General features: G+C 43.8%; 1 protein-coding gene across 1 annotated transcript; it reads right to left on the reverse strand.

The window, feature by feature from the left end:
- Positions 1-5,181: 5,181 nt before the first annotated feature.
- ST6GAL2 (ST6 beta-galactoside alpha-2,6-sialyltransferase 2) lies at positions 5,182-51,190 on the reverse strand. The gene is made up of 6 exons (XM_036256591.1): positions 50,299-51,190; positions 42,881-42,978; positions 41,159-41,260; positions 38,946-39,120; positions 6,949-7,234; positions 5,182-5,595 (listed from the first exon to the last, which is right to left on the reverse strand). Exons 1-5 carry the CDS (start codon positions 51,188-51,190, stop codon positions 6,978-6,980), a joined length of 1,524 nt encoding a protein of 507 aa, XP_036112484.1. The 3' UTR covers positions 5,182-5,595; positions 6,949-6,977.
- Positions 51,191-72,089: the final 20,899 nt, after the last annotated feature.

Raw genomic sequence — 72,089 nt, forward strand, 5'->3', positions numbered from 1 at the left:
ACAACACCGCTGGGCTGGGATCAGGAGGAGGGTGTCAATGGGGGAAAAAGGAGAAACATTTCTAACAAAAAAAAATTAATTAAAGAAAAAAGTGATTTAGTTGAGGTTAAAGCCTCTGAGTGTGTTTTAAGAGAACACTAAAGCCCTGTCCGGTTTGGCTCAGCGGTTAGAGCGTCGGCCTGCAGTACAGAGAAAGAGAACACTAAAAAGTTTGTTTCACTTGTATTTTGCTTTCTGTGTACACAAAGGTGACATGGAACAAAAATTTATGTCTAAATAAATCGAAAAGCTTATTCAACAACTATTTTGAAGTTACTATTGTTACTGCAAATAGGTGAGCAAAGAAAACATTTTAAATCTTTTAGTAAGCACGTTAAAAATGTAAAAAGGAACAGGTGGTATTAACTTTAATAACATGTCTTTATTTAAACCAATGTATCTAAAATACTGTTTCAACTTGTCATCAATGTATATTTTACATTCATCTTTTCGTACCATGTCCTAGAAATCCAGGGAGTATTTTAACTGTACTTCACCTCTCAGCTCCGAGGAGCCACGTTCCAAGTGTTCGGTGTCCACGTGTGGCCGTGGCCAGAGTGTTGAGCAGCGTGTGCCTATGTAAGATGTAAGACTCACATCATAGTTCAGTTGCAGCAGCTTTCTTTGTAATGGTACACATGAAAAAGGGTGCGACTTCTACTTATGTCTTAGGTTAGATGAACTATGATACTTTTTACCTTGTGTTGGAAAGGGAATTAAAAAATTAAGTTTAGTCATGGAAAATAATTAAGTCAGTTTCTTTCACGTCCCTGCTATGAAGTTCAGACGAGGGTCTTCCAGACCGCAGGCCACCTTCTGCGTCAGCGCTGAGCCTCTGACCTCTACGGAGGGCAGTGCCCTTCATCTCGGGCCCAGGGAGCCTGGGCCTCTGCCTTCCTCCAGGGCTCCCTCGGCCGCTGGGCTCCCTCAGGCAGCTTCCCTCAGTGAGAGTAAGAGCAGCTCAGAGAACCCCCCATCTCCTGCATCAGCACTGCATCAGCCGAGGAGCATGCCGCTGTTAGCCCATCCGTGAGGACATCCGGAGGTCAGCAGTGACAAGGAGAAGATCTCTTTCCAAAGTGATTGATTTTTCTTTTACTTTGACTTTCGCAACCAGTTTTTGCATTTTCCGACATCAGCACAGCTTTGTCCTGCAGCATGATAGGGTTTAGTGAGGCCAGCAGCTGGGGAGCGGGGGTGACCCAGTCCCCCCGCCTTCTCTGGCCGCATCAGCAGCACCCTCTGCATTGGGCTGTGGCAGAGAGACTGGCTTTTTAGTAACAAAATAAGAATGGTACTTGATTGACACGTACAGTTCAGATACACTTCAGTGTTCTGGGAATTTGTTAAAAATATAAAAGTACAATTTATCCTCCAAAATGGAGCCCTTGGAGTATGCCGGGGTATGGGATTTTTGAGTGTGAGAGAGTTACCTCAGGGAGGGGCTGCTCTAAAAGACTAACGTGCTGGTTCCAAGGTGGACTTTGCAGTCAGACAAGGACAGCAAGCTCGGCTGGTGTCACTGCCCGGCTGTGCGACCGCAGGCTGACGAACTCGCTGACCCCTCTGACCCCTCTCTCCTGGAGCGATGGAATGATCTCCCGGGACAGTGGTTCCGCGAGGACGGCCTGCACTCCCATAGGCCTGCCTGAATGACTTTCAGTGAGTTATGCTCGGGGTGGTGCCCCGTTTCTGCACAGGGCAGCTGATAACTGTTAAGCGTGGTGGGCTCTAGGTTCTGTCACCACTGCCTTTTACGCAGTGGTCACAAATGACACGTAGACAAACGTGCGGCTGCTAATACCACGTTGTGGACGAAAACAGACTGTGGCCACGACTGCCAACCCGGCTACGGGCAGAGGAGCCAGCGGAGGGGCAGTGCGGGACCCGCTCCCTGCACATTCGTGTGGCCGGGTTTCTTGGGCGCAGACATCAGTGTACAGAGCTGGGTCAACAGACGAGCCTGTAGTCTGAGACAGTCTGGGTTCTAAATGAATGAATTTGGTATGCAAATGGCACTAGTTTTTTACTTTCTCACTTCAGCCTTCCTTCTTCCTACCCTGTTCTCCCCCCACGTCCTTCCCGGCTTTGCTGGCTAAGTCGGCCTTGTCTGTGCGTCCCGGGTCCGAGGCAGGCCCTCCCCGGCTGCTCTCTGAGTGGGGGTGGCGTCCTCTGAGCCTTCCCTGACCAGGCCTGGGCTTTAGTTATCTGGAGCAAGCAGTCCTGTTCCAGGGAAGAAAGCCGGCGATAAGGAGGTGGGCCGTCCTCTGGGATTCTGCACCGCGTCAGCAGTGATCCGTGTCCCAATTCCCCACCTGCTCAGTCAGCCCTCACGTCAAACCCCTAGTGCTCCCTCAAGGACTCCCTCACATTCTAACCAAAAGCACAAATGCCGGGGGTTTCTTTCAGGAGCCTAATGAACTGACTGCCCCCTGCACGCAACGCGAGGCTAACCTGACACTGCAGTGGGCTGAGGTGCTCGCTGCCTCCAGGCCTCCCTCTAATAACTGATCTGAACTGTGACTTCAAGCCCCTTGGAACTAACGAAGTCTCCCAAGGCAGCAAATTCATCAGAGTGCTGGGCTGAGTGGACATCAGGCTCTGTTAGCTGACATGCCCCTTTGGCTTGGTCCTGCGCTGCCGTCCCGCGTGTGTGCGTCCACGCTCCCCGCGGGGAGGCGTTGCTGGGGCTTCTTCTCAGGTTCCGATTCGACCCCAGCCTGTGGCTTCCTCCCGGGGACGCCTCATGGTTTCGCCACCCACTCATCTGCACGTGCAACTTCGACACATGAAAACAGAAACTTCTACACAAGTGAAAAGCGTTTTATTTACAAGAAAAAGTCTGTACACTGTGCATACATAAAAATACACAAAAACAAAATAGAAAATAGAAAAATGTTAAAACATGTACAAACACTTTTAAAATGTGACTCCTGGAAAACCTTAAGCCTTAGTTGGTTTGAAGAACACACATTTCATTTTAAAAATTATCATACAAAAAAAGTCTCAAAGCTGTTAAAAAAGTTCACTGATTTCCACCAGAAAATTTTCCTAAGTACTTTGATCTAGGATGAAACAGAACGTGCAATACCATACATGTTAGGTCTTACTGACCAGTGCAGTTGATCTGCTGAACCCTACCTACATAAGAACGTTCTTTTCCATAGAACCAATGAATGGACCTTCCCTTATCTTGTAAAAGCCATGAGCTTGTATAAGCTTCTCATCAAACGTTAGAATGAAATTAGGCTGGGGGGGGGGGGCTCACCCTGTTACCTGTGGTTTGTCTGATGTGCTTTCCAATGCAGCCCAGATGTGTAAAACTCGAGTGTGGGAAGACTACATTGTTTTTTAACAGAAGGACATATAACATTTGCTTCCTTCTCTTAAAAAAATTGTGTTTGCATAAAGTAAAATGTATTGTAAAGGTTTCAGAAATAAATGTTTGATGAAAAAAGACAATATAAATCAAACCATGTGTGTAGATATGTGTCTATACAATTATATCTATATCTATATGCACACTTTTTATAACAAGAGTGAGAACTATATCAATATCTTTAATTCTTTAAATTCCACTAGTCCAAACTTGTAGAGGAATAGGCTGCATTATTATTACATTTTTACTAAAAGGCTTCATTCATTCACTAAAACAAGAATCGGCACTTACATTTGATCCTTGAATTGACGGAGAAGCACCTTTCATTTACTGACTGTGCAGATAATGCCCAGGGCGGAGACATGCAGACTATTTTCACAATGGAAATGCTCAGAGCACAAAAAACACACGTGAATACAGGCACGCTCCAGGTAAGCAGTTCATTCCTGAACGCAGCTGCCCTCACCAACTGTGCAACCCTGGGCCGAGCGCTCAACCAGGAGCGTGAGCAGTCACAGACAGTGTGGTGAGTACATGCAGGGCTGTGTGGCCTATACATTCAGTCATCCATTTCCCGTAACCCTCCCGCCTCCCCTCGGGTTCCTCTCCATAGCCAAGCAGAACTGAGCCAGGTCACTTTGGCCACCAGCCCAAAGTGCACTGTGCCGTGCTCTCCAGAGAGGCTCAGAGCACCCGAGTCCAGTGTGCAGACCTCACATACCATGTGATGTAAGGCTGACCCCACCTGAGCTGGCTTAGCAGGGCCTGAGTAACGTGGTGGACGGGAGTGCGGCCCCACATGGCTTGTTCTTGAGAAGACAGCCCTGTGTGAACGGATGCGGGGCCAGACACGGGGCAGCCCTGCACTCCCCCCGAGAAGGCTCCTGTCACACTCACCCCGCCGGGCTGGGAGCAGGTGGAAGGGTCAGGGACAGTCTAGATGAAGGTGAGTTGTCATTCTTTGCCAACACATTTGTTTCTTTGTGCTTACAACAACAAAAATAAAAAAAGATCAAGTGAAATGATCATGAAATATACAGCGCCGTGACCTCTGTTGGTTCTGAGAGTGAAGCAAGGGACACCTGCTGGCCTCGGGTTGCACCACAAGGACCTGACCAGTGTGCATCACAGACGAGGATGAGGGGTTCTGGCCAGGCGCCCAGTCCGGCTAACTCTCGAAGCAGGCGTCCGCTCCCCAACTGCTGATATTGTGAGAGGCTGAACAATGTAAACTTTTAAGTAGAAGACAGCCCAGCCCATGCTATATTAACATGTAGATCACATTTTTGAAATGTTTAACAAATCCTGATTCCCAAGAGTCTTTAAACAATAAATGCAAAAATTTTAATTAATTTTTTTCTGTACTCTTCAGTCTTTCTTATAATTTCAGTGAGAATGAAAGTACTTCTAAAAAATATATGTAATGCCCTGGCAGGTTTGGCTCAGCAGTCAGAAAGTTCAATTCCCGGTCAAGGGCACGTATCTGGGTTGCAGGTTCAATCCTCGGCCCTGGCCGGGCTCCTGCAGGAGGCAGCCAATTGATGCGTCTCTCTCACATCGATGCTTCTCTCTCTCCCTCCCTCCTTTCCACTTTATCTAAAAAATCAATGAAAGAACATCCTCGGGTGAGAATTAACAAAAAATAATAATAAAAAAATAAAAACTCTGTTACAAATTATGCAATTTAAAAATCTTTGAAGTATTTTCTGGGGTTTTTGAACTTGAATATTTACATTGACCCCAATAAATTTCCCTCTAACCAATTTCTCAAGTCATCCAAGGGGGTGTCCTGGGTACTAAAGATGTGGGAAGGGCATCCACCGCATCAGGGCCACCTCAGGAGCGTCCAGGATCACCGAGCCCATCGCCCACTAAACATGGTACAAGACTAACTCTTTCAGGAAATAAGAAAAGTGCTTGACCATGTCTGCTCAGACATGAGAGAATGTGTAGGACAAAATACTCATCCCGTCTCACAGAAACAAAGTTCTCAAAGGGGCTTTCGTGGACACCGCCACGTCAGACCTCCTGGCCACCCTCCTCACCACTCAGCAGCCACAGGCCACGTCTGCCATCCAGCCGGGTTTCTGCTCAGGAGGCGGACCAAACAGCTGTCAGTTCTGTAAATCACTCCTGCTCAAGAAAGCAGTCTGAGAGGGCTCGGGAAAGAGACAGTCCTGGAACAAAGAAACTTTCCATAAACTCCTGACATTCACACACCTTCCAGGGAGAAGTATCTAATGAAGCTGTTCTGGTCACTGCGAAGTGTTAACCAGACTGTTGAAGTATGTTTATGTTATATATTGAAATAACACCATGTTAATTAAGGTATGTCAAATGTTTCTGTTTCATCATGCTTATATCAAAAGTTTTTTTTCAATGTACCAGTGACAAAAGTTAAGACTAAATAATACAAAAGCTGAATATAGCCAATGCACTGGTGACAATTTTCCCTCCAACTGCTTTTCCCCCTGAAGCTGACAGGTGTTTTCTTTGTTGCTAAAGACCCACACTTTCATACAATTTTACTTAATTATATGGCTTTGTTGTGTTGCTGACATAAAACGTACTGTGAAAACAAGGATGGGATTCCTAAATGCCCATCTGTAGAAAGAACTAGTGTCGGGTTTCCAATAGCTGATATTAACCTGCAAGAAATCCTCGTGAAGGACACAGTGTGCTTCCGGAAGCACAGGGTCACTGGTCCGAAACCCTTCCTTCGGGATGGAAGGAGCCCCCTCCCACAGGTGCGTCGTCACCGCCAGGGCGCAGAACTGCGAGGCCGTGGGGAGGGCTGGCAGGTGGCAGGGAACGTCCTGTGCAGGGCCACCTGCAGCCTCGTGACTGACTTCCCAGGGATGTTCCTTGCCACCTGGGGACACTCTCAGCTGGGTAAGGAAATCGCAGCAAAACCAGGCATCTCCTCTGAGGTGCTGTTCTGGGGCTGGTTGTTCTGGGCCTGCTCAACATGGATGTTGTGTGGTTTCAGAAATGTGTCCTGATACTCAGAGCAAATCGCTCAGTGGCCACGGGAGGCAGAGATGGCGAATGCTTGGTTTGGAAGCGTGGGCACCTCACAGGACCTCCTAAAGATTTCTGCTGTTGAGATAAACACCTCTGAGTGATAATTCAGACATTCGTCATAAACTCTAGAATCTTTAATGATGAATGCCCGTCCAAGTGACACACCGGATGTGATCACACTGTAACTCAACGTCAGTGCTGCGAGGTATACACCGTTTCTTAAGAGTAGATGTGTCCCTGACCAACCCTGATAAGCCATGCCCCAGGCATAAGAAAAGCTTAACATTTTTGTTATACATTTTCTTTTTTTCCAGCTATTCTTTCTTGATCTTTTGTTCCCTTTTAATTCCATTACTATATTCAAAGCAGTAATAAATACTCAATGGCTTAGAAAGAAAATAATTCTCGTGGCCATCACTAAGTTCCAGTTTAAAGACTCAAGACTACATGGCCTGAAAACGACATCTTCAAGTATCCTTTTGTGACGGAGGACACAACAGTAGTACCTTACTGCACACTGGCTCCCAGAGTCCCGTCAAGCGGCGGGGGCGGGGCAGCGCAGGGCGCGCAGCCCGGGCAGCACGGCCTTGCCCTTGCGGTGCAGGTCCCCCTGCGCGCCCGCGTTCAGGCGCAGCACCAGCAGCTTCTCGTAGAGCAGCGGGTGGTAGGCCCCGAGCGTGCAGGCCGCGTCGTAGTACAGCTCGTGGTAGTGGCAAAGCTCCGTCTGCCGCACGGACGGGATGTATTCGTACACGTGCACCTCACTGCACAGGGACATCATGATGAGGATTCCTGATGTGGAAAGGAGATTGGAAGCGATGAACTCCACGTGGGAGGGGAATGTGGGACCGGTGCTGGCGGGAAAGGCAGTGGCCAAAACCTTGCTCTGCGTTCGCTCTTTTTACAGCTGCGGGCTCTCAAGTGCCAGGACGTGGGAGGACCGGTGCACGGGGTGCGGGGCATATTGAGGTGCAACTCCCGCAGCCCTGGCCAGGTGGCTCAGTTGCCTGGAGCATCGCGGTACAACTGAAGGTTGTGGGTTCGATTTCCAGTCAGGGCACATACTTGGGTAGCAGGTTTGATCCCTGGTTGGGGTGCATATGGGAGGCAACTAACTGACGTGTATCTCTCACTTTGATGTTTCTTTCTCTCTCACTCCCTTCCTCTCTCTCTCAAATCAATAAATACATATCCTCAGGTGAGAATTTTTTAAAAAAGGATGAAATACTAGTATATACGTACTTGTTCTATTGATTACTGTGGGACCAACAATAAAAGACAATGTTACTAAACTTGAAGGCCGCAGTCTCACGGGAACACATGATCAAACTGATCATAAAATAACCGCTTCATTATACCTTAGATATAAAACAGCTGTCTGAGTGAAAGAAATAGGGTTGTAGACAGAGAGTTTAAGATTCAGATTAACAAAATTATTTTTCTCACTTGAAGTGTCAGCATTATAGTTGCTTCAATTTCTTTATTTTAATGTTCAGACAGACAGCTGTAACCCTAACCATCACCGAGCCAACAGGCTTTCTTTTCCTGGTGTCACCTGGTTAACACCCCTTGAATGTTAGAAAGATGTGCACCTCCCTTTCATTGAAAAGGGAACCCCTGAAAGTCAGTTCCAGTTACAGGCAATGTTTGTCTGCAGAGGGCAATCCTATTTCTAATTAATTAACCCTGTTTGCATCATGAAAACCCCACAACCAGAGAAAGTCCTGCACAAGGGGCACGGGGAGAAGGAGAGGGGCCTACTTTGCACAGGACAGGCGGAGGGCTTGCCCAGGGCAGGTGAGGCCGGAAGCTAAAGGGGACCTGGGGGACACGGGTGAAGGGAGACTGGAGAAGGATGCTGCTCCAGAAACGACAGAGGTGCCCTGCCCAGAAGACTCTACAAGCTGTGCTTGCGAGCCTCGATATAGCACTGAGGCCGAAAGGAATGCATGTTCCTAACAAAGAGAAGTCTATTCCGTTCAAGTTGATAAAGTGAACTTGTTCTCAAGAGCGAGGTCAGAACTCCCAGTTACTGGTCAGCTCTTCTCAGTTCTACCAGTTTCCTCCTCCTCTTCCAGGGCTGACCTACGGTCCAGCTCTGGCCCCTTCCTTGGGCTGCCCCAAAGTGACAGCGATTCAGATGACCCAGAGAGAACCAAGGACAGGCCCTTCTTCCTGAAGTTACAGAGGGCAGTGGGCACCAATCTGAGCAGCCAGTACAGGTTATAAAGAAGTCCTGCCTTCTGAAAAGCAATTACTGCTCCATGAACACTTTCCCTATTCCTCACAAAATCATCTATAAAGAACTGACACGATGAATAAGAAAGCCATGTGCCCAGGGAGAATTAAATTCTTTTATGCCCAGTGACTTTAAACCTGCAACAAACAAGAATGTTTTCTATTGATGAGGGCACAGGATCTGTGTCTGTGGAGGGAAAAAGCTTCAGTGTTTCCTCATCAGAGCTGTGTAACAAGTTCGTGGCCATGGCCAGTCCTGGCTGCTCTCCCAACCCTGGCTTTGGCCTGTGGTCACATTCTACACATTTGTGCACACTAGTGCATTGTTACAACCTGCCTGCAGATGGCAATGAAGAGCTTTCCACGAGCCTGTTCCCTGGGCCCTTCGAGAGCACAGCCTCATTCATGCAGACTGTGGGCAACTGTATCTGAGCTGTTCCTTGCACCTCTGGTTTTTAAAGTAGATAGCTTTCAAAACTCAATATTATACTTTTCTTTTTATCCTTACCCGAGGACATTTTTGCATTTAAGATAGAGAGGATGAGAGGAGGAAGAGAGAGAGAAACATCAATGTGACAGAGACACATTGAGTGGTTGCCACCCACACGATCCCAACCGGGTAACCGAGGCACATGCCCTTAGTGGGAACCGATCCCTGGACTCTCTGGTCTGCAGGCCGACGCTCCAACGCTGAGCCAAACCGGCCAGGGCTCAATATTACACTTAAGAAATATGTTAGTCAGTGTGCTGTTCCTCCTCTTGAAGCAGTTCTCAAACTTCATACTGAAATAAATGACCCGGGCAGATTGTTACAATGCCACTCCTGGGACTTGTCCCCATCCCCAGAGATTTGGGTTCCATTGGCTTATGTTGGGGTCCAGGAAACAAAATTTTCAACAAGCACTCCTAAACTATCATGGTGAAAGCCCATTTAAGAAAATTCCAATCTATCACAGAAACAGTGCTTTTGTAAACTACAATAACAATGAATGATTAGAGATATGATCATATATTTGGATGTCACATTTCTATAAAAAGGTTGATCATATATCTGTGTCACATTTCTATAAAAAGTTTGAAGTATTTCAATTTGCACACTGATCTAGTTGTAGACCAAAAACAAGCATATCTGGCCCAATGCTGGCCCACTGCCCACACGTGGAGGACCATGCCGGTCTAAGACACCTTCTTTGAAAGACTCTGTTGTCAGGGATCCCCAAGCTGTCTCACAGTAGCTAGACATTCTACCTATTGGATAGTGAACACTCCTAAGGAGACCTTGGGGTAGGTTCCCTAGATATCCCTGCTGTCTATTGTCTTGGTCTCAAGAGCTACTAGATACTTGAATCTGATTTTTTTTAAAAGTTTTCCAGAGGAGATTCCAAAATGGCGGCAGAGTGAATGGAGCTACACAGACCATGTCCCAGGACCAAACTGGAATTACAACGAAAATAAAGACAAATCATCAGGAAAAAGCAACAGAAAAGCAGCTGGCAAAAACCATATAACCAGGGACAATGACCCGATCCTGGTAGGATTGTGGAGGCGCAAGAGGGGGCTGGGAGCCCACAGACAGCAGTGGCCTTAGCTGTGAGCAGCGCCCTCGGGGGTACACTCCCAAGTGGCTCCACAGCGCAGAGCCGGGAACAGATGCTGAAATAGCCACAACCACCCACCCTGGGCTCCAGCAGAGGGAGGGCAACTGGACAGGAACATGTGGGGACACTTGAGATTTGGAGGGTGCTCAGAGCTTTCGCTGAGTTGCGGCCACACAGGACAGTGGTCATCTTACTCCTTCCCAGGGCTCTGGGGAGAGGTGGCGGCCCCTCCCTCAGAGATCCAACCCCACCCTGTGGGCCATTGAAATGCAAATTGAGGCTCATTAAAGACCATGATCTGCCCCACACTTGGGAAATCCCCTTAGGCTGAAGACCTGAGGGAGTTTATCATTCAACTGAGGTACCAAGGCTCTTCAAGTAACTGTGACTAACAGCCTCCAGGCAAAAAGCTAGAGGATAACTGAACCTTTCATGGGCTTGCAACTCTACCCAGGAAAGTAAGACTTGACAGTGGTGTTTAATGTGGGTCCTACCTGGCTCATCCAAACCCAGGAGAGGGAGCCACAAACAGAAGAACACCAACACCCATAGGGAAAGGTTAGCAGGCTCCAAAACCCACTGAAAGCCAAAATGGTGAAACAAAGAAACAAATCCCAAGTGAAAAAACAAGAGACCTCTACCAAAGATGAGATAAATGAAATGCAGTTAAGCAAGTTAACACAGCTAGAATTCAGAGCCATGATCTTAAGGAAGCTCAACAGCATGTGTAAGGAGAGCAACACCATAAGTAAAGACATAGAAACATTGAAAATCAACCAATTGGAAATTAAAAACCACCATGTGGAAATGAAGAATGACATAGCAGAAATAAAGAACACATTGGAAGGACTAAATGGCAGAGTAGAGAAAGCTGAGGGCCGGATCAGTGAATTAGAAGACAGGGTAGAAAAAAATCAACCAATTAGAAAACCAAAAGGAAAAAACAATTAAAAAACAGGAAGACAGCTTAAGAGAACTGTGGGACAACTGAAAACAATAATATTCGCATCATAGGAATCCCCGAAAAGAAGAAAATGAGCAAGGGTTAGAGAATATATTTAAAGAAATAGTGACAGAAAACTTCCCTAACTTGGTGAAGGAAGAATGCATTCAAGTTCAAGAAGTACAGAGAACCCCAAGGAAGAAGAACCCAAACAGGCCCACACCAAGACACATAATAATTAAAAGGCCAACAATTAAAGACAAAGAGAGAATCCTAAAGGCAGAAAGAGATAAGCAATAGGTTACCTACAAAAGAACCCCCATAAAGCTCTCAGCTGACTTTTCAATAGAAACACTATAGGCCAGAAGAAAATAGCATGAGGTAATCGAGGTCATGAAAAACAAGGCTCTGAATCCAAGACTACTCTACCCAGCAAGGCTATCATTCAAAATAGAAGGTAAATTAAAGAGCTTCCCAGACAAAAAGAGGCTAAGGGAATAAATTAGCACCAAACCAGCACTGCAAGAAATGTTAAAAGGACTGCTATAATTACTAGAAGAAATAGGAAGAAAAATACAACCACACTAAGCAAAAAAATGGCAATAAATAAGTACATATCAATAATCACCTTAAATGTAAATGGATTGAATGCTCTGATAAAAAGACACAGAGCAGCTGATTGGATAAGAAAGCATGACACATATATATGTTGTTTACAAGAGACCCACCTCACAACAAAAGACTCACATAGGTTGAAAGTGAAGGGATGGAAAAAAAATCTTCCAAGCAAATGGAAAGGAAAAAAAAACCTGGCGTAGCAATACTCATATCTGATAAAATAGATTTCAAAATGAAGGCCATAACGAGAGACAAAGAAGGCCACTACATAATATTGAAAGAATCTATCCAACAGGAAGATATAACCTTGATAAACATATATGCACCCAATATAGGTGCACCAACATATATTAAAAATCTTCTGGCCCTGGCCAGTTTGGCTCAGCGGTTAGATCGTTGGCCTGCGGTCCGGAGACACCCGGGTTAGGTTCCCGCTAAGGGCACGTACTTCGGTTGCAGTTTGTCCCCGGCCCTGGTTGGTCGTGCGGATGGCAGCCACTCGATGTGTCCCTTCACGTCGATGTTTCTCTCTCTCTCTCCCTCCCACTCTATCTGTACAAAAAATGGAAAAATATCCTCGGGTAAGGATTAAAAAAAATAAATAAAAATCTTCTGGAGGACTTCACAGGAGAAATTGATAGCAATACAATCACAGCAGGGGACTTCAACACCCCACTGAGTTCACTGGATAGATCCTCTAGACAAAATATTAGCAAGGAAACAGACTCTAAATGAAGCACTAGACCAAATAGATTTAATAGATATCTACTGAGAATTACACCTCAAAACTTCAGAATTCACATTTTTCTCAAGTGCACATGGGACATTCTCAAAGACAGATCACATTTTAGGACACAAAGCAAATTTCTACAATTAAAAGCAGACTGAAATCATATCAAGCATCTTCTCAGAGCACAATGGCATGAAAGTACAAATCAATTGCAACAAGAACATGCAAAGACATTTGAACACATGGAGGCTAAATAGCCATGTTATTAAACAATGAATGGGTTACCAAGGAGACCAAGGAAGAGATTAAAAACTTCCTGGAAACCAATGAAAATAAAGATACAAGAACACAAAATCTATGGGATGCAGTGAAAGCAGTTCTGAGAGGGAAGTTCATAGCACTACAGGCTTTCCTCAAGAAGCAAGAAAAACCTCTAATTGATTATCTAACCTCAAAACTTAAAGAACTAGAAAGCAAACAAAAAGAAAACCCCAGAGCAAGAAGAAGGGAGAAAATAGTAATGATCAGGGCAGAAATAAATGACATAGAGACCAAAAAAAAAACCATTCAAAGGATCAATTAAACAAAGAGCCGGTTTGTTTGTCGAAAAGATAAACAAGATAGATTAATCTTTAGCTGGATTCACCAAGACACAAAGAGAGAGAACTCAAATACACAAAATCAGAAATGAAAGAGGAGAAGTAACAACTGACACCACAGAAATACAAAGGATCATTAGCAAATACTATGAACAATTATATGGCAACAAATTTGACAATCTAAGTGAAATGAACAAATTTCTAGAAACACATAGTCTCTCAAAACTGGACTGGGAACAGAGAGAAAATTTGAACACACCAATAACAACTAAGGAAATTGAAAAGGTAATCAAGACTCTCCCAGCAAACAAAAAACCCTGGCCTGGATGGCTTCACGAGGGAGTTTTACCGAATATTCAAAGTAGAACTCAAACTATTTCAAAAAATTCAAGAGAAAGGAAGACTTCCAAACTCATTTTAAGAGGCCAGCATAACTCTAATTCCAAAACCAGAAAAAGCCCTACAAAGAAAGAAAACTACAGACCAATATCCCTTATGAACATAGATGCCAAAATCCTAAAGAAAATACTAACAAATCGAATGCAGCAATACATCAAAAAAATTATTCACCATGACCAAGTGGGATTCATCCCAGGGATGCAAGGCTGGTACAATATTTGCAAATCAATAAATGTGATACACCACATAAAAAAATTGAAGAATAAAAACCACATGATCATATCACTAGATGCTGAAAAAACATTTGACAAAATCCAGCACCCATTTCTGATAAAAATGCTAAGCAATGTGGGAATAGAGGGATCATATCTCGACATAATAAAGGCCATATATGAAAGACCTACAGCCAACATCATACTCAATGGGCAAAAACTAAAAGCATTTCCCTTAAGAACAGGAACAAGACAAGGATGCCCACGTTTGCCACTCTTACTTAACATAGTACTGCAAGTCTCAACCACAGCAATCAGACATGAAGAAAAAATAAAAGGGATCCAAATTGGAAAGGAGGAAGTGAAACTGTCATTATTTGCAGATGACATGATATTATACATAGAAAACCCTAAAGACTCCATCAAAAATCTCCTAGACTTAATCAATGCATTTGGCAAAGTAGCAGGATACAAAATTAATGTCAAGAAATCGATGGCATTCTTATACACCAATGAGGAACTCAAGGAATGAGAAACTAAAAAAACAATTCCATTTACCATCATGGCAAAAAAATTAAGATACCTAGGAATAAACTTAACCAAAGACATAAAGGACCTACTCGCAGAGTACTACATGTCATTGGAAAAAGAAATAGAGGAAGATATAAAAAAGTGGAAGCATTTACCTTGTTCATAGATTGGAAGAATTAACATAATTAAAATGTCCATACTATGCAAAGCAATCTATAGATTCAATGCAATCCCCATCAAAAAACCAAAGACATATTTCACAGAACTAGAACAAATACTCCAAAAGTTCATATGGAACCAAAAAAGACCCCAAATAGCCACAGCAATCTTGAAAAAGAACAAAGTAGGTTGGATCACAGTACTGGATGTCAGATTATACTACAAATCTACTGTAATCAAAACAGCCTGGTACTGGCACAAGAACCCGCATATAGACCAGTGGAACAGAACAGAGAACACAGAAATGGACCCAAGACATTATGCTCAATTACTATTTAACAAAGGTGGCAAGAGCATACAATGAAGTAAAGACAGCCTCTTCAATAAATGGTGTTGGGAAAATTGGACAGCTCCATGCAAAAAAATGAAACTGGATCATCAACTTACACCATACACTAGAATAAACTCACAATGGATAAAAAATTTAAATGTGACTTGTGAATCTTAGAAGAAAATGTAGGCAACAAAATTTCGGACATCATACGCAGCAGAATTTTCACTGATATATCAACTAAGGCAACAGAAACAAAGGAAAAAATGAACACATGGGACTACATCAAATTAAAAAGTTCTGCACAGCAAAAGATATAACCACCAAAATGGAAAGGCAACCCACTGTATGGGAGAGCATAACTGCCAATGATATATCAGATAAGGTGTTAATTTCCAAAATATATAGAGTAGTCATACAACTCAACAAAAGGAAGACAAAGAACGCAATTAAAAAATGGGCAGAGGAACTCAATAGACACCTCTCCAAACAGGACATACAAATGGCCAAGAGACATATGAAGAAATGCACAACATCACTAATCATCAGAGAGATGCAAATTAAAACAACAATGAGGTATCACCTCACACCTGTCAGAATGGCTGCCATCAACAAATCATCAAACAAGTGTTGGCAAGGGTGTGGAGAAAAGGGGACTCTAGTACACTGCTGGTGGGAATGCAGACTGGTGCAGCCACTATGGGAAACACTATGGTGTTACCTCAAAAAATTAAAAATTTAATTGCCATTCGATCCAGTGTTCCCACTTCTAGGAATATACCCTAAGAAACCTGAAACACCAATTAGAAAGAATATATGTACCCTCATTTTTATAGCAGCACTATTTACAATCGCTAAGATCTGGAAACAGCCCAAGTGTCCACCAGTAGACGATTGGATAAAACAGCAGTGGTACATATATACAATGGAGTACTATGCAGCTGTAAGAAAGAAATATCTCTTATCTTTTGAGACGACATGGAGGGACCTGGAAAGTATTATCCTAAGCGAAACAAGCCGAGAAGAGAAAGAGAAATATCACATGATCTCACTTATTTGTGGAATATAATGAACATAACAGTCTGAGGAATTGGGTAGACCCAGAGACGTGGAAGTAGGGTACAGACTGCCAACCCAGAGGAGCGGGTGGTGGGGGGAGGAAAGAGATAAACCACAGAAATTATATGCATGAACGCATAACTGATGTACACAGACAACAAAGTCGGGTAGGGAGTGAGGGGAATGGGGAAGCATGTGTCTATAGGAAAAAAAGAAGAAACATCTGTAACAAAAATAAATTCATAAAAAATTATAAAAAAGAAAGAAAAAAAAGTCTTCCAGAGAACATTTTTAATCCTGCCACGAGTTCATTACATATTAAATCATGTATTTGCTAAATGTACAATATAGATTTTTTCATAAGTCTAGGCAAAATGTTACGGTTTCACTATAGGTAAATAGGTACATTTTAGCATGTTCATAAATATTTTATATTTTAAAATAACGTCTAGATCTTCAGAAATACAGACCTTGTCAGTTAGTTCATGACTGTCCAAACTGAAGGCCAACAGCAGGTAAGAAAGTGTGGCTTCTTATCTGACCTGTCTGTGTAACTCCTGTCTGACAGACTCGGCAGCACTGGGGTCCCATGTCGTGTGAATGCATGTCAGTGTGTGGCTCCCGTCACTGGGAGCCTCGGCCAGCACCCTACAAATTATGTAAGGGCAGAATGTGCTCTCAGTGTTTCGATGGCGGCCGATGACAGTGAAATTAGTAGAGCACCTTCAGAAGGAGGGAAATTAATTTATAGCTCATCGTGCACATGTAGAAGACAGGCAAGATTCACAGCACCCAAGGGGGAGACTGTTTTCATTATTTTAAGTACTTTTCAGACAGCCTGGTCAATTCCTTTAGCACATACATACTCTACTATTAAGGCCATTATTACACATAAATTTTATTTTAGATTCAGACTCTGTCATGTAATAACTGGAAATCATTATGTAGATAAATCTACACATCAGCTTTCCTAATTGTTGTTAGTAGTACTTAGCAATACACAAGAATCTGAAGATGGCATTTCTTCTCTGGCACAGTTCAGAGTATGTGTGTCAGGGTATGGGGGTGTGGGGAGCAAATCCTGCAGAGGGGCAGGGTTAGGACAGGCCTGGAAAGACCAGAGCCTTCAGGTATGCTGGAAACTCTTCCATGAAATTCAACATTTATTAAACTGGGCACAGTGCTAATCACTGGGGATTTAGAAAATGTCTCTTTAAGGAAAAAAAATCAATAAATTAAACTAAAGAACCTTTAAATGTAAAAACAGGGCTAAGCCCATACTCTAAAATTCTTAGGGTGACTTGAAGAAAGTGTCTTGGAAGTTGTGTGGGGAAAACCACCACCTCCGCCGCACTCTGTGATGCTGAGCCCTGCGGTCCTCCAGCACACAGGCACCGCCCCCAGCCTTCTAGGTTTACGACTCAGCATAAACATGCACTTATCAGCTCCAAAGCGTGGATAAAAAGCAAATTTCAACCCATGTTCCGATTATCACAAATCTGGAATGAATGAGGTTCCTTCTCTAAAACTCGATGTTATAGATAGCGATGTATTAGATGTATTTTCAGAGTCTAGTATACTTTAATCATTTAGCCTTTAGCTTTATTGTGATTACACTAAAATTATCCTGCATTTCACCTGGCAATATTTAGAGTAACATCCCAAATTGTTAAAAATAATAGAATTTTCTCCTTGATGAACATATTCTTTCAACATGTGGCAAAGTAAGCTCTATGTAAACAGAACACAATGGCAGTGACAGGAAAAATGCTGGTTTATACAACTTCCAGTAACTACTGAATGTAATTTTTATGTAGGTAAATTAGGAATTTCTGAGCTTGACCAATAGAGCACATATTTCTTAATGAGTGGTGACGTGAGAGACTGTGTTCTGAATATGCCAATCTAATGGAAATCTAACAGTTGTTTTGTGGTTTCTCCATAAATTCATTATAAAACAGAAACTTATGAGAACTAAAGATTATTTAAGGAATAAAAGTGTTTTAAGTGAGATTTCCAGAAAATATGTGTGATTAAAAGGTAGTTTAAGAATTTGAACTTCAAATATATATATATATATATATATATATTTTTTTTTTTTTTGGTACGTGCCCCTAGCGGGAACTGAACCCGGGACTCTCTGGTCCGCAGGCCAATGCTCCAACTGCTGAGCCAAACCAGCCAGGGCATAAAAAAATAATTTAAGAAGTATCTACTGTATTAATAAAATCATATAATATGAGAATAATACTTGAAGGCCCTTTTTAGCTCATTTATTTGATGGTAACTAACACACATTCAGGATTCATTATTTGCAGGGACATGCAAGAAGTTTTCTAATGAACATAATTGCAATGCATTTTACACAATCATAAATATGGATGTTCTGTGGCTTATCATTTTGTATTAATATATTATTATTTTGTGTTAATCATGAGTTTGGATGATAACTTGTAAAATCAGAACCCAAAAAGCAGTATAAAACAAAAAAGAAAGGAAGTTATGACCTTTTAAGCATATTATGTTTGTACGTATATTAAATAGCCTGAATTATAGTGTTTGCATCTAAGAATTGCAGACATATTACTTATAAGCTGTAGTGGCTGGCTTTTAAAAGGTTGGGGTAGGTGTTGGTGGTTTCTACAATAAAACACTGTCAACTGCAGGTTTTAAGTGAGCCCACCTCTGTGCTGCCGGCTGCGTCCTGTGCTGCCGGACCCGACTGCCTGCTGGTGCTCGGCCTCCGAGCCAGGCTGGCTGGGTGCCTACTCATCTAGGTGGAAATCCAGCCATGCTTTGTGGCCCCAGGTGAGCTCACCAACTTCTAAAAAAATATCTAACTATCTTTCATATATGAGAGCAAAATGAAAACCAAGGGGTTCCAAGTAAATTTTTCTTTATCCTCACTCAGGCTGTAGTGTAGTTAAAATGGCTTCACAGTACCAAGTAACAAGGTAAATCACTAATACCCAATAAGGGATGGAAGAGAGAAATGCTACTTCTATGTGAACAACTAGCTCCACAATGGGCTGTGTGTGGGTAAGAAACCCAGTAAGATGAAAAAGTTGTTCCAAAGAAACAAGTCCTTATGGATTATCTAAGTTACTGTGATCCATGTTACTTCCTTTTAATTTAAACATGTGCAGTCCAAAAGGTATAAGGACCCCTTTATGTTTCTAGAAAGAAAAGGATGGTACAAGCAATACATTTCCAATGTATCTATTGGGGTGCCTCTTTCTCTGAACTGTAGGAACAAATATGGACTCTGATTAGAAATTCAAAGAAAAAGCAGTATATTAGCACTTTCCAACAACCATCAAAATGTCATACTCTTTGCTCAGCACATATATTTCTGGGAACTTAAGAGAATAGTGTAAAGGGAGAAAGTCTATATATTCACATATTGAATACATTATAGCATATTATTAGAACACAAATATAATAATGGCTCATCAACATAAATGTTTGATAATATCAAATAATTTCAAACAACCTAAACATTCAACAACTGAAGAAAGGCATGCATTATGACATACCTACTTGATGGAATGATATGGCCTCTGTAATAGCAAAGAAAACAGAAGTCTATTTTCACCTTGATTTATCTTCATGAAAGAAAGATCTGGGTACCGTTGAGAATATAGTCTTATCTGACCTAGCATAACATTTTATTTATTTATTTATTTTAGCATAATATTTTAGATGAGGTACATCACAGTAACAGTAAACCGTAAATATTAGCTACTGCACTAGGCACATGATACTTCGAAGATAAACGTACTATTAGTATCTTCATTTTCTAGTTGAAAAAACTGAGGTTTGGACACATTCAGTAACTTGTTCAAGATAACATATTTAGTTGGCTCTTGGAGCCAAGATTTGATTCTGGTCTCCGTAGAGCCCAAGGTCTCAGCCACATATAAAGTGATACAGAGGGAGGTGGGTATCCTTCTACAGGTGTGACCTGCTGAACCACAGGTGCAAACCTATAAGGTGACATACGGTTCTACTGCCATTCTCTTGCTCCTCCTGCATTCATTAAGCTAACATGTATTGTGCGCGTGTGTGTGGTGCCACGAACCCAAGGAGCCTCATTTATCACAACAACATTTAGAGTAAGTAAATCTAGATGAGGTCAAGATTTGGAAGAGTATAGACTAAAATAAAACCAGGAAGGCATATTGAGAGTGGGGCTTATTTTCTCTTTTACAAAACTGTTTAAATATTTGATTATAATGTATATCTTCCCTTTTTATAAGTCCTGCAAAGGAGAATCTTCAAAAAAAGTTGCAAAGAAAAATCTTGTAAAGCTAGACAGGACCACTCTCTTCCTGAAGGTCTGCTGAAAGCTTTGAAAAGTCTGTGTCAGGACAAAGAATATCTCCAGATCGCCTTGGACATGCAAATAAAATCAGATTTCTTAAAGAGTTAGTCAAGTTTTCACTAATATCCACATAATGATTTTGTTACCAAAAGTCAAAGATATTTGCACAGTTAACTAAAATGTTTTGAAAATAATTCAGTAACAATTATGTTTCTTATTTAATTGCAGTGAATTTTCATCAATTTAATAATAACTTTTCAAAATATTTTGTTTGGTAAAAATATGACAATATGATGTTAAAAAATAGAAAACATTGTTTAAATATTCATTTAGAAATCTGAGATGATTAACTTCAGTATAATTATATTAAAACTAATGAGTATATTATTAATATTAAATATTAAAAAAATGAAACTAGATTATAGTTTTCCTCCATGTATAAAAATAAGTTCAAAATGGATCAAAGATCTAAATACAAAGTCTAAAACAATAAACTGTAAGAAAACATAGGTACTAAACTTATGGATCTCGGTCATAGAGAACATTTTATAAAATTGACCCCAAAGGCAAGGGAAGTAAAGACAAAACTAAATAAATGGGACTGTATCAAACTAGAAAGCTTTGGCAAAGTAAAACAAACCAACAACAAAACAAAGAGGCAGCCAACCAAATGGAAAATAATATTTGAAAACAACAGTTCCAACAAGGTGTAATATTCAAAATATATAAAGACTCATAAAACTCAAAACCAGACAAACAATCAAATGAAAATTGGGCAGAGGACCTGAACAGACACTTCTCCCAAGAAAAAACAAATGGCCAACAGATATATGAAAAGATGCTCAACTTCACTAGCTACTGGGGAAATGCAAATCAAAATTACACTGAGATACCACCTCACACCTGTTAGAATGGATATTACCAATAGGACTAGAAATAATAAGTGTTGGAGATGTTGTGGAGAAAAAGGAACCCTTATTCACTGCTGGTAGGAATGTAGACTGGTACAGGCACTATGGAAAACAGTATGCCGGTTCCTCAGAAAAATTAAGAATAGAGTTACCATATGACCCAGTAATCCCTTTCCTGGGCATCTACCCCAAAACCTGAAAACATGTATTTGAAAAGATATATGCACCCTATGTTCACTGCAGCATCATTCATGGTAGCCAAGACATGAAGACAACCACAGTGTCCTTCAATAGATGACTGGATAAAAGAGATGTGGTAAATATACACAACGGAATACTATTCAGCCATAAAAAAGATGAAATACTGCCATTTATAACAACAGAGATAGACCTTGACAATATTATGGTGAGAGAAATAAGTCAGTGATAATGGTGTTTAATGTGGGTCCTCTCACACTCATCTAAACCCAGTAGAGGGAGCCATACACAGCAGAACACCAACACCTACAGGAAAAAATCTGGCAGGCTCCAAAACCCACTGAGATAGCCAAAATGGTAAAACAAAGAAACAAATCCCAAATAAAAGAACAAGAGAACTCTACTGAATATGAGATAAATAAAATGCAGGTAAGCAAGTTATCAGAGGTAGAGTTCAGAGGGATGAACTTGAGGAAGCTCAACAGCATGAGTAAGGAGCTCGACGCCATGAGTAAAGATATAGAAACATTGAAAACCAACCAGTGGAAATGAAGAATGACAGAGCATAATTAAAGAACACAAGGTATAACCAGCAGAGTAAAAGAAGCTGAGGACTGGCTCAGTGAATTAGAAGACAGGGAAGAAAAAAATCAACCAATCAGAAACCCAAAAGGAAAACACAATTAAAAAAACAGGAAGATAGCTTAAGAGAACTGTGGGACAACTGGAAATGTAATGATATTCACATCATAGGAGTCCCCAAAGAAGAATAAAATGGGCAAGGGTTAGAGAATATATTTGAACAAATAGTGACAGAAAACTTCCCTAATTTGGTGAAGGAAGAATGCATTCAAGTTCAAGAAGCACAGAGAGTCCCAAGTACGAAGAACCTAAACAGGCCCACACCAAGACACACAGTAATTAAAATGCCAAAAATTAAAGACAAAGAAAGAATCCTAAAGGGAGCAAGAGATAAGCAACAAGTCACCTACAAAGGAAACCCCATAAGGCTATCAGATGACTTCTCAACAGAAGCACTACAGGCCAGAAGGGAATGCCATGAGGTAATCAAAGTCATGAAAAACAAGGATCTGAATCCAAGACTACTCTATCCAGCAAGGCTATCATTCAAAATAGAAGGTCAAATAAAGAGCTTCCCAGACAAAAAAAGGCTAAGGGAATATGTTAACACCATACCAGCACTGCAAGATATGCTAAAAGGACTGCTGTAATTAGTAGAATAAAAATATAACCACACTAAACAAAAATGGCAATAAATAAGTCCATATCAATTATCACCTTAAATATGAATGGTTTGAATGCTCTGATAAAAAGACACAGAGTAACTGAGTGGATAAGAAAGCATGGCTCACATATATGTTGTTTACAAGAGACCCACCTCACAACAAAAGACTCACATAGGTTGAAAGTGAAGGGATGGAAAAAAATCTTTCAAGCAAACGGAAAGCAAAAAAAAGCTGGGGTAGCAATACTCATATCTAATAAAATAGATTTCAAAATAAAGACCATAACTAGAGACAAAGAAAGTCACTACATAATATTGAAAGGATCTATCCAACAGGAAGATATAACCTTGATAAACATATATGCACCCAATATAGGAGCACCAAAATATATTAAAAATCTTCTGGAGGACTTCAAAGGAGAAATTGACAGCAATACAATCATAGCAGGGGACTTCAACACCCCACTGACATCACTGGATAGATCCCTAGACCAAAAATTAAAAAGGAAACAGAGACTCTAAATAATGCACCAAATCAAATAGATTTAATAGATGTCTACAGAGACTTACACTCCAAAACTGCAGAATTCACATTTTTCTCAAGTGCACATGGGACATTCTCAAAGACAGATCACATGTTAGGACACAAAGCAAATTTCTACAATTAAAAGCAGACTGAAATCATATCAAGCATCTTCTCAGAGCACAATGGCATGAAACTGCAAATCAATTACAAAAAAAAAACATGCATAGACATTGGAACACATGGAGGCTAAATAGCATGTTATTAAACAATGAATGGGCTACCGAGGAGATCAAGGAAGAAATTAAAAACTTCCTGGAAACCAATGGAAATGAACACACAACAACACAAAATCTATGGGATGCAGTGAAAGCAGTTCTGAGAGGGAAATTCATAGCACTACAGGCTTTGCTCAAGAAGCAAGAAAAATCTCTGATTATCTAACCTCACAACTTAAAGAACTAGTAAGCAAACAAAAAGAAAACCCCAGAGCAAGAAGAAGGAAGGAAATAATAACAATCAGGGCAGAAATAAATGACATATAGACCAAAAATAAATTTTTTTTTTTTAAAAAGATCACTGAAACAAAGAGGTGGTTCTTTGAAAAGATAAACAAGATTGATGGATCCTTAGCTAGACTCACCAAGAAACGAGAGAACCCAAACACACAAAATCATAAATGAAAGATGAGAAGCAACAACTGACACCACAAAACTACAAAGGATCAAAGATGGCTGCGGGCAGGGCCAGAGGGAGGGTGAGTGTGTCAGAGAGTGTGCGAGTGTGTGAGAGAGTGTGAGTAGATGTGAAGGTGGATGACCAAACCCCTGCAGTGTGGAGACGCTGAGAAGAAGGTCCTTGTGCTGTGGATAGGAGGAGCCTGCTACCTCACTAAGTGGTCCTTTAGGGCACTTCTCCCTGCACCACGGGGAGGTCCCACCATTTTGGAAGATCCAGGGTCTTCCCTTGGAGGAGGCACTGGGAGCTGCGAGGGCCCAGAAACCTGAGCCCACCAGCGCACCTGGCACCATCGGACCAGTGGACACTCTGTGTCAACACAGACCAGTGTACAGTAGTGGAGCTCCCAAGGTGCTGGTCACAGAAGCCGCAGACAGCTGGGAGCCCAACACCATTCCCCATAAGAGCAGCCTGATCAGAGTTGAGATGTACCTCCAGCATCAGAGACTGGGGAACAGACATCAATGCCCAGGTAACAGGAGCAAAGACCACCAGCTGAGACCCATCCCCAAAAACTAAAGCAAAAGCTGAGCTGCAGTTGAGCCCCATGGGGCAGCAGCATTCCCCAGCCACCAGTAGTGGGACCTGGGGCTCCACAGAGGCCTGTGCAGTCCAGTAGCCCACAAGACCAGTGGAAGATAGAGCCCCAGAGAGACTGGTGAGATCCAGCTGCCTGCCCACGGGAACTGCAGGGTGCAGGGGCACCAGAGAGGCCTGTGCAACCCAGCAGAGACTATGCAATCCAGTTGCCCACTGGACCTGCAGGGTGCTAAAGCACCAGAGAGGCCTGTGCGACCCAGCAGGGACTGTGCCATCCAGTTACCCACAGGACCTGCATGGTGCTAAAGCACCAGAGAGGCCTGTGTGACCCAGCAGCCCATAACATAGGCATAGAGCTGGGTCCCCAAAGGGACTGTACTATCCAGTTACCCGCGGGACTTGCAGGGAGAGGGTGCACCAGAAAGGCCTATGCAATCCAGGTGCTCACAAGATAGGCAGAGGATGTGAAAATGGAGGCGGAGTGAACAGAAGCTACGCAGAAGATCTCCCAGGACCAAAAAGGAATTACAACTAAAAGATGAATCCTCCAAAAAAAAGCAACAGAAAAGCAGCAGGACAGGACCATATAAACAGGGACACTGGTAGGATCTGCTGAGGGTCCAGAGGGTGATGGGCTGGGAGCCCAGGGACACCAGCAGTCTTAGCTGTGAGCAGAGCCCTTGGGGAATAGAGACAAATCCCACTCCACAGCACAGAAAGCCGGGACAGAGCACTAAAATAGCCATAGCCACTCACCTGGGGGCTAATGCAGAGGGAGGGCAGACTGGACTGGAACACTGTGGGGACACCTGGGATTTGGAGGGCACTCAGAGTATTTGCTGAGTTGTGGCTACAAAGGATGGTGGCCAGTGTGCTCTTTCCCCAAGCTGTGGAGAAAAGCAGCAGCACCTCCCCCAACCAGAGACTCAGCCGAACTCAGATGAGGCAAAGAAATGCAAATTGAGGCTCATTAATAACCAGCATCTATCTCACCCTCTGGAAATCCTCTTATGCAGAACACCAGGGCTACATTCCAAAGCACTGAATAACTGAGGATACTAGCCACCAGGAAAAAGCTAGAGGATGACTGAACCTTTCCTGGGCTTGCAAATCTCCCCAGGAAAGTTAAACCTGACAGTGGTGTTTAACATGGGCCCACCCAGGCTCATCCAAACCCAGTAGAGGAAGCCAAAAACAGCAGAACACTAACACCTACAGGAAAAATTTGGCAGGCTCCAAAACCCACTGAGAAAGCCAAAATGATGAAACAAAGAAACAAATCCCAAATGAAAGAACAAGAGAACTCTATCAAAGATGAGATAAATGAAATGCAGCTAAGCAAATTATCAGAGGTAGAGTTCAGGCCACAATCTTGAGGAAGCTCAACAGCATGAGTAAGGACATCAGCACCATGAGTAAGATATAGAAATATTGAAAACCAGCCAAGTGAAAATGAAGAAGGACATAGCAGAAATTAAGAACACATTGGAAGGACACACCAGCAGAGTAGAGGAAGCTGAGGACCGAATCAGTGAATTAGAAGACAGGGTAGAAAAATCAACCAATCAGAAACCCAAAAGGAAAAACAATTAAAAAACAGGAAGACAGCTTAAGAGAACTGTGGGACAACTGAAAACGTAATATCATTTGCATCATAGCAGTCCCCAAAGAAGAAGAAAATGGGCAAGGGTTAGAGAATATATTTGAACAAATAGTGACAGAAAAATAAACTTTCCTAACTTGGTGAAAGAAGAGGGCATTCAAGTTCAAGAAGCACAGAGAGCCCCAAGTAAGAAGGCCCAAACAGGTCCACACTAAGACACATAGTAATTAAAAGGCCAAAAATTAAAGACAAAGAGGGAATCCTAAAGGCAGCAAGAGAGAAGCAACAGGTTACCTACAAAGGAAACCCCATAAGGCTCTGAGCTGACTTCTCAACAGAAATATTACAGGCCAGAAGGGAATGGCATGAAGTAATCAAGGTCATAAGAACAAGGATCTGAATCCAAGCCTACTCTATCCAGCAAGGCTATCATTCAAATTAGAAGGTCAAATAAAGAGCTTCCCAGACCAAAAAAAAAATAAAAACAAAAAGTCTAAGAGAATATTTAACACCAAACCAGCACAGCATGATATGCTAAAAGGACTGCTGTAATTAGTAGAAGAAATAGAAAGAAAAATAGAACCACACTAAACAAAAATGGCAATACATAAGTACATACCAAGTATCACCTTAAATGTGAATGGTTTGAATGCTCCGATAAAAAGTCACTGAGTAGATGACTGGATAAGAAAGTATGACTCACATATATGTTGTTTACAAGAGACCCTCCTCACAAAAAAAGACTAACATAGGTTGAAAGTGAAGGGATGGAAAAAAATCTTTCAAGCAAACGAAAAGCAAAAAACATCTAGGGTAGCAATACTCATATCTGATAAAATAGATTTCAAAATGAAGGCCATAAATAGAGACAAAGAAGCCCACTACATAATATTGAAAGGATCTATCCAACAGGAAGATATAACCTTGGTAAACATATATGCACCCAATACAGGAGCACCAACATATGTTAAAAATCTTCTGGAGGAATTCAAAGGAGAAATCAATAGCAATACTACCACAACAGGGGATGTTAATACTTTGCTAACATCACTGGATAGATCTTCTAGACAAAAAATTAACAAGAAAACAAGGAATCTAAATGAAGCACTAGATCAAATGGTTTTAATAAATATCGACAGAGAATTACACCCCAAAACTGCAGAATTCACATTCTTCTCAAATGACATGGGACATTCTCAAAGATAGACCACATATTAGGGCCCAAACTAAGTCTTTACCAGTTCAGGAAGACTGAAATCATATCGAGCGTCTTCTCAGATCACAGTGGCATGAAACTACAAATCAACTGCAACAAGAACATGCAAAAACACTCGAACACATAGAGGCTAAATAGCATGTTCTTGAACAATGAATGGGTTACTGAAAAGATCAAGGAAGAAATTAAAAATTTCCTGGAAACCAATGAAAATGAACCCACAATAACACAAAATCTATGGTATGCAGCAAACACAGTTCTGAGAGGGAAGTTCATAGCACTACAGGCCTACCTCAAGAAATAGGAAAAATTTGTAATAGACTATCTAACCTTACAACTTAAAGAACTAGAATGCAAACAAAAAGAAAACCCCAGAGCAAGTAGAGGGAAGGAAATAGTAAAGATCAGAGCAGAAATAAATGACATGGAGACCAAAACAACAATTCAAAGGATCAATAAAACAAAGAGTTGGTTTTCTGAAAAGATAAAACAAGACTGATTGACCCCATAGCTAGACTCATGAAAAACACAGAGAGAGAGAACCCAAATACACAAAATCAAACACAAAAGAGGAGAAATAATAACTGACACCACAGAATACAAAGGATTGTTAACAAATATTATGAACAATTATATGCCAACAAATTTGACAATCTAAGCAAAATAGATAAATTTCTAGAAACACGTAGTCCTCAAAAACTGGACCGGGAAGAGATAGAAAACTTGAACAAACCAATAACAACAAAAGAAATTGAATATGTAATCAAGACTCTCCAAGCAAACAAAAGCCCAAGCCCGGACAGCTTCACCGGGGAATTTTACCAAACATTCAAAGAAGAAATAACACCCATTCTCCTCAAACTATTTCAAAAAATTCACGAAGAAGAAAGACTTCTCAACTCGTTTTATGAAGGCAGCATAATTCTAATTCCAAAGCCAGAAAAACACACAACAAAGAAAGAAAACTACAGGCCAATATCCCTGATGAACATAGATGCCAAAATCCTAAACAAAATGCTAACAAAACAAATCCAGCAATACATCAAAAAAATTATTCACCATGATGAAGTGGGATTCATTCCAGAGATGCAAGGCTGGTACAATATTTGCAAATCAATAAATGTGATACATAAACAAAATGAAGAATAAAAACCACATGATCATATCACTAGATGCTGGAATATTATTTGACAAAATCCAGCACCCATTTCTGATTAAAATGCTCAGCAGTGTGGGAATAGAGGGATCATATCTCGACATAATAAAGGCCATATATGAAAGACCTACAGCCAACATCATACTCAATGGGCAAAAACCAAAAACACTTCCCTTAAGAACAGGAACAAGACAAGGATGCCCACGTTTGCCACTCTTACTTAACATAGTACTGCAAGTCTCAACCACAGCAATCAGACATGAAGAAAAAATAAAAGGGATCCAAATTGGAAAGGAGGAAGTGAAACTGTCGTTATTTGCAGATGACATGATATTATACATAGAAAACCCTAAAGACTCCATCAAAAATCTCCTAGACTTAATCAATGCATTTGGCAAAGTAGCAGGATACAAAATTAATGTCAAGAAATCGATGGCATTCTTATACACCAATGAGGAACTCAAGGAATGAGAAACTAAAAAAACAATTCCATTTACCATCATGGCAAAAAAATTAAGATACCTAGGAATAAACTTAACCAAAGACATAAAGGACCTACTCGCAGAGTACTACATGTCATTGGAAAAAGAAATAGCGGAAGATATAAAAAAGTGGAAGCATATACCTTGTTCATAGATTGGAAGAATTAACATCATTAAAATGTCCATACCATGCAAAGCAATCTATAGATTCAATGCAATCCCCATCAAAAAACCAACGACATATTTCACAGAACTTGAACAAATACTTCAAAAGATCATATTAAATCAAAAAAGACCTCGAAGAGCCACAGCAGTCTTGAGAAAGAACAAAGTTGGAGTGATCACATTACCAGATTTCAGGTTATACTCTAAACCACTGTAATCAAAACAGACTGGTACTGACACAGGAACAGGCAGATATACCAATGGAACAGAATAGAGAACCCATAAATGGACCCAAGGCAATATGCTCAATTAATATCTGACAATGGTGGCAAGAGCATACAGTGGACTAAAGACAGCCTCTTTAATAAATAGTGTTGGGATAATTGGACAGCTACATGCAAAAAAATGCAACTAGATCATCAGCTTACACCATATACAAGAATAAACTCAAAGCGGATAAAAGACTTAACTGTGACTCATAAATCCATAAAAATCCTAGAAGAAAATGGAAGCAACAAAATTTCAGATATCATATGCAGTAAAATTTTCACTGATACATCATCACTTAAGGTAACAGAAACAAAGGAGAATAAGAAAACATGGGACTACATCAAACTCAAAAGCTTCTGCACAGCAAAAGATACAACCACCAAAATGGAAAAGCAACCCACTGTATGGGAGAGCATCATTTCCAATGATATATGACATAAGTGGTTAATTTCCAATATATATAGAATGCTCATACAACTCAACAAAAGGAAGACAAAGAACCCAATAAAAGAATGGGCAGAGGAACTAAATAAACACCTCTCCATACAGGACATACCAATGGCTAAGAGACATATGAAGAAATGCTCAACATCACTAATCATCAGAGAGGTGCAAATTAAAACAACAGTGAGGTATCACCTCACACCTGTCAGAATGGCCACCATCAACAAATCATCAAACAACAAGTGTTGGTGAGGGTGTGGAGAAAAGGGGACTCTAGTACACTGCTGGTGGGAATGCAGACTGGTGCAGCCACTATGGAAAACAATATGGTGTTACCTCAAAAAATTAAAAATTGAACTTCCATTTGACCCAGTGTTCCCACTTCTAGGAATATACCCTAAGAAGCCTGAAACACCAATCAGAAAGAATATATATACCCCGATGTTCATAGCAGCACTATTTACAATAGCTAAGATCTGGAAACAGCCCAAATGTCCATCAGTAGACAAATGGATAAAATAGCTGTGGTACATATACATAATGAAGTACTATGCAGCTGTAAGAAACAAAGATCTCTTATCCTTTGAGATAACATGGAGGGACTTGGAAAGTATTATCCTAAGCAAAACAAGCCAAACAGAGAAAGACAAGTAAGATATGATCTCACTTATTTGTGGAATATAATGAACATAACAGTGTGAGGAATGGGGTAGTCCCAGAGACGTGGAAGTCGGGTACAGACTGACAATCCTCCGAAGAGGGAGTGGTGGGGGAGAGATAAACCACATAAATTATATACATGTGTGCATGAACAATGAACATGGACAACAAAGCTGGGAATAGGGCGGGGAGGCAGGGGGATGGGCAAATCAGTGGGGGAAAAGGAAAAACATCTCTAACAAAAATAAATTAATTATAAAAAATAAATTAACTTGAAATACAAAAAAAGAAAAATACAAAGGATCATTAACAAATACTATGAACAATTACAAGGCAAGAAATTGGACAATCTAGATGAAATGGACAAATTTCTAGAAACACAGTCTCCCAAAACTCAACCAGGAAAAGATAGAAAACTTGAAAAGACCAACAACAAATAAGGAAATTGAAGATATAATCAAGACTCTCCTAGCAAACAAAAGCCCAGGCCCGGAGAGCTTTATGGGGGAATTTTACTGAACATTCAAAGAAGAACTAACACCCATTCTTTTCAAACTATTCCAAAAAATTCAAGAAGAAGAAAGATTTCCAAAATTTTTTTATTAGGCCAGCATAATTCTAATTTCAAGACCAGATAAAGACACTACAAAGAAATAAAACTATAGGCCAATATACCTGATGAACATAGGTGCCAAAATCCTTTACAAAATATTACCAAATCGGATCCAGCAATACATAATAACATTATTCACCATGACCAGATGGGATTCCTCCCAGGAATGCAAGGCTGGTACAATATACGCAAATCAATAACTGTGATACACCACATAAACAAATGAAAGCTAAAAACCATATGATCATATCAATAGATGCTGAAAAAGCATTCAACAAAATCCAGAACCCATTTCTGATAAAAACGCTGAGCAATGTGGGAATAAAGGGATCATGTGTTGATATGATAAAGGCCATATATGAAAAACCTACAACCAAGATCATACTCAATGAGCAAAATATATGCATTTGCCTTAAAAACAGAAACAAGACAGGGACACCCCCTTTCGCCACTCTTATTTAATGTAGTACTGGAAGTCTCAGCCACAGCAATTAGATATGAATAAAAAAATAAAAGGGATCCAAATTGAAAAGGAGGAAGTGAAACTGTCATTATTCACAGATGACATGATATTGTACATAGAAAACCCTAAAGACTCCACCAAAAATCTACTAAACTTAATAAACAAATTTGGCAAAATAGCAGGATACAAAATTAAGATAAAAGAAATCAATGGCATTCTTATACACCAATAATGAACTTACAATAAGAGAAACAAACAAACAAAAAAAACAATCCCATTTACCATGGCGGCAAAAAAATTAACATACCTAGGAATAAACTTAATCAAAGAAGTAAAGGACCTATTTGCAGAAAACTACAGGACATTGGAAAAAGAAGTAGAGGAAGATGTAAACAAGTGGAAGCACATACCTTGTTCATGGATTGGAAGAATTACATTATTAATATGTCCATACTACCTAAAGCAATTTATAGATTCAATGCAATCCTCATCAAAATACTAATGACGTTATTTCACAGAACTAGAACAAATACTTCAAAAGTTCATATGGAACCAGAAAAGACCCCGAATAGCCACAGCAATCTTGAAAAAGAAGAACAAAGTAGGTGGGATCACAATATCGGATATCAGGTTATACTACAAAGCTACTGTAATCAAAACAGCCTGGTACTGGCACATGAACAGGCATATAGATCAATGGAAGAGGACAGAGAACCCGGAAATTGACCCAAGACATTATGCTCAATTAATATTTGACAAAGGTGGCAAGAGCATACAACGAACTAAAGACAGCCTCTTTAATAAGTGGTGTTGGGAAAATTGGACAGCTACATGCAAAAAAATGAAACTGGATCATCAACTTACACCATACACAAGAATAAACTCAAAATGGATAAAAGACTTAAATGTGACTTGTGAATCCATATAAATCCTAGAAGTAAATGTAGGCAAGAAAATTTGAGACATCACATGCAGCAGAATTTTCACTGATATATCACCTAAGGGCACAGAAACAAAGGAAAATATAAACACATGGAACTACATCAAACTAAAAAACTTCTGCATAGCAAAAGAAACAACCATCAGAATGGAAAGGGAACCCACTACATGGGAGACCATAACTGCCCATGATACATCAGATATGGGGTTAATTTCCAAAATACATAGAATGCTCATACAACTCAACAAAAGGAAGACAAAGAACCCAATTAAAAATGGAATAAAAAAAATGGGCAGACAACCTAGATACCTCTCCAAACAGGACATACAAATGGCCAAGAGACATGAAGAAATGCTCAACATCACTAATCATCAGAGAGATGCAAATTAATAGAACTATGAAGTATCACCTCACACTTGCCAGAATGGTCACCATCAACAAATCATCAAACAACAAGTGTTGGCGAGGGTGTGGAGAAAAGTGGACTCTAGTACACTGCTGGTGGGTATGCAGACTGGTGCAACCACTATGGAAAACAGTATAGAAAAATTAAAAATTGAACTTCCATTTGACCCAGTGATCCCACTTCTAGAAATATATCCTAAGAAGGCTGAAACACCAATCACAAAGAATATATGTACACCTATGTTCATAGGAGCACTATTTACAATCGCTAACATATAGAAAAAGCCCAAGTGTCCATCAATAGATTAGTGGAAAATAAAGCTGTGGTACATATATATACAATGGAAAACTATGCAGCTGTAAGAAAGAAAGATCTCTTATCCTTTGAGACTACCTGGAGGGACCTGGAGAATATTATGCTAAGCGAAATAAGCCAATCAGAGAAAGACAAATACCACCTGATCTCATTCATTTGTGGAACATAATGAACATAACAGTCTGAAGAATAGGGAGGGTTATATCTCTGGGGTAGCCCCAGAGACATAGAAAGGAGTATGGTTCAGACTGACAAACCTCAGAGAAGGGGGTGGGGGAGATGAATGAGATGAACTATAGAACTTATATGCATGTATGCATAACCAATGGACATAGAGAACAATGCTGGGGGTGGGGGCGGGATGGAGAAGAGGGTGTCTAGAAAGGAAAAGGTAGAAACATCTGTAACAAAAATAAATAAAAATTGAAAAAAAAGAAAAAGAAATGTCAGTCAGAAAAAGCTAAGAACCCTATATTTTTACTCATAGGATATAAAACTGAAACTTGTGGACAAAGAGAGCAGAGTGGTGGTTCCCAAGGGGAAGGGGAGGTTGGAGCGGGTGGTGGAAGGGGCCTAATATATGGTGACAGAAGATGGTTTGGGTTTGGATGGTGGGCACACATGCAACATACAGATCTTCTATTGTGGAAATGTGCACCTGAAACCTATATGATCCTATTCACCAATGTCACCCCAACAAATTTCATAAAAAATGAAAGAATATATATTAAATAGACTTGTAATGAAAGTATAGTTTAAGTCATTTAATATTAAAATGCATTTATATCACATCAATATTATAACTATTCACCTATGTATTTCTAATTTTTGTTATAAAAAAGCATGATAAATTATTAACTTTGATAAGTTCTCTATGTAAGTGAATTGCAAACTTCTGAAATGTTTTCCCAACAATATAGTGAGTTTCTGTGAAGAGGTTCTTACTTCAACGATAGGTTGATGTGTTCCTCAAGTTCTACAACTTGCTGCTCTTTCTGAGTAGAAAAAGCAGTCCTTGCATTTGTAGATAAAACAAGAAGAATTTATGTAGTTGCAAAGTAAGTATTTTTGCCCAAATCTGATTTTACTGGGACATTTTTTCCCAAAGAAGAGTTCTCCATAAGAACTGATAATACATAGATTCCACAGAACCCGGGAGAAACACAGCCTGTGCGTCAGCATCGAGATCAAAAGCACACTGCTCGTGCAGCGATGTCCCCAGGCCCACTCCCACTCAGGACACTCGGGATGGTGCACTGAACTGATCTCCTCCAGACCTGTCTTCCCTCTCCCAGCACAGCGCCCCACAGCCCCGTGTCCATGCGCAGGCGCGCCCACAGGGTCTGTGTGCCATCGAGGGTGCTGCTGCTGCAGGGCTGGGGTTGCTAACGAAGGTGCAAAAGGATGCTGTACGTCTTGAACAAAAGACGTCGGCTGAACCATCTACCCAAATAGTACTGGAGGCTGGTTTCCCGAAATCCATGAAGAGTTGGCACCTTGCTTTTTGGTTCTCAAACTTACACCCCAGTAATCAGTATACAAGAATCTGGTTCCCAAGATGATAGAACCAACCAATCAACTAAACTAACAAAAATCCACTTTATGAAGGGCATTTATAGTCAGCTGTTAATATGTCTTTTTTCACTAAGTTTTCAGGACATAAAATGAGTACCTCATGGGAGTAAATGTTATAGCTATCTCTTCAAAGAAACAAAAAGGATACGTATTTGTAGAATTCTGGGCTCTCCTACTGAGCCAAGTGTGTATCACCTTGATGGGTATGTCTATCAATGTAGAACCTGTGGACTAGATTTCTACAGTTTGCTCCAACTTTCAGACTCTAACAAGTTAGAAGAATGGTCCTGAAAGTGCAGTCCCAGGACCTGGAGCCTCAGTCAGCATCACTTGAGAACCTGTTAGAAATACAATTTCGTGCTCCTCCACCTGCTCAGAAACTCCAGGGGTGGGCCCAGGAACCCTTTAAACAGGTTTTGGTAACCAGCCACCGTCCTGGCTGTCACTGATCACTACCTGGTGTTCACATCATCCTGCGGCTCCACGTCACAGCCACGAGGCTGACTCATACAGCAAACAGAAAGTAGGCGACGTGGTCACTTCTGACCCCATGAGAAGTACTATGCCTCCTCCCCCCGGTCGCTGGCCCTAGGGAAGCCAGCCGCCATGCTGGGAGGACACTCAAGCAGCCTATGGACAGGTCCTGTGCTGGAAGCTGGGGCCTGTGGTCTGGCAACAGCTGTCGTACAAGTGAGCGCCTTGAAAGCAGACGGGCTGGCCCACGTCTAAACAGCATGACTGCGACCTCCTGAGATCCCAAGCCGAGCCGTCCGGCCAGCCTGCTCCATAACCCATCCACACTGTGTGAGATGATGAAGGCCGACTGTTTTTTTCAGTATCTGAGTTTTGGGATGATTTCTTGGCAGCACTAGGTAACTAATACACAAGCCTTCTGGATGATTCTGACACATGCTCTACTTCGAGAAGCACTGAGCTAAAACATTCATTCCTTCTCCAAATAATTATTTTTTGTATCTACTGTGTGCCAGACTAGAGCAGGAGCCCAGTGATGGGCAGAGCAGACACTTCCCCGACCTCCAGGCCTGCTCTGTCCCTTCACTGCCCTTACACCATCTGTGTACTGCATGTGCGCAGTCCCCACGGAATGCCTGGCGGGCTGCTCTGCTCTGCGAGCTCTGGCAGGACCTCTGCCCGGCCTCCTCCCTCACGGCCCTGGGCCCGCCTGCGCCTGGGCGTGACCTTCCCTCCCACGTTCCCTGCCTTCCTCCCACACAATCAACTCAGCCCCGGGAACAGCCTCTAAACAGTACCAATAACTTTACACTTAAGGGGCCAGGTGTGTTCCCCTGGGAATATAACAGCATTGGCTACACTTCCATAAAAGAAATGTCTTTTGTGTTCAAACAGCCGACTTTTGGCGTCCCTCTATTTCACATAAGCAGATTCATAAAGACATACAGGAAAAACGGGTGCCGTGGCTCAGAGATGTAGGACACGAAATGTGAGACGGCTTCTCACGGCTGGGAGAGCCGCTCACGGGGGAAGAGAAGGCTTCGTCCTCTCCTCCTGCAAGTAGAGCCCTGGGCTAAGCAGGAAGTGGCGAGGCCAGGGGCTGCCGACCGTGTGCTGGGCACGGGCCGCCACCGTGCACGGGACACCTGCTAACCTCGCTGACGGGCTCCACCATGGGCTCTTCTGTTCCGTAACTGACATCCAGTGTTAGGAAATGATGCGGTGGTGAGACAATAAGTCAAGAGCTTTCCAACATGACCTTAGAACACGAAGGCACATTTGGAGAACACTTTTTGATAAAAAAAAACACTCATTGATCTTTAAAAATTCTTCTGACAGAGAGACTAAGATTCAGGTGACATCATTTTACTGGTATATAAGAAAGCCCAGGCTTCTCTCCTGCCACCTTTAGTGAGGGGCTCACTGATGTGGCAAGGGACAAGAGTGGCAGATGAAGTCAATGGTGTCAGGCCACACCTTCTACACACCTGCCCAGTGGGAGCAATGACATCTTATTAACTTGTTCTTCTTCATTCTTTTGTGGCCAGCAGACTAAACAGTGCTGCCCTGCAGGATGCGCCGATGACGTCCTCTGCCTGCACCGCCCCAGCCGGTGGCCGCCAGAGGCACATGGCCACCGAAACTGGAAACGGAGCTGGTAACACTGAGGAACTGGAGTTTCCTCTCACTGATCCTGACTTCATGGCCACGTGTGGCCAACAGCTGCCACGTAGGACAGAACACCACTAGAAAATAACAACCGCACACTGGCCGGCTAACTATTCCCAAGGCTTTATTACCGTTGTCAGTTGTCAGCTGCACTCGGGGACGCTCACGGGATCGAGCAACTCGGCCTGGATAACAAAGCCAGGAAGTGGCAGGGGAGAGTCCCACTCAGCTGTCCAACCCAATGACACTCTTGCAGAGGTCAAGCTGCAGCCCCTGCCCCGTTCCACGTAGAAGGGGCCTGAGAGGCAAGTGTCGGCCTGGAAACTGCAGATTCCCAGCCCAGCTATGACAGGAAGCTGGGGCCACACACATGAGGCATGATTTCTTTCAACAGAAACATACGAGACATTTTCTCTCCAGCTATGACCATCTAACTTGAATATCTCAAACTGCATCACAATGAGCATATCTGACAGCCCCCACTGTGCCCACAACTCTGCTCTGATCAAACATTAGCCAAATGAACTCACGAGAAGGCAACAGTAAGAAAAAGACCATTAAGCTTCTGTCACATCCTATTACACTAAGCGTTTTTCTACCCTGTTTACCCTTTGTTGACAAACTGGCTTATACTTTTCTCCTAAATCAATAGGATCCAACGGATCACACAGAAGACACGGGGTCACAGGCTTTAAACATCAAGGGAGTAATGTGTAGTCATGGCGTATATTTTGTCTTGAATTCTGCATAAAATATCCACATTATTACATTACTAAAACCCTACACCTGCCAGCCTCAGTTCAGACACTGCAAGTGCTCTGTGTCCATACCCAAACCGTGTTGCCTCCTTAAATCTCTCCTGTATTCACGGGGACCCACAGGGTGGCCGGACCTAAGGTGCTGAGTCACAAAGTCATTGTAATCAGGGTGGAGAACATTACAGTTTCTTGTGCCCGAAACTAATATCCTTTGATTCTATTATTGCCTTCATATTGCCAATGAGATCTAAGAAATTCTTTAATGTTACCCAACTCAGTGAAATCAAAGAAATAACGGGCCTTGTGCTGAAAGGTAAGTAAAGAAATGGAGTAAGATCACAAAGCTGGAGGATCAAAGCCTGGCTGAGGAAATATACAATAAGCCAAGTGTGACCATCTTGTTAGGTGAAGTCTGTTTTGCATTAGAGCTGGTGGACTCGAGTTGTGAGAGATGTATGAGGTGCTCGAATTAGCCTCTTCAGAGCCGGGACCAGCCTGGCACTGTGCTGTGGTCACCTGCTCCGCTCCCCAGCCAGCAAGACGGCCCAGTGGGGTCATTTACGCCACAACTCCTCCCCTTGAAGCTGATGGGACCCCGGTGCTCTGACCCCCAGAGCACAGCATGGGAGTGCTGGGCACGTCTCCAGGCCTTGGCCTTCAGAAACTGGCAGCTTCCACTTCCTGTCTTTGGAAACGTGCCAGGAACCCAATTAAGAAGAAGTTGTCCCGAGACCACCAGGCCAGAGACCATGTGCTTCCACGTTCACAGTCCTGCGAGCCCGGCCTCCCCACCGGACCTGCCCAGGCGCAGACCTGGGAGTGAGGTCGTCCCGTGAAGCAGCTGAATGCGACCACGTCACCCATCAGTGCCTGTGAACACAGTGTGGCCCAGACGAGCCCGTCCGGACCCACTAAATCGTGAGAGAAAATAGAGCAGTTCTCGCTTACACCTTGGGATCCTGGAGTAGAAGGTTATGCCGCAACAGAAAGTGGGGCAGAATGTTTCTCTTTTGCTCAGTTAGTCTATTTTCCTGTTAAAACTACTTAAAAAAACAAAACAAAACAACTTTATTTATTTATTTATTTTGTTAATCCTCATCCGAGGATATTTTTTCCATTGATTTTTAGAAAGAGTCGGAGGGGGGAGGAATGGGAGCCAGTTGCCTCCCACCTGTGCCCTGAGGGGTCGAGGATCAAACCTGCAACCCAGGTACAAGCCCTTGACGAGGAATCGAACTCATGTCCCTTTGGTGCGAGGGCCAGTGCTCTAACCACTGAGCACACCGGCCGGGCTGAAACCACCTTTAGTTGCTATTCTTGTCTAACTGAAGGTGTGCGCTACACGTCAGGCCCAACCTGCCTGTGCACCCACCGTTCCCGTCTCCCACAGGCACCTACCGATGAAGCCAGAAGACGGAGGGTTGGGCTGGATCTTCTCCTTGGTGTTCTCCTGGATGATGTCCCAAAGCTGCCATATGAATTTAGGATGAAGAATGTAGAATGGCTGATTGGGGTGTCTCTGGCGATGCTGAACATATGGAGTGAACAGGTTGTAATCGGGCTTCTTGTACCACTAAGAAAAAATATCAACACAATCAGGTACCGAGGACCACACTGTTCAAAGGACTCACAGCGCCGGAGGGAGGGAGGGCTTCAGAGGTGGAGGAGGGGATGTGGACAAAGTGGGGGGGCAGCCCGAGGGACAGACTCTTCAGTAAAGGGGGTGGTGGCCACGGCAGCGCTCGGCAGCATTTCTGTGAAGGGCTTGTTGGGTTACAGTCTCCGGCAACTAGCAACCGCTCAGCTCTGCCACACGAGCAGCCACACGAGAGATGAATGGCACGGCTTTGATCCAACAAAACGTTTAAACCCCAGGGCCAGGTTTGTCCCATGCCTGCGGTTTGCTGACCCCTGGGCTCAAAACTACTGTTTTCCAAATCTAATCTATAGCAACAGAAATCAAATCAGCTAAGGCCTGGGCCTGGGGCTGGGCCTGGGGCTGGGAAGACTGATGGGTGGGCACAGGGACTTCTCTGTTGTGGTGGCAGAAACACAACCACAGATATTTGCTAGTACTCATCAAAATGTGTACTTACACTGATTGTATATAAATTATTTAATGAAAAAATGAACCATAGGGTTGACTTTAAAAACATGTTTGCACAAGTGTGTTAGCTGCCACCATGAAAGGGACTTGGGGGAGGTGCAGGAGGGGAGGCTCAGGCCCCACACTCCCTTCAAACAGACACCCTGGTGCATAGTGAGATCCCGAGGAAGGTTCCGTGGCTGAATGTGGTCTGCTGTTTGGAAATGTTGACAATCACTGGGCCAGATCATCTCAAATGCGGCGGAGGGAAGGAAGCCAGAGGAATGTGGGGCCTGCTTCTCTACCCCCCTCCCCAGCCCTGACGCGGGGTGCGGAGACAGGCCCGCGGACAGCAGCCCTCACGGGACTTGGGCACCAGCGCCGCCCACACCGTGGGGTCGCATGGCTCTGTGCCTGGGCCTGGATGCCCCCAGCAGAGCGAGAAACAAGGTTCGGCGGCGAGAAGCTCTCAGTCTGTCCACAACGGCAAGAAAGCTACCAGCACTGAAAGCCAGAGAACCTCGGGCTGGGAAGGAAGCTGAAAAGTTTCAACATCCATCTGATGCTCAATTCTCAATAGAGGGGACACAGGAGAACCAACCAGGTTTCCTCAGAAAACACGCATCTCCGCTGTATGCTGCATTTCTGGCAATGCAGCGTCCGGGCTCTGACAGCCCTGAAGAGCCCTCGCCTGGTGATGCTGATTTCAGTCCTGGTGAAAGCTGGCGGGTAATCACGCTGGGTAACGGTCCAGCTCCAGCAACCTTGGGCAGCTCTCTCAGTCACCTCCTGGTGGAGCCGAGGTCGGCTCCCCCACAAGACTGTATTCCCTTGAGTCAGGGCAGAACGAGCTGGAAGACACTCACGGGCACAGCAGACAGCATCTGTCACAGGCTAAACCATCATCTGTCTCCCAGCCCTGCAGTCTCCCTGGCTTCTCATCCAGGGCTTCGCCAGAGAGACCGGCTGCTGGCTCAGACAGGCAGCGCGATGCGGAAGGCTGCGCATTAACTCGCTCCCTCTCTGACGGCTAGTGATGACCTTGTCTTTGCCACATCACAAGATTAAACAGCTTTAGCCAAAGCCAAAGAGTGACACCATCAAGAAAAGCCCGTAACAGGTTCACTGGAACAATAACAAGCTGTTGATGCAGTTTAGATTTTCTTGCCAAGCACTTCCCGTTTATTGCAAAAGGTCTTGCGACTTCGTGGAAGGTAAGGTAACCCTATCATAATGGAAACAGTTTGAGTTTAATCAGCCCAACCTCCACCATAAGTAGGAATTTCTGAACATTTGGACATTGGACATTGAGAAAACAAAGCCTTCAGAGCAAAGGCCCCTTTCAGGGGGATGATGTTCGCCAAGAAGCGGGTCTCCGTGGCCTGGACACACGTCGTTAAGCAGCACCCACGGCCAGGTTCATTATGTCTATCAAAGCTTAATCCTCGGCTTGCTCAGTGAGTACCCAGTCAAAGGCGCCCTCTGACCACGAGGGTTAGGGTATGGACAACAAATAAAAACATACCTGGTTAAGATTTGCAGAATAAGGAGCGGGGTCCCAGGCCACCAAAATGACATCTTTATACAAGGAACTGTCAAGGAAGTGATGGTTGGGGTTGGTCAGAATCTGCAAATACACAGAACAATCATTTCAAAGCAAGTTCTTCAAAATCATCTTTTAATATGAGATGGAAATTTTTTCCCTTGCTCTGATGCATTTTCAGAAAGTTCCTCCGACTACATCTTCCTCTGGGGAAGGGTAGGGGCATCACATGTGAGAGCAGTTACATGTCTGTGGAAATGAGGCTTTTGTTGTTGTTGGGCTGTTTTCATTTTCACCTGAAGACATTTTTGCATTTATCGTCAGATAGAGTGGGAGGGAGAGAGGGTGGGAGAGAGAGAGAGAGAGAGAGAAACATCGACGTGAAAGGGACACATCAAGTGCTTGCCACCCACACGACCCCAACCGGGACCAGGGACAAACTGCAACCGAGGTACATGCCCTTAGTGGAAACCAAACTCGGGACTCTCTGGTCCATGGGCTGATGCTCGGACCACTGAGCCAAACCGGCCAGGGCTGTAGGGCTGTTGGGATGTTTTTAAATCTACTCGTTCTCACCAAGCACTGTACTCATATCTAGTGGCATCGATTTGGCTCCTGAGAGATGTAACACCCTAGTAACTCAGGCCCTTGCAACCTTCTGCAGTTGCCTTCCCAGGTATCTGGAGGGACAGATACAGCTGAACTGACTGCAAAGGTGCCTCGGGACAGAGGGGACACCGTCAGCGAGTCGACCCAGATTGGCCATTCCCTCTGTGGCCCTGTTCAGTCCGATGAGCTCTTCAGCCTGACCTGCCAACCATCTTTTCTTAAACTACAGTTTTGAGAAAAAAATAATGTCTTAATTTCAGTTTTAAGGTGCAATTTGTCATAGTTTTTTAAAATGTACTTTTCTTCTTCACATTTTAATGTTTCTGAAGTGGAAATGTATCTTACAGGTGACATGTATTTTAATTTGGTGGGGTTTATCTCCTCCTCTCTGAAAAGCCATTATAAAATGAGTGGTGAATCTCATGATCAATGGTGTCTATAAATTCAGGAATACAGTAAATGTCTCTCACCTTGCTGTATGCCGCCTGGCTCAGGGTGCCGAGCAGAAACTTAATTTTTTGTTCTGCAAGCAACTCATCATAAATCATTCATCACCGCACAATTTTCTATATAGTTTAAACTCTAAAAATTGTGGACTATTCTGAGAATAATTTTGCTATAAATTTGGAAAACATTCTTATTAAGAATACAAAGAAAAGAGGTATTTTCATCTTCAACAATTCATTTTCATTTTTAAAAATTTCAAATAACAGACTAAAGTTTTCAAGCTACCCTGCTCACTTTGAGTTTTGTACCTTCGCTTTTCTCTCCTCCACTACCTTGTGGTCAGTACTCTTGTAAGTTGAATGTCTTTCCAAAGACGTTCATATATGTGTGTGTATATAAACACACATGCACACACACACACACACACACATATTTTTCCTTTTGATCTTACTCATTTTTTTCCTATTCATATCACACATGAATTCCCATTTCGCTACATTTTTTTCCTCATTAATTCTTTATAATTACAAGACTCATAGAAATAAGGAAGATCATGGTCCTGGGTAACTGGGTAATTTCTCTTCACTCATCCAGCTAAACGAATTACGCAGAGAACGCACAGCCATGCAAACACCCCATCTGTCTTACCTGGGAGTTAATGATGCGCATAGTGGTTTTATTCCCAACATCCTTCTCATAGCCACGTGTCGGGGCAGCGTTAAACCTCAAGACTGCGTCGTGAGAATCTAAAGGCACACAAGTGACAAACTTACTTTTTTTCTCTGTAGAACAAATATAATCTAGGAAAATATCTTAAGTGAATCATTCAATACTTGAAGCCAATTAGACACCAACAATGAAGAGACCCGTAAGCGTATTTTCAGTATACTGCTTGTTTGGAAGGAGACCCTGCCTCAGGCAAACCAACATGAAGCACAGCGCCGGCCATCACGGCTGGTCCTGTCACCTGTTACAGAGACCCATGTGTTCACCTTCTGTGGATGGCGCGTGCTTTCTGTGGCCATTCTCCTCCTGCAGCTTCCGAACCTTCCGAGGACGGAGTCCGCGGGACAGTGAGGGTGCAGCGGACAGGCTGCTCGACGCTCAGGGAAAGGCGCTGCCCCTCGTGCCCCCCAGCTGCCTCCTGCACTCGGATCAAGTGCGTCTCGTACACAGCGAGAGCCGCCTCCGGTGCCACTCAGCCACTGCTGGGTGCTGGTCTGAGCTTAAAAAGAAAACCAGCCTAATCTCTGTGCATCTTTACATACTGCTGACAATGCAAAGGCCCACAGGAGAGCAATCTCAGCTCACTCTTCATTTTCTAGCAATGGCCTGACCTAATGCTTCAGCATAGCACCGGCCACCAACGTGATTTAGTCCATAAGGGCAGACCCGTGTCTCTCTTCATCTGACTTGACAGTCAGACTTTTCCAAGTTGTCTGAGGTCCCCCAGACAAGGCTCCCATAATGGAGGCTGACCAGGGAGTCAAGAGCTGGGTGGAGGAAAGTAGGTTCATCGGACTAAGGGACAGAAATGGGGGGCATTTGTTCCTTTCCACAAAGCAGCCTAAATACATAACTATGTCTTGAAATTTCCCATGCCAAGTAATTAATTCCTCAGAAACCAGCCTGAAACCAGAGTAAATCAGCAATAAGGGAATTTCCATAGGCTATCTTTAGCTTCAAAAATTCTATGCACATTTCAGGTTCAACTTGGAGCACTGACAGTACTGATTTGTGAGAGGGGAGATTATGCATTTCTGATTTGCCGGACAGTCCTGTGGATACACGCATTTGTGGGGCTCATACCCCACTCAGGTCCCCAAAGCAGCTCCCCTTCTCCACTGGGGCCCTGCTCTGCGTCCCGAGGAGCGTCCCCGGGAGAGATCTTCCCGCCCCACAACCCCACAGGAGTAGAGACTTGGCAGGTGCCACCCTTGAAACCACTTATGAAAGGTGCCTCTCTTGACAAGCACTAACTCAGAAGAATTCAGATTCCAGTTTTGAGCACCAAAATTAATACTCTTTTGGAATACAAACAATGCATAAAGGGTACCCGGCTAAGTTGTCAAAAAAGTCCTACAATGTTCTTTTCGGGGAAATTTTGCCATAGTCAGCAAGTTACGGACTGCCACCCGTTTCAGTAAAACAGGCTGTGCCGTGTCGCAGACCCTGCCGGCAGCTCTGGGCTGTGAGGCTCCGCGGCTCACAAAATCCAGACTTTTACTGCCTGGTCCTGAAAATCAGAAGTTCGCCACTCTCAAGATCCTTATTTTTTTAGACGCAGGACCCCTTTACATTCTTGAAAATGTATGACAATCCAAAGAAATTATGTTTATTTGAACTGTATCTATCAACATATACCACATTAGAAAGTAAAATAGAAAATACTTGAAAGGTTTATTAATTTAGTTTGAAATAACACACCTTTTATGAAAACACATTTTCAAAAACAAGAAAGAGTGAGAAGACTGGTCCTGCTTTAATGTTTGCCGATCTCATTAATGGGCGACTCTTCAGAGGCTGGTTGTTTCTCCCAGTTGCTGCGCAGGTGTACAAAGACTCGATGTATCACTGAAAACGGACGGGATATTTGGAGTCTTTGCAGATCCTGGGAACAGTCCTCTTTGACACTTCATCAACACTTGCTAAGTGCTAGTTTTATAAAAGGTAGTTGCAATGAGGAACATAACACAGTATCAATGAACTTTTCATGTGGTCACATTAAAACCCATTAGTTGATCTTGCTCTTAAACATGGAAGGTTCACCCAGGTATACTTCTGTGACGCTGTACAATGATTATCTGGACGGTCAGTTCAGCATGTTACCCAGACCTCCCACATATTGGTCACGTTGTTGTACAGTGAATCAAGCTCACCAAAGCCTGGCAGCCATTTTCCTAAAGGTGACAGGATCACTTAATTGGCTTTTGAGAGAATATCTGCCAGTGTCCGCGACTGAACAGTCTGCCAGTCATGTCTGAAGTCGAACGTGTGTCACGATCAAGTGGCTAGCGCTGCTCAAAGGTCACACAAATGCTCTTCCAGCCTGTGGCCAGAGTGCTTCTCAGGTTATTTCCCACTTGGTCTTAAAGACGCAGGTACTCAGAGACTCAGAGACGGAGGTTTACTACAATCAGCGGTTTTACTGTTTCACCAAGGACACCCGTAAGGGGGACTGGCACTTCTCTCTGACTGCTGTTGGGCAGCGAAAACACCACGCCTAGCGGAGCTGGGCCCCACTACCGTGCTTGTGCTAAGAAGCAGTTTTAGCCACCAATGCTTTTGCAACATCAGTGAAAATATCAACAATTGAACCCCCCCCCAAAAAAAAACAACCCAGCCTTTGAGTATTATTATGAAAGCAGTTTTCCCCTCAAGAACCTGGAAAGGGTCTTGGCCTTCCCAAGCACAGGCAGAGCTCACAGGGCAAACTGACTGACTCTGTCTGACGGGCAGAGCACGGGGGAGGGGGGAGGGGGGGGGCTGCAGTCAGTGAGGTCGACTGCAGGCACTCAGCTGGCCCCAGCAGGGCCAGCACTCCTAAAGCAAGTTCTCCCAAGAGACACGAGACACGCTGCCCTCAGACAGCTCTAAGGCTGAGGCCAAAACAAGCCAAGGACCCCAAGCAGTGGCTGCATTTCAAATTAATTAGGCAATTCCAAATCCATCACATCACTCCTGAGAACATCGCTGCTTTTAAATGCCAGAGTTCTACACAGTGGTGTGTTTTTAGCCATCGAATGACTTCATGGGCACAGGGCACAAAAATGCAATGTAGCTGACCCCCTTTAGCAGTGGTATGCATCTGAAGAGCTGAGAAGCCAAGAGAGGAGGAGGCAGGGAGGGAGAGCTGGAGGCTGCGTGGATACAGACTGCCCCCCTGCCCCCCTTAACGCTGTCAGGGAGCAGAATCAGCACCAGGCTAGGGAGGTGGGTGGGGAGGATGAGCTGAGATGCATCCATCAGGCAGATAGATGTCTTTTGTAAACGAACGTCTGGTTTTTTGTGCATCACCTTGATAATGCACCTTAAAAACTAAGCTGTCTATTCACATTTAGAAAAGCAGAAACAGATCAGACAGCAAGCACAAGGGGAATACAGTACAGCATCATCTCTGGAGAAGGCTTTTCCAGGATAGAGCTGGTTCGTGTTGACCTTGAGTACAGAGCCAGGCTAAGTGCATTCACTGAAGGAAGATTAAAGCCCCTCGAGGAGCAGCCGTTCTGGAGGTGCAGAAGCTGCTCTGGCCTGGGCTCTGCGCCCACCTCTTCCTCCTCCTTCCCACTCATCCAGAACATGAAGTCTGCGACAGTCAGCAAGCAAGCCTGCAGTCCTTCAGGACTTCATCTCTTCAGTCCACCACCCTGGTCGGCTCACCTCTGCCGGGACTCCTGCAGTGTGACATTTCTTCATGCCTCCAATCTAGGCTCTGGAGTTGTCTCTCTAAAAACAGTGACCCATCAGTCCTCCGCTTCAAAGACTGCAGTGCCTCGCACCATGGGCCCAGGGATCCCAGCTGCAGTTTCCGGAGACCCAGATTGGGGTTTGATGGAATCCAGGCTCCACCCACTGGGCCTCTGGGCGCCCACATTTCCTTATCCATAAAACAGCAATGATTGGGTCTGGTACTTAGGGCTGCAAGGCTCCAGCAGTTAACACATACAAACATTCGGTACTGGACCCGGTCTGCTGTAAACACCCTACTGAGTGGTACCTATGACAACAATTACTTAGTAAAGTCTAACTTCTGGGAACAGTGCAGGAGAACATCGGTGGGAGCTGCCCTCCTTCAGCTTATCCCCCTTCCTGTCCTCTTCCCTCCTGGCCCCGGTGGCCCCCGCAGCTCTCACCTGGACGCTGCGTCTTTGCCTGGATCGTCCTCTCTGGGCAGCCTTTGCTAACCTCCTCTCTGCCCGGGCCCAGCCCTTACTGTGGGCTAGGATTTCATCGTCTTCCCTACACCTCTCTCAGTCCTTCTCCTAACCACGGTATTGCCACTGCCTGTTCGTAGTCTTTCTTCCCCACTGGACTGCAGAGGGTCTGAGGTTTAATCTGGTCCCTATTCATTTTTGTGTCAGTAGCTAGCGTAGTTATCAGGCCTCAGAGGTGGAGATCAATAAATACTCAATGCCTATTGAATGACTCTATGATCCTTCCTGCTTTTTCTTAGGTACCAGGACATGCCGAACACAGGCTCCACAAACTGGTATGACGTGTTCTCACCAGCGAGGGTTATGTGCTCCACTCCCTCCCTGCATTTCCCACACTCTCTCCAGAACTGGAGCTTCAAGTCCACAGATCTGACCTCCCTATCAAGGCCTCTACTGTTACTTCGGAGCAGACATTTCTCCTCTGTGGTATGTTTCCACAAGATGCCAGCCGATGATCTCACTACCAAATTATTATTTATATATCTGGGTGAAAAAAATTTCACTAATTCTAGGAAAAAATGTTCCACGTTTCCAAAACAGTTCAGTTTGCTTTTCAATAACATAGTCAACATGGAGGTGTTGACAACTGCTACAATGCTCTTAGAGACAATTTCAGGGCATGACTCAGTCTAACAAAACTGGGAAACAGGACTGCACTGCTAACAGCACCAGCAGAGGGAGCAGGAGGGAAGTCAGCCCTGAGGACACCTGAGGCACAGCAGCCTTCCTCTGGGGTGGGGGTGGTGATTGCTAAGGATTGAGGCAAAGTTCAGCCTGGAGGGGCCGCCTGGAGGGGCCTCCTGGAAGTCTGACAGGGAGTTAGGCCCAGGTACTTTTCTAGCTCTGCCCTCCGTTTTTCATAAGACTATGTTGATTAAGTCTCTTGATCTTCACTTAGCCAATCCACTGGAGAATTTTAGGGGTCAAGATGAATTTAGCTAAAGAGTACAACTACATCCAGGTGTATACTCAAGTGAGCAGGAAGGCTCACCACCTCATGCACCGGTGCTGATGCTGAGACACCAGCTTATAAATACGAAGAACTTTTTGTTTTTACAACTTGTATTATGCTATGATAATATATTCTTAAAATGGTACGTACAAAACTGGATTCAAAAGAACTTAGGCAAAACAGTAGAGAATTTTAAAAACTTGTGTTTTTCAGTTAAGATTCTACAAGTCTAATCACGAAGCTTCATGTAGTGCATATAATATAAATTAAATTTGGGTACTAGAAATTAATAAAGATATGTGACATTTTACATTGCCCAAAACATGTAATTCCCAGTGTCTTTCACACTCTATTCCAAGTTCTAAATTCCATTTATGAGACTCTGGTCAGAGACATCTGAGCCAGGATAAAGGGCAGGGGAATTCTCCCCGACATGTGGGAGCAATCCAATGTGCAACTACAATGCAGAGGTGTTTAAAACACAGCAAAACAAAACCAGAAGCTAGTTACTGCCTGCTTTACAGCATAATGCTTAAATTCCTCCTTACATTATTAATAATGTCCTGGAAAGGAGAAAGCACTGTGGTGTTACTGCACTCCAGGGACTCTGAACCACTGCTCTTCCTGATCAAGTGCAGGCTGCTCTGCTCCACGTTTATGTAGCTCTGGCTCCACGTTTATGTGACACATGGACAGTGTTATTACAGGCCTGTGGTAATGTCAGCATGGGGACTCTGGGAGCCCCGACCACAAGTCTAGACTTGTGTGTGTTTTTTTTTTAACTTTGAAAACATTTCACATTCAGTCTCATTCCCTAGAACATCTGAGATGAGGTCCGGGTTGTGGGGCCTGGTGGTGATGCCACCACCCCTCTCAAAGCAGCTCTGGACATCAACCACTCCTTAAAGACACACAACGACTAATGGGTTCAGGAAACAACAGTTGCCCCATGAATGTCAGTCCCAGATTAGTTACGAGTAAAACTGTTCACTGTGAGAATGTATTAGACTCACGTTGCCACCTGACTCTGAGGCTGAGTCTGATTCACATTGGTGCTGGGGCACCTAGTACAGAAGCTGGTACACAGCAGGAGGGACTAAATACCCATCTGCTAAATGAGTTACTGGGCCTAAAGGGCCAAGCTGCTTGCTCACTGGTGCAGCAACAGAATCCGCCTGGGTAGAGGGAAGTCTAAGTACTCAAAGCAAAGACGAGTTTCCCGAAGAAGGAATTCTGCATCCGGGCTGCAGCAGAGACGGCCAGCGGCCTGTCTTCCACCTGCCAGCAGGTCCTGCAGATTTCAGACTCCAGATATCAACTCCTACCTGAATTTCCAGCCTACCTGCCTGCCCTACAAATGTCAGACTTGCCAGTCCCTGCAACCACAGGAGGAAGTCCTTAACACAAATTTCTTTCCCTCTACACAGATACTCCATCAGTCTGTTTCTCTGGATCGTCCTAATACAGGAACTATGAAGCAGACATTCACTAGGGCTCTTGACACTGATTTGAAGATAGTTCAGAAGGGAAGATGGGAGCCCCAGGTGTGGACCTGTTATTGACCATCATGGAGAAGGGCTCTGCTAGGTGCACTGGCCGTGACCCAAAGGTTAGATTGTACCAACGGGTCAGAACTCATCGTTGCGACAGGAATAACGTCCTGTCCACAGCAACAGGGCTCTCCTCAAAGCCCACAACGGTTCAGCCCCTAACTAACTATAATCATCATGGATACTTACTTCCCTCTGGAGCTCACACACCTAACTGCCTTTGCCGCCCCCACTCCCCGCGCCCGCCAGTGGGTGGGAGTTTGCTTTCCTTTCTCGCCCTCTTGCTTGTTTCCCATAACTCTACCCCCCATAGGTTCGTCGGGCATGTGTGGGCCAGGCTGGCAGACCATCAACTCAGAACATAGTTTCTGAGAGAGCAGGAGGGTCTTGGATCTGGGCTGCAAAAGGCGGGGACACCGGCCTGTCACTTCCCTTGCACCCAGCTAGGCGGCGCGCACCTCTGCCCCAGAACTGCCCCAAAGCACCCCTCAGCTGGGATCCCAGGCAGGTCCCTTCAGTCCCAGTTGGAGAAGAGCGTCTCCGCCAACATCCCGAACACCCAGGGCTCAGCCGCGGCTCTGCCCGGCCAACGGGACCGGAGGAAGGTGGAGCCCCCACGACGACACCCACCTATCTCCGCGCCCAAGGAGGAGTTGAGGATGGCGCCGGCGGACATGACCACGGCGCAGGAGCGCAGGCCGCGCGGGTGCAGCTGGCTGAGCGGCCGCGCGGGCACCAGCGCCCGCCAGCCCAGCGCCGAGAAGGGCGGCTCCGTGCCGTCGAGCGTGCGCACGCGCACCTGGCGCCGCAGCGCGCACAGCAGGGCCGCCCGGCTCCGCCCCGCCGCGCGCCTCCCGCGGAAGCGCACGCCGTGCTTGTTGGCCGCCAGGTAGTCCTTCATCGCCTTCTGCAGGCGCGGGTGGAGCATCTTGGAGGAGACGGCTCCCTTCCAGAGGCGGTGCAGGAAGGCCCTGGACATGGAGGAGTACAGCCTGTCCCCGTCGCCCTCCTCCTGCGCTGGGCTGCTGCCCTGGTGCCGGTGCCCCTTCTTCACCTGCCATGCCCGCTCCCCCCGGCCAGGGTCCCCGGGGGAAAGGGACTTCGACGCCCCCTGACGGTGGCTGCGAGACCCGGCAGCAAAGATGTACTCGTCGCCCTCCGGGTAGAAAGTACTTTGAGATCTTCTCCCGATCTGGGATGAAAAGAGCTCTTCATTTTCAACCCCATCTTGCCCCTGGGCCCATTTCTGCAGGTCGCGAGGCACCGTGGGGTGTCCGTCCAGCAGCCCCTTGTTTGCGTCCACGCTGTCCGGCGAGGAGGGGTCCTGCATGGCACCCATGATGGCCCTCTGCTTCCCGGGCATGGGCAAGAGCCTCCTGGGCTCCAGCAGGGCAAAGGAGCTCGGCGCGGGCTCGGCAGGGTTGCTGTCGGTGAAGTAAATGAAAATCACCAGGAAGAGGAGCCCCCAAGTAAATATCCCGCAAAGCATTCGTTGTCTCCATTGCTTCAAGTGTGGTTTCATGGCAGGTCTCCGGGGTCAGCACCGGGTATCCCAAAGTGGTGGGGGCAGAATGAACCTGAAAAACAGGTCTACAGTTAGCTAAAGTGGACATCTACTCAGACATCACTGGGGAAAATCTACTTGTGCAGTGTTCCTGTAGGAGAGGGTTAGAATAGGCACCAGAAACCAGGATCATGCCCGGCCCCCTTTGGCTCAGCTGGCAGACCGAAGGGTTACGGGTGTGATTCCTGGTCAAGGGTACCCACCTGGATTGTAGGTTCACAGGCTGGTGGAGATCATGTGGTAGGCACTCAATCAAAGTGAGAGAGACACACTGATGTCTCTCTCCCCCCTCCCTCCCTCATCCTCCCCCTGAGGATTAACAACAAAAGAAACCAGGATCATGGCGGGGGGGCTTCGGTTAAATTCAGGTGTCATGCCCCCCACCCCCAACCCCTTTGCAGAGGTCCCACCATCTCAGCTGACAGTCTTGGGAGAGAGGAGGTGGAGTGGGTGTGTACTTGGAAACCCTCCCCAGGCCACTCAGTGGCATGTTTGTCTCCCCACCTTGACAGCCGATTAATAGGGGCCCTCCCAACAATCTCTCCCTGAAACTGGGTTTACAGAATTATAATTTAGTAGAGCAAAGCAGGCGAGTTGAGCAGAGTTTGCCATCTCTCACCTGCTTACCAGGTGGCCAAAAGCTCCACGCTCACACATTGGACAGCAGCATTGCTGTGTATTTCTAAGGGGTGACAACAAGGTCTGATGCTTCATGGTCTCCCTCAGGCTCGGGAGGCTGCCTGGAACATACCAGAATCCACCTATGGTCCTGAATAAGCAACACTTCAGTGACTGCTGTTACAGGGGATGTTATGCCAAGGGGTCTGTGGACTTCAGTGGTGCCCCAAATAATGTCCACCTATTTCACCCTCACCGTGAGTCTCTGAGGGAAAGAGAGGAGATGAGAGACAGCTTACTGATTCTAGATGGGCCTCCAACAGAGAAAGGGTGACAAAGGTGGCAGAGACAGAAAGTAGAAGATTCAATGTAAGTGAGAAGGAACTCCATACAGTATTGCAACCCATATGTACTGCTACACTGGTACAGTGCTTGGTACTAAGGGAAACAATAAAACAATAAGAAATGCACTTAAGTTTCAGGAATGAAAGCCAAGCCCCCCAAAGACAAAAACACACAGCATGTTTGTGAAATGGTGACGGAGCTTTGGGGAACTTGAAGCAGGCACTGAATTAATGGGTTGAAAGAACAACGCGAGCCTGTGTGTGTGCATGTCAGTCTACAAGCATGCGTGGCTGTATGTGTGGGTGACACTACTGGAAGAAGTAGGGAGACCATTTGGTGAAAACTTAACTGGAAAGCCATGCCCTTTCAGCCATGAGGAACCTCAAGGGTCTACCTGATGTCTGGGCTGTATGAGAAATGGATGAGTGAAGCTCTCTCAACAAGGGTGTGACGTGCTGCTTGTGCGGGCTTTAGGAAGAAGACTTGGTAGCAGGTAAGGCAGGGGCGGGAGGAGCCTTAGGAGGAAGTCATTAGTGGAGATCAGACTCTCAGAAAGGGCTGATGGGGGAGCTCGGGGAAATCAGTGACTGGTCTAACCCTTCTCTGGCATAGGCCACTTGCTCTGCAATTCCAAGGCATGTGAGGTGTGTCCATAATGCAACACCATGCTGAGGTTTTTACTCAGATAAAAACTGAAATCAAAATGAGTGAGACCTATGTCAGTGTCTTCACCTTGGGAAGCTACACATTGTCTTTGGTGGGGGCAAAAAAAAAAAGATGTGCCCAAGCAAGAAAACACTTTTGTAGCTCTGTAGATGATTAAAGATGGACATAGATTCTTTGACCCTCATCCTGTGCAGAGATGGGGGTCTATGTCTTCTCCCCTTGAATAAGGGAGTCGGGAGGTCTGTTGATTAGTTATCAGGTCCAGATCTAGCTGATTCTACTTTCCGCCTCTTAAACAGCTCACTCTGGGGGAAGCCAGCCACCCACAAAGATGTCTCTGTAAGCTGAGTCCACCATGCAGTGGGGAAGCCCAAGCTGGCATGTGGAAAGACCACATGGGCTGAGAGAGAGCCTTCCCTGAGCTGTTCTACCATCCCTGCCCCATCCTGGATGGCCAGCCCAGTAGAGTTTTCAGATGATTCCAGCCCCAGCCTACCTCCGACTATACCTACTTAGAAGACCCCAGGTAAGAACCCAGCTAAGCCAGTCAACCCACAGAGGTACAAGTGATAATGATGGATTGTTGTTCTAAGCCACTAAATTTTGAGGTGATTTGTTAGATCATAATAGATTACTGGAACAGGCTCTCATAAAGATGCCAAATGAAAAGTACCCAGAATGTTTCCAACAGTTGTGGCATTTTGAGAGACATGAGAGTCTAGCCTCTCAGAGGGATATAAAAACCAACATTCATTTAAATGCATAAATTGTGGCTTTTCAAAAAGTGGTTGCTTAACCTTGTCTTCACAGGAGAGCAAGACTGTAGGTTGCATATACAGTCATAAGTTAAATACACATACACAGAATATGCTTTCACCAAGCCAGGGACACCAATGCCATTTGGAAAGGAACACAGAAGAAATACCATCAGTTAACTTCTAGGTGCCAGACCCCATGCTTAGCGATTTCCTGGATTATCTTATTTGGTCGTCCTAGCACCTATATCCATTTTGTTTTATTTTATTCATTTTCTTTTTATTTAATTTTTTTCTATCATCACTTATCCCCCCATACCCTCATCCACCTCCACCCAACCTTACTTGCCCCCATTCACCCCACTATTATCCATGTGGATGAGTTCTCTCTCGCTTTTTTCCACAATCCCTCCACACCTCCACCCCTGTCACAGAGTTCTCAGTCTGCTCTCTGTCTGAGTCTTTCTCTATTGTTAGTTGAGTTTGTTCATTTGATTCCACATATGAGTGAAATGATATGGTACTTGTCTTTCTCTGACTGGCTTATTTCACTTAGCAGGTCCATCCTCTCCAGGTCCATCCAGGCTGTCCCAAAGGGTGAAATTTTCTTCCTTTTTATGGCCAAGTAGTATTCCATTGTGTAAATGTACCATAGCTGTTTTATCCACTCATTTACTGATGGACACTTGGGCTGCTTCCAAATCTTGGCTGTTGTAAATAGCACTGCAAGAAACATAGTAGTGCATATATTCTTTCAAGTTAGTGTTTTGAGTTTCTTTGGATAAATTCCCAGACACGAATTCGCTGGGTCATAAGGCAGTTCTATTTTTAATTTTTTGAGGTTAGTTAGCTCCATATGGCTTTTCACAGTGGATACACCAGTCTGCATTCCCTACAACAGTGCATGAGGGTTCCCTTTTCTCCACATCCTTGCCAACACTTGTTTGATGATTTCTTGATGATAGCCATTCTGACAGGTGTGAAGTGATATCTCATTGTGGTTTTAATTTGCATTTCTGATGATTAGTGATGTTGAGCATCCTTTCATGTGTCTATTGGCCATCTGTATGTCCTCTTTGAAGAAGTGTCGATTCAGGTCCTTTGCCCATTTTTAAATTGGATTGTTTTTTTTTTGTTTTTTTTTTGGTGTTGAGTTTTATAAGTTATGAATTTTGGAATTTAACCTTTTATCAGATGTATCAGTGAATATGTTCTTCCATTTAGTGTGTTGCCTTTTAATTTTATTGTGGTTTTCTTTGCTGTGCAAAAACATTTTAGTTTGATGTAGTCCAATTTGTTTATTTTTCTTTTGTTTCCCTTGCTTGATGATATATATATATATATATATATATATATATATATATATACCAGAAATGTCCAAGATATAATTTCTTCCTATCCATGAACATGGCATATTCTTCCACTTATCTGTATCTTCTTCAATTTCTTTCTTTAGTGCCTTATAATATTCTGAGTACAAGTCTTTTACATCCTTGGTTAAATTTATTTCTAGGTATTTTATCCTTTTTGAAGCAATTATAAATGGGATTGTTTTCTTAGTTTCCCTTTCTGGCAGTTCACTATTGGTGTATAAAAATTTAACTGATTTCTGGATATTTATTTTGTATCCTGTTAATTTACTGAACCTATTTTAGTTCTAGTAGTTTTTGTGTGTGTATGGACTCTTCAGGGTTCTATATATACAGTATCATATCATCTGCAAATAATGACGGTTTTACTTCTTCCTTTCTAATTGGATGCCTTTTATTTCTTCTTGTTGTCTGGTTACTGTGGCTAGAACTTCCAGTACTATAGATATGATCATGCGGTTTTTATCCTTCATTTTATTTATATGGTGTATCATGTCTATTGATTTATGGATATTGTAACAATATTGAATAAATCCCATTTGATAATGGTGTATGATCTTTTTAATGTATTGCTGGATTTGGTTTGCTAATATTTTGTTGACGATTTTAGCATATATGTTCATCAGGGACATTGGCCATAATTTTCTTTCTTTGTAGTGTCTTTACCTGGTGTTGGAATTAGGATATGCTGGCCTGGTAAAAGGAGTTTGGGAATTTTCCTCCCTCTTGGATTTTTTGGAAGAGTTGAGAAGGACAGGCGTTAGTTCCCTGAATGTTTGGTAAATTTCTCGTGTGAAGCCATCTGGTCCAGGGCTTTTGTTTGTTGGGATTTTTTTGTTTTGTTTTGTTTTTCATTCCTGCTTTGATTTCACTAGTTGCAATCTGTCTATTCATATTCTCTGATTCTTCCTGATTTGATATGGGAAGATTGTCTGTTTCTAGGAATTTATCCATTTGGTCCAAATTGTCCAAGTTGTTGTTATATAGTTGTTTGTAATGTTTTCTTACAATCCTTTGTATTTCTATGGTGTCTGTTGTTACTTCTCTTTTATTTCTTATTTATTTGGGTCCTCCCTCTTTTTTTCTTGATAAATCATGTGAAAGGTTGGTCAACCTTGTTTATCCTTTCAAAGAAGCAGCTCTTGGTTTCATTGATCTTTTTTATTTTTATTTTTTAGACTCTATTTGTTTCTGCTGTGATCTTTGTTATTTCCTTCCTTCTACTCACTTTCGGCTTCGTTTGTTGTTCTTTTTCAAGTTTTTTAAAGTGTAAAGTTAGATTGTTTATTTGGGCTTTTTTCTTGTTTCTTGAGATAGGCCTGTAATGCAATGAATTTCCCTCTTAGGACTGCTTTCCCTGTGTCCCACAAATTTTGGGTTGCTGTGTTCTCATTTTCATTTGTTTCAAAGTATCTTTTGACTCATTCCTTGATCTCATTGATAAACCATTCATTGTTTAGTAACACATTTTTTAGCTTCCATGTCTTTGTGTGTTTTTCAGTTTTTTCCTTGTGATTGAGTTCTAGTTTCATAGCATATGGTCAGAGAAAATGCTTGATATGATTTCAAGCTTTTTAAGTTTATTAAGACTTGTTTTTTGTCCTAACACGTGTTCTATTCCAGAAAATGTTCCTTGTGCACTTGAAAATAATGTATATTCTGCTGCTTTGGGGTGAAATGCTCTGAAGGTATCAATTAAATCTATTTGATCTAATGAGTCATTTAAGGTCTCTGTCTCCTTGATTTTCTGTCTGGAAGATCTATCCACTGATGTCAATGGAGTGTTAAAAATCCCTTACTATGACTGTATTACTGTCAATCTCTCCCTTTAAGTCCATCAAGATTTTCTTTACATATTTTGGTGCTCCTAAGTTGGGGGGATACATGTTTACAACTGTATATCCTCTTGTTGGGTTGATCCATTTATCATTATGCAGTTTCCTTCTCTGTCTCTTACTATAGTCTTGGTTTTCAAGTCTGTTTTGTCAGATATAAGTATTACTATCCCAGTCTTCTTTCTTTCTTTCTTTCTTTCTTTCTTTCTTTCTTTCTTTCTTTCTTTCTTTCTTTCTTTCTTTCTTTCTTTCTTTCTCCCTCCCTCCCTCCCTCCCTCCCTCCCTCCCTCCCTTCCTTCCTTCCTTTTTTAAATTTCTTTCCTCCCTCTGTCTTTTCTTTTTTTATTTATTTTTTAAACTCATATTTATTGTTGAATGTATTACAAATGTTTCTCCCTTTTTTCCCCATTGACCCCTTCCTCCCATTCCCGCCCCCTCCTGCCTTCCCCACACTATTGTCAGTGTCCACTGGTTGTGCATATGTGCATAGAAGTTCTTTGGTTTATCTCATCCCTCCCTCCCTCCCCCTTTCCCTTTGAGGTTCATCAGTCTAACAACCAACTTGTACTTCTTAATTCCTTCATTTTTTTCACCCATCCCCCCAGTCCCCATCCCTCTGGCAAGCAACAAAAAGTTCTCTGTATCTATGAGTCTGTTACTGTTCTGCTTGCTCATTTTGTTTGTGGATTCAATTGTTGATAGATATGTATTAATTGCCATTTTGTTGTTCATATTTTTGTTCTTCTTCGCCTTCAAGAAGACCCTTCAACATTTCATATAATAACAGTTTGGTGGTGATGAATTCCTTTAGCTTTTTCTTGTCTAGGAAACTCTTGATATGGCCATCAATTCTAAATGATAGCTTTGCAGGATAGAGTCATCTTGGTTGTAGGTCATTGCTTTTCATCACCTTGAATATCTCTTGCCATTCCTTTCTGGCCTGCAAAGTTTCTTTTGAGAAATCAGCTGACAGTCTTATGGGAGCTCCTTTGTAGTTAATGGACTGCTTTTCTCTCACTGCTTTCAAGATTCTCTCTTTGTCTTTAACCTTTGGCATTTTGATGATGATGTGTCTTGGTGTGGACCTCTTTGGGTTCAACTTGTTTGGGACTCTCTGTGCTTCCTGGACTTGTATGTCTGTTTCCTTCACCAAGTTAGGGAAGTTTTCTGTCATTATTGTCTCAAATAGTTTTTCAATTTCTTGCTCTCTCTCTTCTCCTTCAGGCACCCCTATGATGTGAATGTTGGCACACTTGAAGTTGTCCCAGAGGATCCTTACACTATCCTCATTTATTTGGATTCTTTTTTCTTTTTGCTGTTCTAGTTGGGTGTTTTCTGCTTCCTTATAGTCCAAATCAATGGTTTGCTTCTTGGCTTTACCTACTCTACTATTGATTCCCTGTAAATTATTTTTTATTTCAGTTAGTGCATCCTTAATTTCTGACTGGCTTTTTTTTATGTTGTTGAAGTTCTCACTAAGTTCCTTGGAGGTCTCCTTAAGTTTCTTGAAGGTCTCACTAAGTCCCTTGACTGTCTCACCAAGTTCCCTGAGCAACCTTATAACCTATGTTCTGAGCTCTGCATCTGTTAGATTGCTTACCTCCATTTTGTTTAGTTCTTTTCCGGGAGCTTTGTTCTGTTCTTTCATTTGGGACATGTTTCCTTATCTCTTCATTTTGGCTGCTTCCCTGCGATTGTTTCTATGTATTAGGCAGAGTTTCTATGCCTCCTAGGCTTCGTAGGGTGGCTTACTGTTGTAGGTGTCCCGTAGGATCCAATGGCACAGTCTCCCTAATCACCCTAGCTGGGCCCTCGCAGTGCACCCCTAGTGTGTACTGTATACCCTTCTCTTGTAATTGAGTCTTGATTGCTGTTGGCACATCAGTGGAAGTGGTTTACTCATGCTGGTCAGCAAGGACTGGCTGTGCCCACTAGCCACTACCTTGGAGGATCAGCTGTGTAGGGGCCTACCACACAGAGCAAGACTTACTTCAGCAGGGCTCTGGTACCTACTGAGTCCAGTCATTGAGTGTGTCACTTGTGAAGCTGGTTGGGTGGTGGTGTACTGATGTGGTCTGAAGCTGTCCACCAGGTGTGCTGGCTCTGGGTCAAGGTCAACCACTGCCTGTGCTCTATCTAGGGCCACACAGCATACCAGCTTTTTCTCTTTCCATTTGCATGAAATATCTTTTATACTTTTTAGTTTGTGTGTATCTTTCATTCTGAGGTGTGTCTCTTGGAGACAGCATATATATGGGTCTTGTTTTCTTTCTTTTAAAAAAAATTTGTTTTCTTTATTGATTTTAGAGAGAAAGGAAGAGAGAGGGAGAAAGAGATGGAAACATTTATGAGAACATCAATTGGCTGCCTCCTGCATGTCCCCACCGGGGCTTTGGCCCACAACCTGGGCATGTGCCCTGACTGGGAATCAAACTGGCAACCTCTTGGTGCATGGGCCGATGCTCAACCACTGAGCCACACTGGCTGGGTGTGTTTTCTTATAAATTCTGCTACTCTTGTCTTTTGATTGAAACATTTAAGCCATTTACATTTAAAGTAATTACTGACAGGTATATATTTACTGCAACTTTATTTTTTTAAGTATGTTCCTTTTTTTCTTCCCTCTCTTCTCCTTCTCCTTAAATCAAGCCCTTTAACATTTCTTGGATTGGTGGTAACAAAGTCCTTTAGCTTTTTCTTGTCTGGGAAGCTCTTTGTTGCTTCATTTTTAAATGATAGCCTCACTGGGTAAAATAGGTTTTGTTGTAGGTCCTTGCTTTTAATCACTTTGAATATTTCATGCCAATTCCTTCTGGCCTGAAATGTTTCTGTTGAGAAATCAACTGACAGTCTTATGGGAGCTCCCTTATAGATAACTAATTGCCTTTTTCTTAAGTCTTTCAATGTTTTCTCTTTGTCTTTAACCTTTGGCATTTCAATTATGATGTGCTTTGGTATAGGCCTCTTTGTGTCCATCTTGCTTGGAACTCTCTGCACTTCCTGGACTTGTGTCTTTTTCCTTCATCAGGTTAGGGACGTTTTATTATTTTTTCAAATCGGTTCTCAATGCCTTGCTTTTTCTAGTACCCCTGGGATGTGAATGTTTTTATGCTTCATATTGTCCCTAATGTCTCTGAAACTATCCTTATTATTTTTTTTTAATTCATTTTTCTTTTTGTTGTTCTGTTGGGTTTTTTTTCTACCTTGTCTTCCAAATCCCTGATTTGATCCTCTGCTTCATCCAACCTATTGTTTGTTTCTTCCAGTGTATTGTTTATTTCAGATATTGCATTCTTTATTTCTGACTGTTCCTTTTTTGTGGTTTCTATGTCATTTTTCATGCTGTTGAGCATCCTTATAAGAATTACGTTGAACTCTATATCTGATAAATTGCTTGCCTCTATTTCAATTAGGTCTTCTTCTGAATAATCCTCTTGTTGCTTCATTTGGTGCCTGTTTCATTGTCTGCCCATTCTGGCTGTCGCTTTGTGTTTGTTTACATGTGTTAGACAAACTTTCTATGTCTCCCAGTCTTGGTATAGTGGCCTTATGTAGTAGATGTCTTGTGGGACACACTGGCAGTGTCCTTGATTACCTAATGTGGGTGCTCTAGGAATGTCCCTTGTTATGGGTTATGTGGGCCCCCCTGTTGCAATTGAGTCTTGATTGCTATTGTCCTGTTTTTGCAAGGGATCAACTCTCAGGCTTGCTACCAACACTGTGAGCTGCTGTGCAGGTGCTGACCACATGAAGTGGAATTTGCCTTGGCAGGGTTTTGTGCCTGCTGAGATTTTCTCATGTATATGCTGCTTGTGAAGCTTATTGGGCCCTGCTTTGTTGTTGTCTGAAGCTGGCCACTGAATGTGTTGGTTTTGGGCCTTTCCAAAGAGACTCTGTTGCAGGCTTATGTCAGGTGCTGTCTGTTACTGGCCCTGGGCAACCTGTTTGGAGCTATCAGTAATCCACAGCTTGTGGGTCCTTCTGCTGGGCCTGGGTGCATGCAGAAAGGACAGAGTCCACACCCAGGTCTGCTTTTACTAGCACTGGGCCCTGGGGCAGTTCAGCAAAAGTCTCAAAGCATCCAGGGATCTGCTTCTACCTGCAGGCTCCTGTTATCTTAATCCTCCAGCTGTACTTCTTGGCAAGGTACAAACTCCACAGGGTCGCAAGAGAGGCAAGCCAGTGGTGGGCCTATTGCTTTCCTCCAGGTTGATGCCTCATGGAGTGGAACGTTCTGCCCAAGAAAGATAGCTGTTGCAGTATGGGGGAATGACTCAGCACAGAAATCCTGGTAGCTGACCCTTCAGATGTCTCCCCAGAGCCACCGACCCCAGACTTTGCTCACATGGCTCTAGTGTGCTCTGCCCTCCTCTGCTGGAGCCTCAGGTGAATGGCCACAAATGAAATTTTGTGTGTTGGCCCTTTAATAGGGTGCCTGTGTCTCTAGCCATCTCTCCCTGGTAGACAGAACCCCTGCAGTTTTTCACAGACAGATGTCATGCATTTTCCCAGTTCTGGTGCTCCAGGCTTGAGCTTTAGACCCCACATTTCTCAGGGGAGTGCCCTGTCAGAGAGCTTTCCCTATGGAACTTCAGCAGCTGCTGTGGGAGCCTGGTCAGCCCTCCATGGCTCTATACTTCCTATCAGACTTGATGTGGCCTCCTCTGTAAGTCCTTGGTTATAAGGTTTCTCTCCAGCTAGTCTTCAGGTGGTTATTCAGGACGATTTTTCTATATAGTTGTAATTCCAGTTTGGTCCTGGGAGGAGGTGAGTGTAGCTTCCACCTAATCTGCTGCCATCTACTGCTATTTCCATTTTATAGATGAAGAAACTGAGCCCCAGAGAGGTTTAGTAAGTTGCCCAAAGCCACAGGGTAGCAAGCAGCAGATACTGCATACACACCCATCTGTGTGACTCGGGGGCTCACACTTTTAACACTAATTTCTGATTCCACTAATCATACCAACTGGAGCAGTGTTTTCTAAATAAGCCCTCTTAACCTATATGTGGAGAAGGATCTCTTTTTCACAAATTGTCACTGTCTGATACATTTATATTTCTATTCCTGAATGTCTTGGCAATATCCAACTACTTTAAGCATTTCTAACATGCTTACAGTCAGTTCTGTACACATCTCAATCAGGACCTGAGAACAGTTTGTACATGTACACAGTCTGGGGGCCACACTTTGAGAAGAATCTGATAAATGATCTTTCTAAACCTGTCCACTCAGGAGATAGTGCTTCAAACTGTACTGCTCAACCTGAAGATATAAAATTGTCAGTATTTCCAGTGGTGTTCAACGCAGGTTCTCCCTCGCTCATCTAAACACAGGAGAGGGAGCCACAAACAGCAGAACACCAACACCCACAGGGAGAACTTGACAGGCTCCAAAGCCCACAGTGATAGCTAAAATGGTGAAACACAGAAACAGAAGCCAAATGAAAGAGCAAGTCACCTCCACCGAAGATGAGATCAATGCGGAGCAATTAGGCATGTTAACAGAGCTAGAATTCAGAGCCATGATCTTGAGGAAGCTGAACAGCATGAGTAAGGACATAGAGACACTGAAAATAAGCCAAATGGAAATTAAAAACCAACAAGAAGAGATAAAAAATGACATATCTGAAATGAAAAACACATTGGAAGGTTTAAAAAGCAGAGTAGGGGAAGCTGAGGACCGGATCAGTGAATTAGAAGACAGGGTAGAAAAAATCAACCAATCAGAAAAACAAAAGGAAAAAACTATTAAAAAACAGGAAGACAGCTTAAGAGAACTATGGGACAACTGGAAACGTAATAATATTCGCATCATAGGAGTCCCTGAAGAAGAAGAAAAGGAGCAAGGGATAGAGAATATATTCAAAAAATAGTGAGAGAAAACTTCCCTAATTTGGTGAAGGAAGAAGGCATTCAAGTTCAAGAAGCACAGAGAGTCCCAAGTAAGAAGAACCCAAACAGACATATAGTAATTAAAATGCCACAAATTAAAGACAAAGACAGAATCCTAAAAGCAGCAAGAGATAAGCAACAGGTTACCTACAAAGGGAACCCCATAAGGCTCTCAGCTGACTTCTCACAAGAAACACTACAGGCCAGAAGGGAATGGCATGAAGTAATCAAAGTCATGAAAAACAAGAATCTGAATCCAAGACTACTCTACCCAGCAAGGCTATCATTCAAAATAGAAGATCAAATAAAGAGCTTCCCAGACAAAAAAACAAAAGGCTAAGGGAATACATTAGCACCAAACCAGCACTGCAAGAAATGTTAAAAGGACTGCTGTAATTAGCAGTAGAAATGGGAAGAAAAATAGAACCACACTAAACAAAAATGGCAATAAATAAGTACATATCAATAATCACCTTAAACGTAAATGGATTGAATGCTCCCATAAAGAGACACAGAGTAGCTGATTGGATAAGAAAGCATGACTCATCTATATGTTGTTTACAAGAGACCCACCTCTCAACAAAAGACTCACATAGGTTGAAAGTGAAGGGATGGAAAAAAATTTTCCAAGCAAATGGAAAGCAAAAAAAAGCTGGGGTAGCAATTCTCATATCTGATAAAATAGATTTCAAAATGAAGACCATAACTAGAGACAAAGACGGCCACTCCATAATATTGAAAGGATCTAACCAACAGGAAGATATAACCTTGATAAACATATATGCACCCAATATAGGAGCACCAAAATATATTAAAAATCTTCTGGAGGACTTCCAAGGAGAAATCGACAACAATACAATCATAGCAGGGGACTTCAACACCCCGTTGACGGCACTGGATAGATCCTCTAGGCAAAAAATTAGCAAGGAAACAGAGACTCTAAATGAAGCACTAGACCAAATGGACTTAATAGATATCTACAGAGAATTACACCTCAAAACTACAGAATACACATTCTTCTCAAGTGCACATGGGACATTCTCAAAGATAGACCACATGATAGGACACAAACTAAATCTCTACAAGTTCAAGAAGATTGAAATCATATCAAGCATCTTCTCAGATCACAATGGCATGAAACTAGAAATCAATTGCAACAAGAACATGCAAAGACATTTCAACACATGGCGGCTAAATAGCATGTTATTAAACAATGAATGGGTCACCGAGGAGATCAAGGAAGAAATAAAAAACTTCCTGGAAACCAATGAAAATGAACACACAACAACACAAAATCTATGGGATGCAGCGAAAGCAGTTCTGAGAGGGAAGTTCATAGCACTACAGGCCTACCTCAAAAAACAAGAAAAATTTCTAATTGACTGTCTAACCTCACAACTTAAAGAATTAGAAAGCAAACAAAAAGAAAACCCCAGAGCAAGTAGAAGGAAGGAAATAGTAAAGATCAGAGCAGAAATAAATGACATAGAGACCAAAAAAACAATTCAAAGGATCAATGAAACAAAGAGCTGGTTTTTCGAAAAGATAAACAAGATTGATGGACCCTTAGCTAGACTCACCAAGAAACAAAGAGAGAGAACCCAAATACACAAAATCAGAAATGAAAGAGGAGAAGTAACAACCAACACCACGGAAATACAAAAGATCGTTAAGAACTACTATGAACAACTATATGGCAACAAATTCAACAATCTAAGCGAAATGGACAAATTTCTAGAAACACACAGTCTCCCAAAATTATTCCTGGAAGAGATAGAAAACTTGAACAGACGAATAACAACTAAGGAAATTGAAGAGGTAATCAAGACTCTCCCAGCAAACAAAAGCCCAGGCCCACATGGTTTCACGGGGGAGTTTTACCGAACATTCAAAAAAGAACTAACACCCATTCTCCTCAAACTATTTCAAAAAATTCAAGAAGAAGGAAGACTTCCAAACACGTTCTATGAGGCCAGCATAATTCTAATTCCAAAACCAGAAAAAGACACTACGAAGAAAGAAAACTACAGGCCAATATCCCTGATGAACATAGACGCCAAAATCCTGAACAAAATACTAGCAAATTGGATCCAGAAATACATCAAAAAAATTATCCACCATGACCAAGTGGGATTCATTCCAGGGATGCAAGGCTGGTACAATATTCGCAAATCAATAAACGTGATACACCACATAAACAAAATGAAGAATAAAAACCACATGATCATATCAATAGATGCTGAAAAAGCATTCGACAAAATCCAGCATTCATTTCTGATAAAAACGCTCAGCAATGTAGGAATAGAGGGATCATATCTCGACATAATAAAGGCCATATATGAAAGACCTACAGCCAACATCATACTCAATGGACAGAAACTAAAAAACATTTCCAATACGAACAGGAACTAGACAGGGATGTCCACTTTCGCCACTCTTATTTAACATTGTAGTGGAAGTCTTAGCCACAGCAATCAGACATGAAGAAAAAATAAAAGGGATCCAAATTGGAAAAGAGGAAGTGAAACTGTCATTATTTGCAGATGACATGATATTGTACATAGAAAACCCTAAAGACTCCATCAAAAATCTATTAGACTTAATAAATGAATTTGGCAAAGTAGCAGGATACAAAATTAACGTCAAGAAATCAACGGCATTCTTGTACATCAATGATGAACTCACAGAAAGAGAAACTGAAAAAACAATCCCATTTACCATTGCTCCAAAAAAAATTACGATACCTAGGAATAAACTTAACCAAAGAAGTAAAGGACCTATTTGCAGAAAACTACAGGTCATTGAAAAAAGAAATAGAGGAAGATATAAAAAAGTGGAAGCACATACCCTGTTCATGGATTGGAAGAATTAACATAATTAAAATGTCCATACTACCCAAAGCAATCTATAGATTTAATGCAATCCCCATCAAAATACCAACGACATATTTCATAGAACTAGAACAAATACTTCAAAAGTTCATATGGAACCAAAAAAGACCCCGAATAGCCACTGCAATCTTGACAAAGAAGAACAAAGTTGGAGGGATCACAATACCAGATATCAGGTTATACTACAAAGCGACTGTAACCAAAACAGCCTGGTACTGGCACAAGAACAGGCATATAGACCACTGGAACAGAACTGAAAACCCAGAAATGGACCCAAGGCAATATGCTCAATTAATATTTGACAAAGGTGGCAAGAGCATACAGTGGAGTAAAGACAGCCTCTTTAATAAATGGTGTTGGGAAAATTGGACAGCTGCATGCAAAAAAATGAAACTAGACCATCAACTTACACCATACACAACAATAAACTCAAAATGGATAAAAGACTTAAATGTGACCCGTGAATCCATACAAATTCTAGAAGAAAATGTAGGCAACAAAATTTCGGACATCATACGGAGCAGAATTTTCACTGATACATCACCTAAGGCAACAGAAATAAAGGAGAAAATGAACACATGGGACTACATCAAACTAAAAAGCTTCTGCACAGCAAAAGAAACAATCATCAAAATGGAAAGGCAACCCACTGTATGGGAGAACATCATTGCCAATGATGTATCAGATAAGGGGTTAATTTTCAATATATACAGAGTGCTCATACAACTCCACAAAAGGAAGACAAAGAACCCAATTAAAAAATGGGCAGAGGAGCTGAATAGACACCTCTCCAAACAGGACATACAAATGGCCAAGAGTCATATGAAGAAATCCTCAACCTCAGTAATCATCAGAGAGATGCAAATTAAAACAACAATGAGGTATCACCTCACACCTGTCAGAATGGCCGCCATCAACAAATCATCAAACAACAAGTGTTGGCGAGGGTGTGGAGAAAAGGGGACTCTAATACACTGCTGGTGGGAATGCAGACTGGTGCAGCCGCTATGGAAAACAATATGGTGCTACCTCAAAAAATTAAAAATTGAACTTCCATTTGACCCAATGATCCCACTGCTGGGAATATACCCTAAGAAGCCTGAAACACCAATCAGGAAGAATATATGTACCCCCATGTTCATAGCAGCAGTATTTACAATAGCTAAGATCTGGAAACAGCCCAAGTGTCCACCAGTAGACGAATGGATCAAAAAGCTGTGGTACATATACACAATGGAATACTATGCAGCGGTAAGAAAGAAAGATCTCTTATCCTTTGAGACAACATGGAGGGACCTGGAAAGTATCATCCTAAGTGAAAGAAGCCAAGCAGAAAAAGACAAATACCACATGATCTCACTTATATATGGAATATAATGAACATAAAAGTCTGAGGAATACAGTAGACCCAGACACATGGAAGTAGGGCACAGACTGACATCCCTCAGAGGAGGGGATGGGGGGTGGGGGGGAAGAGATAAACCACAGAACTTATATGCATGTATGCATGACCAATGGACATGGACAACTAAGCCGAGGACAGGGTGGAGGGGGGGTGGGGTGGGGGGTGCCAATGGGGTAAAAAGGTAAAATATCTGTAACAAAAAATAAATAAATAAATAAATAAATTCATAAAAATAAATAAATAAATAAATAAAATTGTCAATATTTCAACTAGAAATCAGGAACGCATTCTGCTTCCACCCCAACTAAGTGCACTGGACCCAGCCTGACACTCACCACTAGTGTCGCTCAGCCCCACAGGACTGCCCCCACCTCAGACACCAGCCTTCACTTATAGCCCTGGCCACCAGTGCTGCTCATCTCCTGGCCACCAGCCTGGGGGGTTCCACAATACCCCCCAAGTTCGATAATTTGCAAGAATGACTAAGAGAACTGAAAGTTATCCTATACTAGTGATGACAGTGTTTTGTTTTTGTAAGGGATCTATGTAGTGCAAGGTGTGCACGTGGGCCCCAAGCGGAGAGAGATGCCACGTCCGCATCCATGGCACCAGACAGTGTCCTCCTCCTGGGCATCTCTGTGTGCACCAACCACAAGCTCCACTGAGCCTGGGCATCCAGGGTTTTTATTGGGGTTCCATTATGTTGGCATGACTGACGGAGTCATCATCATGTGACTGAAATCAATGTCCAGTCCCCTCCTCTTCCCCGAAGGAAGTCAGGCTGGCCCAAGTTCCCTGCTCTTTAATCAAGGGCAGGTCTTTCTGGTGACCAGCCCCCATCCTGAAGCTCTAGGGGGCCACTAAGAATCACCTGATTAGCATAACAAAGACACTCCCATCACTGAGGAAAATCCAAGGTTTTAGAAACCCCATGCCAAGGACCCAGGACAAAGACCAGACAAAAGATTAAACCACCATAAGGCTCTAGGAGCTCATTTAAAAGGTGGTCCTTCTGCTTCTGGTGGAAACCACCATTTCCATTTCCGGTTGCTCTGCAGCGGCTTATTCTGGCAGATCCCTGAAGAATGCGAAATGGAGGCTTCTTACTTCCGCATTTGCTTGAGAGACTGTTTTTAAAACACAAAGTCAAAAAGGTGAGGTATGTGCATGAACTTGCAGTGGATGAAAAATGAACAGCAAACCTTGAAAGGAGGAGAGGAGCTAGAAACTTCTGGCCTTGGGGACTGGAGCTGAGGACCTGCGCCCTGCATGCCAGGTGAGCCTTAGCTGCCTCCCTCGGGTCAGCCAGTCAGGAAGCCACGGACGCTGGAGCTGAGAAGGTGACCTGCTGAATTTCATGTCAGAATTCAGAACAGCAGACATGCAGACTTCACACAAAAATGCCTGGTTCCCAGCCCAAGACATGTGAAGTCTTTTCTTTTCCGCAGGGGGACATGGCAGACACGAAGCGGGAGAAAATGCAATGAAGTCTGCGGACTCGAAGAAAGTGAAGGGAAGTCTGGCTGGACAGAGGGGCTGCTGCGGGGCCAGGACCCCGGCAGAGATGCATCATCTGCACCTTCTAGGCTGGGAAGTAGAGGGTGGGTGTGGGAAGCTCTCAGCACATAAGAGGAGTAAGTATCACAATGCAAAGGGTGAGGGGTTTCATTAGGTAAGACCCGTGTCTCCTCATTCACAGTAATCACAGGAAGGGGTGGGGTCCTGCCTCAGTTCCTGATTAGGTTCAGCGTTCAGTGCATCCAAAGCTGCCCTGCTCCTGCCGTCCCTGCAGACCTGCAGCTGCCCATCCGGGAGCCTGCTCCTGCTGTCCCTGCAGACCTGCGGCCGCCCATCTGGGGAGCCTGCTCCTGCTGTCCCTGCAGACCTGCAGCTGCCCATCTGGGGAGCCTGCTCCTGCCGTCCCTGCAGACCTGCAGCTGCCCATCCGGGAACCTGCTCCTGCCGTCCCTGCAGACCTGCAGCTGCCCATCCGGGAACCTGCTCCTGCCGTCCCTGCAGACCTGCGCCGCCCATCCGGGGAGCCTGCTCCTGCCGTCCCTGCAGACCTGCGGCCGCCCATCCGGGGGGCCTGCTCCTGCCGTCCCTGCAGACCTGCGCCGCCCATCCGGGGGGCCTGCTCCTGCCGTCCCTGCAGACCTGCGCCGCCCATCCGGGGGGCCTGCTCCTGCCGTCCCTACAGACCTGCGGCCGCCCATCCGGGAGCCTGCTCCTGCCGTCCCTGCAGACCTGCGGCCGCCCATCCGGGAGCCTGCTCCTGCCGTCCCTGCCCATCCGGGAGCCTGCTCCTGCCGTCCCTGCAGACCTGCGGCCGCCCATCCGGGAGCCTGCTCCTGCTGTCCCTGCAGACCTGCAGCTGCCCATCTGGGGAGCCTGCTCCTGCCGTCCCTGCAGACCTGCAGCTGCCCATCCGGGAACCTGCTCCTGCCGTCCCTGCAGACCTGCAGCTGCCCATCCGGGAACCTGCTCCTGCCGTCCCTGCAGACCTGCGCCGCCCATCCGGGGAGCCTGCTCCTGCCGTCCCTGCAGACCTGCGGCCGCCCATCCGGGGGGCCTGCTCCTGCCGTCCCTGCAGACCTGCGGCCGCCCATCCGGGAGCCTGCTCCTGCCGTCCCTGCAGACCTGCGGCCGCCCATCCGGGAGCCTGCTCCTGCCGTCCCTGCAGACCTGCGGCCGCCCATCCGGGAGCCTGCTCCTGCCGTCCCTGCAGACCTGCAAAATGCCACAAACATCACTGTGTATCCTGTGTCCCCACCTTTAACAGCACTGTAAAAGTCCAGGTGGAGGACATGACCAACGTCACAGCCTCATATCATTCTTTTCCGTAAAGTGACCACACAGTCTAATAGGAAGAAATGTTTGGCTAAGCAGTAGAAAGAAATACACGTTTTTCTCTAATATAGTATAGCTGAAATATTACAACGATATTGCTTAAACGGGTGGTTCTGTAATACTGTACTTGTTGCTACGTCCCAACATTAGCTGGTGTGATATGAATCATGTCAGGGACACCTAAGTGGCAATCAGGGACATGAGCTGTCCCCAGGCACCAATGAACAGGGCTCCCTCATTGTAGGCCCACCCGCACTACATCCGGGAAGTTCCGTGACTGGCTGCTGAGTTCAGGCCCTTTTCCCTTGGGAAGAGAACTGGCAAGATTGTATTATGCATAGTTTGTGGGCTGTGACTTGCTCTCTTTCCCATGGTGATTCTAACAGTATTACCTGGCCGTGCTCAGGTTTAAATTCCAAGTTCTCTGCCAATGTGAACTACACTCCTCCATTCCCATCTCCTCCCACTTTCTGTCGCCTCTGGGGCCAAGCCCCTGGACACCTGCCCTGTAACAGGACAGCGAGTGCGGGTGAAGTGGAAAGGGACGGCTCCTAGGAATGGCTCTGATGGCGCTGCCGCCCAGGGAGTCCGGCGCCCATGCTTAGATCCAATTCTCAAGCAAGGAAATGAGTTACTCAGAAAAGTACAAAAGAGTGTCTTGATTCTCCTTCAAATCATTCAGGGAAAAAAATCACTTTTCCCAAAGGTACAAGCTGTCGGATGAAGTCAGGACACCTTACCGTGCCGCCCGGGTGAGCACAACTGGCTCTGGTTTTGTTCAGAGCTAAAGAGAAGTTCATTCTGGGCTTTGACACTGCAGCCATGTCCCTTGGACGCCTGAAGCTGACAAGCTTTGATCACCGGTTTCCTTGAAGGGAGAGTGTTTCCCAGGCTCTGAGGGGCGTGTCTGCCCTGCGGCCTCCTGGCCAGGCTTCCTGTCTGCGCCAAACACCCACCCACGCTCCAGTTTGTGTAGCTGTCTACACTGATCTTAAGTCCAAGTATTTATTTTAACACTGAAAGAATAAGGCAGATGTAGTGTGTGAACAGTGAGACATTCATGCACCTTAATAGCCTTCAGGAGTCATTTTCTTTCAAGAATCACTTTCTAAAATCAGCTCTCCTCACACAGCCCAGCGAACAGGCAGCTGCAGAGAGGAAGGCACCCTCCCCACAGAAATTCTCTCTTCACCAGGTCCTTTCAGGTCCTTTCACAAGGGAAAGAAAGCAAGCGAGCCTCCAGACTGCTGAGTGCCTGACCTGCAGGTCCACTCCCATCCCAGGCCTCTCTGATCCCAGACCATCCTTTCCTTCTTTCTTTTAAAATTTTTTATTAATTTATTTTTGTTACAGATGTTTCTCCTTTCTCCTTTTTTTCCCCAGACACCCTCCTCCCCATACCCCCACCCCATACCCAGCTTTGTTGACCGTGTCCACTGGTTATGCGTACATGCATATAAGTTCTGTGGTTTATCTCTTCCCTCCCGTCACCACCCCATCTTATGAGGGTTGTCAGTCTGTACCCTACTTCCATGTTTCTGGGTCTACCCTATTCCTCAGACTGTTATGTTCATTGTATTCCACAAATAAGTGAGATCATGTGATATTTGTGTTTCTCTGCTTGGCTTGTTTCGATTAGCATAATACCTTCCAGGTCTCTCCATGTCGTCTCAAAGGATAAGAGATCTTTGTTTCTTACAGCTGCATAGTACTCCATTGTGTATATGTACCACAGCTTGTTAATCCATTCGTCTACTGATGGACACTTGGGCTGTTTCCAGATCTTAACTATTGTAAGTAGTGCTGCTATGAATGTGGAGATACATATATTCTGTCTGATTGGTGTTTCAGGCTTCTTAGGGTATATTCCTAGAAGTGGGATCACTGGGTCAAATGGAAGCTCAATTTTTAATTTTTTGAGGTAACACCATAGAGTTTTCCATAGTGGCTGCATCAGTCTGCATTCCCACCAGCAGTGTACAGTGATACCTCGGTTCTCGAACGCCTCGGTTTTCGACCAAATGGAGATTCGAGAAACTTTTGTCTCGGAATCCGAACAAATATTTGGAACTCGAACTTCCGAGATGAGCCGAATGGCGTTCATTCGGCCCAGCGCACCTTGCTTGCGTCATCAGTGTGAGTGCAGAGAGAGAGTCACGCTTTGTGGAGTCACGCTTTCCTATTGGTTTCATTGCTTCGGTTCTCGAACAATTCGGTTCTCGACCGTCCT

Source organism: Molossus molossus, unplaced genomic scaffold, assembly GCF_014108415.1.
Source record: "Molossus molossus isolate mMolMol1 unplaced genomic scaffold, mMolMol1.p scaffold_m16_p_12, whole genome shotgun sequence".
In the NCBI taxonomy this organism is placed as follows: domain Eukaryota; kingdom Metazoa; phylum Chordata; class Mammalia; order Chiroptera; family Molossidae; genus Molossus; species Molossus molossus.

Excerpts from the sequence above, each read along its gene's own strand:
- ST6GAL2 (XM_036256591.1), bottom strand. The coding sequence starts at position 51,190 with ATGAAACCACACTTGAAGCAATGGAGACAACGAATGCTTTGCGGGATA. Across the intron at positions 41,261-42,880 it reads TGCGCATCATTAACTCCCAG|ATTCTGACCAACCCCAACCA; the intron begins GTAAGACAGATG and ends GTGTATTTGCAG. Across the intron at positions 7,235-38,945 it reads TCCGTCTTCTGGCTTCATCG|GAATCCTCATCATGATGTCC; the intron begins GTAGGTGCCTGT and ends TTTCCACATCAG.